Source organism: Cydia amplana, chromosome 1, assembly GCF_948474715.1.
Source record: "Cydia amplana chromosome 1, ilCydAmpl1.1, whole genome shotgun sequence".
Lineage (NCBI taxonomy): Eukaryota > Metazoa > Arthropoda > Insecta > Lepidoptera > Tortricidae > Cydia > Cydia amplana.
Genome location: NC_086069.1, coordinates 22098688 through 22161338, shown reverse-complemented (window position 1 = coordinate 22161338; position 62651 = coordinate 22098688). Strand labels below are relative to the sequence as shown.

Sequence of the window (62651 nt, the reverse complement as noted above, 5' to 3'; positions counted from 1 at the left end):
AATGTTTATAAAATGTATTTAGTTTTACAGGAAAATATCGTCAATTTTATACTACCTATTTACTATAAGTCTACCGTTTAACTGAGGTGTTTATTAAGAAGTTATTATGGGCAATTGGTCAACTACGGACTGATTGGAGGCTTGGCTGCTTGAAACTGGTTCGTATTATGATAAGAAAAAATGTAATGGGTAAGTTTTTTTTTTAATAAAACTTAATTTATTTTTGTGTTGTAAGTACCTCATTTTAGTCCCCCAACTCAGCTACCTCTTACTAGAAAATCACTGCTTAACTTCTTTACCAAACGCCTGATATAATCGAACGATTTATAGATGATTTTCACAAAAGAACATTTTCATAGACTGACCTGTATACAAAAACTTTCTGTTTGCGTTTTCTTTCCAGTCGATTCGCTGTTAGAACGGTAGGACGAACGAAAAAGGTAACATTACCTAGTAAGGCAATTAGTTTTCCGTCATATTCCGGTTAGGCCATACAAAGGAACCAAGACTAACCGCACAATAATTAATATTGGTTTACCGCAATTAAATCACCACATTTGTCACGTGTCAAAAGTTATTTAGGTACAATTAATTGAATCAATTAAGTAGGTAATTAATGTTTACGTACTTACGCTACAAAGATCATTGAGGCGAGGTGGGCCCAGACCGAAATGTACTTACAATGTCACAAGTGATATAGTAGTGATTTTCCTACAACTATGGCGAAGATAACTTAAAACATTGATTACGACGGTTCCTAAAAATGGTTCATTGGTAGGATGTTGGATTTAATCTATAACGAAAGTAATTGCCTTCCTGTCTTATTGCTTGCAAAAATGTATAATTAAAGTAAATCCGACTTGTCTCTTTCTCTCTCTTATCGTTATGGTTAATATATAGGTATATTACAAGCGTGTGTGGTGAAGAATATTTCACTTGCTCGGAACTCAAAACCTGCATTCGTCGGAAACTCAACTTTGCTCTCCTTTAGCACAAATAAGTACCTAAATATTTCTTACGATTTTTCTAAAATTATAATAATAATATACCAACCCACATATACCAAACGTATAAAATACCTATGATTAAAAACTATAATGAAAAATATTTACTCCGCCACCTCTATTCGCCATGAGCAAAGCGATATGGAAATATGAATTAAATTTGACGTCTTATTTCCCGCGCTAATAAATGTAGAGTACACGTTTCTTTTCACGTTGTACATAGTTATGTTAAATATAAATAAACAAGTCTCTATCCATTCTCGAAAAGTTCTAAAAATATAGCGGTTAATATCGGATCCTCATTAACCCGTTACGATCAGCTGAGCTTAGTCACACTATTATACGCGGTTGATCGTTTTCCGTACTAACAACAATTTATTTTCCTGAACGTCGGTGAAGCGTATCTCGTTGCAATAAGGTTTCGAACAGTGACGACGATGGAACTTGGTCGTGGATCGCGGGCGCATGTCCCGTGCGTGCCGCGCACGCGCGCGCCACGTGCGGCCATGGGTTGTTGAGATACAGATGCTCCATTCATGATAACCGCCCGTAGCCATAACGCTGCCAGTTAGGTACGCGAACCTATAGAATCATTCGGAAACGTACAATACCATATCAATATTAGTGCTTCGCTCACTTTTGTCCGCGCGCACGTGAAGGAAGCGCTAACATTAATTATTACTATTATTAGTATTAAAATTCACATTTCTGAATATGCTATGTATACATTATTTATCGCATTGAAAGTTCTCCCGAAACTGGAACATTCCAGCTGACGTAAAAACAGATTGAGGTAATTAACTGCTTACTTACTTACTAAAATTATCGGCAAATTATTGTTTATATTCATTAATAGTCGCTTTAATATTAATTGTAATATTTGTCTAGACAATTCCAATCAAGCATAAACAATATAAACAGTAGAGAAAATATGATTTCAACAAAAATAATACATCATAGGTATATTATACATATTACCTATTTTGAGCTGAGATTGTTATATTGTACTTATAATGAAGTCCTTATGTAAACCCTTAGGATGAGCGATCTATTTATACATAACAAGTGAAAATTATTTTCGATAAATTGGCCTGTGACCAAAATTACCAAATTTTCCCTAGCGTATTGTATTAACTCTCGTCGGTAGTAGACGTGTGCGCCGCGCCGGCGCGCCGCCGCCGCCGGCCTTTTTTGCCACGCCGCCGCCGCCGATAAATGATCGGCGTAAAATCGGCGTGACCTTGAGTGTTGTTAACTAGCTATTTCGAGTTGGTATTTGCATTACAATATGGATTTTTTGTATAATATATGTTACAGTTGTCAAATATACATCAATTATTAATTAAATGAAACAGAATAGCCAGTTGCACAAACTATTTGACACACCAATTAAAGTAACTGAGTAATCCTAAGTATTCAAGAAAGATGAGGGAGCGATAATTAATTATGAAGTAGGATTTTTTCCTGTTAATTGTGAATTCACATTGCCTCACATACGAAGGCAGAACTCTCCATCATGAAAAGACTTACAATTAACTAGGCAACGAAAACAGGGCTGATGTAGTGGAGTCAAGCAAAAATCTGAGAACATTGGTGTGCGAAAACTCTCGAGACCATAAGTTTCCTAAAAAAAGTCGTGTGCCAAAAATGTGTAGAAGAAAGAGACAGAGTGACAACACTGTAGATTCACTGTCAATTTGGGGAACAGCGCAAATGCTTGCTTCACGGAAATGTGCAAGCTGTAAATGGGTAAAGCAACTCTATCTTGTCACTCGATGCTATAAGTTCTTGTAACAAACTGTGCTACTATTGTCGCCTTCCTGACGGGATTTACATCAAGAATCGAAATCGCGACTCTGCTGAAGAAAACTGAAGATGAAAGTTCTAGTGAGGTCTTAAGATCAACCATTCAAAGACCAATGTAAGGCGATTACGTAAAAGTGAGGTAAGGTATAGGTAAGGTCTTGGGTTGATAACCAGTGCCGGTGGTTGCACCGCCGAGATACGCCGCAAAGCTGGCTTGGCTAAGGATGCTATGGCTAAGGCTAACCTCGACAAGATCTGGAAGAATACAGGTATTCGACGTGCAACTAAAGTGCGAGCTCTCGTCTTTTCAATATTCCAGTATGGTGCCGAAACTTCGTCTTGCGGCAGTCTGACCGCGCGAAATGGAGACAAAGTACATGTGGTCGTAATCCTCAGCAATGTGAAAACGAGGAAGAAGATACGTCTCAGTGAGCCTGGGGCTTACTGCTTGTACTACAAGAAAACCAATAAATAGAAGCCATAGCATTCCACTATGTCTACCAAACTTTAAGGATATTTGTCGTTTTTTTTTGTTAAAGTACGTCATTTTTAATATGATAAAAGCCAGTTACCAAACGAGTTACCGATCGGATCGAAGGTCATTGGGACCAGGTAACCCCTTAATGCAAGCCAGTTACTAGAGTAATTTAAGTTATTATAGCTACGCTATATTCATTTATAAACCCTATTTTACTCACAGTCTATTCAAAACTACACGTAGTTCACTGACTAGCAACCTGGATTGATCAAATTTTCAAGAAAAAAAAACAAATTAATGATTTTTCTTAAGAAACCTGAAAGTCAAGGTCACGCCGATTTCACGCCGAAAACACGCCGCCGCCGCCGATTTTTTGGCAAACGCCGCCGCCGATCATTTTTTAATCGGCGCACACGTCTAGTCGGTAGTCAACTAGCCACTTCCCGCGAGGGTCCCTGTAATTCTGATTAGTGCACTAACCCTGATTAGTTCACTTTAAGTTTTACTTGTATACAATTGTCACCGATGTGAAGCGGCATATTTATTTTCACCACACCAGCTCGTAAATGCTTTCTTTTTCCTTGAAAGCTCTCGGCAAATAATGGTGACCACATTTTCCCGTTTAGGTGATAAAGCAAAAAAAAATTGAGGCAAAAACATCCAGAACATTTAATTTTTAAAGATGAATTACATCCAGAACAATTTTTTTTTTCAGGAAAGTCCACGTTGTAACCAAAATTGAAAACTTTAACTTGTAATAGTAGGAGATCCGGCATATATGGTATTTCCATTGGAATTATTTCGTTTGTCAGACATATCGGTGAAATTTGAAGAAAAAAATTTTTTTTTTCCAAAAATTAATTAAAAATAGTCTTGACCATATTTCTTTAGGCAACCCTATTTATTTATGTTCAGGAACATATTTTCTTTCATAATATGTAAGTTTCATCCGTCAGACATATCGGTGAAGGTCGACCATATATGCCGGATCTTGGACTATAATTGTCGCCTCACACTGTTTCAACACTATTATAAATGCCTTAATTTAAATAAGTCTCCACGTGTATACAACTATATATGTTTTTCTACTCCAGCACTTAAATGTGTCAATTAAATGACTGACAGTGATATCTAAAGCAATGTCATTTGAATGCTTTGTCTATAGGCTCATAAGATGACTGCTAGCAGTCATCTTATGAGTATAATACAACTGCTTTATTTTTTTTAAAGATACAAGTTCCGATCATCTTGATTGAAAGAGGTATGTTTTCATTTACAATAATAACTCTTTTTTTTTTAAATAATAACTCAATTTTTTTAAATAATAACTCTTTTTTTTAATAATAACTCTTTTTTTTTAATAATAACTCTTTTTTTTTAATAATAATTTTTTTTTAATAATAAATCTTTTTTTTTTTTTTTTTTTTTTTTTTTTTTTTTTTTTTTTTTGCTGCAGCTGTCATAGAAAAAGTAATGTATGCAACAGCTCATAATTGGTTCTTAAAATTCTCGGGTCTTTTTTTACAAAACTCGACTACGTCTCGTTTTGTAACTTCGACCCTTGAATTTTAAGAACCCTTATTATATCACTGTTGCATAAACTACTATTAAAATACATGTTGTCATACCTATTTATTTTAACAAATTACAAGTAGGTATTGGCCTTGACGGCTTACGCAAAATAAAAAGGTAAATACATCAAATTGTTTAGAGTTGTTACCTATTCCATTTACCTAAATATAAACAACAACTCCAAAAGTAAAATTATCAGTCACAGTTTTGAAAAATTAAGATTTTTTTATTATTTAACAAGTGTTATGGGAGATAAAATAACTAGGAGAAGAAAATGCAATGGATTTTTTATTTATGATTTAGTCGCGGAAAAAACTTGTTATAATCATAAAATCCACATGACCACCACATGTACCTATGTGTGAAAATTATACATTATAATTTTTAACAGAAACAGTTTTAGGTACTTATAAAAAAGCATGAAAATATACATTTGAAAGAAAGAAAATACATTTATTTATGACAAACACAGATGACAAAAACTTGTTGACAAATATACAATGTACTTATATATAATCTATATATATAAATGCAAGTGTCCTGACTGACTGACTGACTGACTGACTGACTGACTGACTGATTCATCAACGCAGAGCCGAAACTACAAAAGCTAGAAAGTTGAAATTTGCACACTAGGTTGAATTTATAAAGTGTACAAGAGATAAGAAGCGATTTTGAAAAATTCAACCCCTAAGGGGGTTAAAAAGGGGATGAAAGGTTGTATGGGGTGCAAGTTTTATTTTAAGATAGGAATTTGAAACTTTGTAAAAATGTACTATATTAAAAAACAAGAAAACTGATTTCTGCGTTTTCGAAAATTCATCCCCCAAGGTGGTGAAAAAGGGGTTGAAAGTTTGTATGGAGATCAAATATTTTTGTGAGTGTTGGACTTGAAACTTTGTATATGGGGATATTATTATAAGACGGGAAAAGTAATTTCAGCGTTTTTGAAAATTCATCCCCTAACAGGGTTAAAAAGGGGTTGAAAGTTTGAATCCATTACAAATGCTTTGAAACTTCTTAGAAAGACATAATAGCCGATGACAAAAAAAAGGAATTGCGACGTTTTAGGTAATTCAACCCCTAAGGGGGTAAAAAAGGGGATGAAACTTTGTCCTGGGGTGAAAATTTTATTTTAAGCTAGGACCTTGAAACTTCGTAAAAAGGTACTAAATTAAAAAACAAGAAAACTAATTTCTGCGTTTTCGAAAATTCATCCCCCAAGGTGGTGAAAAAGGGGTTGAAAGTTTGTATGGAGATCAAATATTTTTGTGAGTGTTGGACTTGAAACTTTGTATATGGGGATATTATTATAAGACGGGAAAAGTTATTTCAGCGTTTTTGAAAATTCATCCCCCAAGGTGGTGAAAAAGGGGTTGAAAGTTTGTATGGAGATCAAATATTTTTGTGAGTGTTGGACTTGAAACTTTGTATATGGGGATATTATTATAAGACGGGAAAAGTAATTTCAGCGTTTTTGAAAATTCATCCCCTAACAGGGTTAAAAAGGGGTTGAAAGTTTGAATCCATTACAAATGCTTTGAAACTTCTTAGAAAGACATAATAGCCGATGACAAAAAAAAGGAATTGCGACGTTTTAGGTAATTCAACCCCTAAGGGGGTAAAAAAGGGGATGAAACTTTGTCCTGGGGTGAAAATTTTATTTTAAGCTAGGACCTTGAAACTTCGTAAAAAGGTACTAAATTAAAAAACAAGAAAACTAATTTCTGCGTTTTCGAAAATTCATCCCCCAAGGTGGTGAAAAAGGGGTTGAAAGTTTGTATGGAGATCAAATATTTTTGTGAGTGTTGGACTTGAAACTTTGTATATGGGGATATTATTATAAGACGGGAAAAGTTATTTCAGCGTTTTTGAAAATTCATCCCCCAAGGTGGTGAAAAAGGGGTTGAAAGTTTGTATGGAGATCAAATATTTTTGTGAGTGTTGGACTTGAAACTTTGTATATGGGGATATTATTATAAGACGGGAAAAGTAATTTCAGCGTTTTTGAAAATTCATCCCCTAACAGGGTTAAAAAGGGGTTGAAAGTTTGAATCCATTACAAATGCTTTGAAACTTCTTAGAAAGACATAATAGCCGATGACAAAAAAAAAGGAATTGCGACGTTTTAGGTAATTAAACCCCTAAGGGGGTAAAAAGGGGATGAAACTTTGTCCTGGGATGCAAATTTTATTTTAAGCTAGGACCTTGAAACTTCGTAAAAAGGTATTAAATTAAAAAACAAGAAAACTAATTTCTGCGTTTTCGAAAATTCATCCCACAAGGTGGTGAATAAGGGGTTGAAAGTTTGTATGGAGATCAAATATTTTTGTAAGTGTTGGACTTGAAACTTTGTATATGGGGATATTATTATAAGACGGGAAAAGTAATTTCAGCGTTTTTGAAAATTCATCCCCCAAGGTGGTGAAAAAGGGGTTGAAAGTTTGTATGGAGATCAAATATTTTTGTGAGTGTTGGACTTGAAACTTTGTATATGGGGATATTATTATAAGACGGGAAAAGTAATTTCAGCGTTTTTGAAAATTCATCCCTAACAGGGTTAAAAAGGGGTTGAAAGTTTGAATCCATTACAAATGCTTTGAAACTTCTTAGAAAGACATAATAGCCGATGACAAAAAAAAGGAATTGCGACGTTTTAGGTAATTCAACCCCTAAGGGGGTAAAAAAGGGGATGAAACTTTGTCCTCGGGTGCAAATTTTATTTTGAGCTAGGACCTTGAAACTTCGTAAAAAGGTATTAAATTAAAAAACAAGAAAACTAATTTCTGCGTGTTCGAAAATTCATCCCCCAAGGTGGTGAAAAAGGGGTTGAAAGTTTGTATGGAGATCAAATATTTTTGTGAGTGTTGGACTTGAAACTTTGTATATGGGGATATTATTATAAGACGGGAAAAGTTATTTCAGCGTTTTTGAAAATTTATCCCCCAAGGTGGTGAAAAAGGGGTTGAAAGTTTGTATGGAGATCAAATATTTTTGTGAGTGTTGGACTTGAAACTTTGTATATGGGGATATTATTATAAGACGGGAAAAGTAATTTCAGCGTTTTTGAAAATTCATCCCCTAACAGGGTTAAAAAGGGGTTGAAAGTTTGAATCCATTACAAATGATTTGAAACTTCTTAGAAAGACATAATAGCCGATGACAAAAAAAGGAATTGCGACGTTTAGGTAATAAAACCCCTAAGGGGGTAAAAAGGGGATGAAACTTTGTCCTGGGATGCAAATTTTATTTTAAGCTAGGACCTTGAAACTTCGTAAAAAGGTATTAAATTAAAAAACAAGAAAACTAATTTCTGCGTTTTCGAAAATTCATCCCACAAGGTGGTGAATAAGGGGTTGAAAGTTTGTATGGAGATCAAATATTTTTGTAAGTGTTGGACTTGAAACTTTGTATATGGGGATATTATTATAAGACGGGAAAAGTAATTTCAGCGTTTTTGAAAATTCATCCCCCAAGGTGGTGAAAAAGGGGTTGAAAGTTTGTATGGAGATCAAATATTTTTGTGAGTGTTGGACTTGAAACTTTGTATATGGGGATATTATTATAAGACGGGAAAAGTAATTTCAGCGTTTTTGAAAATTCATCCCTAACAGGGTTAAAAAGGGGTTGAAAGTTTGAATCCATTACAAATGCTTTGAAACTTCTTAGAAAGACATAATAGCCGATGACAAAAAAAAGGAATTGCGACGTTTTAGGTAATTCAACCCCTAAGGGGGTAAAAAAGGGGATGAAACTTTGTCCTCGGGTGCAAATTTTATTTTAAGCTAGGACCTTGAAACTTCGTAAAAAGGTATTAAATTAAAAAACAAGAAAACTAATTTCTGCGTGTCCGAAAATTCATCCCCCAAGGTGGTGAAAAAGGGGTTGAAAGTTTGTATGGAGATCAAATATTTTTGTGAGTGTTGGACTTGAAACTTTGTATATGGGGATATTATTATAAGACGGGAAAAGTTATTTCAGCGTTTTTGAAAATTTATCCCCCAAGGTGGTGAAAAAGGGGTTGAAAGTTTGTATGGAGATCAAATATTTTTGTGAGTGTTGGACTTGAAACTTTGTATATGGGGATATTATTATAAGACGGGAAAAGTAATTTCAGCGTTTTTGAAAATTCATCCCCTAACAGGGTTAAAAAGGGGTTGAAAGTTTGAATCCATTACAAATGCTTTGAAACTTCTTAGAAAGACATAATAGCCGATGATAAAAAAAGGAATTGCGACGTTTAGGTAATAAAACCCCTAAGGGGGTAAAAAGGGGATGAAACTTTGTCCTGGGGTGCAAATTTTCTTTTAAGCTAGGACCTTGAAACTTCGTAAAAAGGTATTAAATTAAAAAACAAGAAAACTAATTTCTGAGTTTTCGAAAATTCATCCCCCAAGGTGGTGAATAAGGGGTTGAAAGTTTGTATGGAGATCAAATATTTTTGTGAGTGTTGGACTTGAAACTTTGTTTATGGGGATATTATTATAAGACGGGAAAAGTAATTTCAGCGTTTTTGAAAATTCATCCCCTAACAGGGTTAAAACAGGGTGAAAGTTTGTATAGGGTTCAAATTTTATTTAAAGCTACAAACTTGAAACTTCGTAAAAATGTATTTTGTCAAAAGAGAAGAAAACTAATTTCAGAGATTTTGATAATTCATCCCCCGAGGTGGTGAAAAAGGGGTTGAAAATTTGTTTGGAGGCCAAACATTTTTTTGAGTGCGGGACTTGAATCGTTGTATAAAGGCATATTATTAGAATACAAGAAAAATAATTTCAGCTTTTAAAAAATTATCCCCTAAAATGATTAAAAAGGGGTTGAAAGTTTGTATAGGGTTCAAATTTTATTTAAAGCTAGGAACTTCAAACTTCGTAAATAGGTAGTTAGGTAGTAGGTTTTATTAAATAGAGGACATGAAAATCTTCTAAGGGGGTTTAGAGGGATTATAACGAGGACAATTTTATTCAGTTAGGGGCTTGAAACTTCGTAGTTTGTGAAAGACAAAGTCTCATGCGTTGTATAATATTAATAATTAACAAATGATTAACCGTCCTACCGCAATCTCTTGCTGCACAATGTTCTAAGCTAATGTAGAATATATAACCACCAATATACAAATCCACGCGTACGAAGTCGCGGGCAACAGCTAGTATAACATAAAGAGCAAATGCCATAAAAGGGTCACAACTCAGCATGTAGCTGGCAAAGCCAGCGCTGTTCTTCCGTTGTGACCGTACGCCGTTCGACGACGAGGCGGCTATGCTTTAATTAACTAACTAATTAAAAACTAGAAATATAACTATACCTAAAACATAAAAATTAAACTAAACTATTTATACACTGCAACATTGCGGTAATTGCCGTATCTAGAACAGCCCTGACAGCTGTGAACCAAATCAAACATTTTGATTTTTTTTCTAGTTGATTAAAAATGAAATGGGTTCATCGTCATCCCATAGGTACGCAGAATCGTATTAAATAGTAGAGATACCTAAGCACCTACGAAAAAGCAATATTTAAATCACGACGAGGAAGCGTGTTTCATTGTTTATGGTTGAATAATAAAAGGAATAGTTATACGAAAATACCAAAACTAGTCATAGGTTAAGCCATCACTTTACAAGTGATGGGTCACAGGCGTCACAGCCAGTCAGTCAGTCACACCGCATGAGCAGTTGTAAACAAAACGGAAGAGTCTGTAGATACCAGTAAACTACATAATATATAATCCATATTGTTTCCGAGAGCATATGAACGAATTATATACCTACTTTAGTAGTATTTTATACAATCGTGATATGATGGAGAGCTTTTCAGTCTTGCTTGATTATATTATATCACTATTGTATACAATACTTTTTCTACGAGTCAACAAAAATAAATATTATAGTTGAGTTGGGGTCCCATAGTGAAAAAGTATGCGATTTCACTTTGGTATACGAAGTCTTAATTCAAGCATTGTAGTCGACGAGTAGAAAATAGTTATTTTCGATACAAGTGCGAAAAAGAGGAAATTCGAAACGAGTGGCGATAAATTAAATCAACACGAGTTGCGAATTACCTATTCACACGTGTATCGAACAACGTTTTACAGTACATATGGCACTTTAAAGTTTCGACATACGCAAGAAAAGTGCTATTTTACGCACTAGTGCGGAAAAGTAGCCCCATGTGTACTGTAAAAATATTCAAATCGAGTTCGATGGATTCCTCTATGATCCCGCAAACCATAAAACCGTACATTAATATTGAATTTCTGTCTCGATAGCAGGGACTTATCAATTTATCATACATATTATTTAAATATGTATTTGAGATCAGGGACAAGTAAGTATACAAAGAATGATAGATAATCTATATAGTACGACGCGTGCCTCATTATCACAGAAAATAATTACATTAAAAAAATATACTCCGTGCTAGATATATATAGGTATATAGATGGATAGATAGTCCTATTTATTATAATTTTAGCTTTGTGCATGAAGTGAAAAGTGTTCGTAAAATTTTCTGCCTTGCTTGAGATCGAATACTAATAACACGAACATCTAGCTAGTAGTATCTAGCGACATCTAATGGCGAGTAGAAAGAAACATTTAAATGTACAGTTTTCACACTAACCGATCCAAGCATCCCAAAGGCGCCGCGTTTATGTAAGATCCATTAAATTTATTAAATAAAACACCTACGTAAAATCAATTAAATAAATAGATTCATTATGTGATTGGCTGATTGCATTCATGATATTGACCCAGTTGGCGCAAGTTGTCTGCAACCATCGATTACATGCAAAGTACCTATACCTAGGCCTTTATGTTGATTAGGTACCTCTTAAAGTTGATTGCCATAGTAGTACCTATCTTAATTTATGTTTAAGGGAATTTATTTTACACGAAACTTAATTCACATACCAGTTTGCATGCCAAATTTGTTAGTAAAAAAGTAAAGCCAAATATGTATGGGACACCGATCCTTCGTGTCGTCGTGCCTACCATCGCCCACACTGTTAACTGACAATTCGTAAACCTTATTACAAAAGGCATTAGGTCAACTGATGGACAGTCTAGAGTGTTGCTGTTTGTACATTTTACAAATTCGCCGCAATTTTCTACTGGCTTGCCAAAGAAAACCATAGAATCTTTCATGTCGTAAAATTTGTAATCCGTCAAGATTTTCCTCAGAAACTGCTGACATGATTTCCATCCTAAGCTTGTTGGGAATTTTATTATAAATGCGAAAGTAACTATGTCTGTTACCTTTCCACTTTTTTAAAATGGCACGATATCATCTGGCCATTTTCGTGCCACACAGACGAACTTGCGAACAGAAGCTAGTAGGTATGTGTTTTGCTGTAAAGTCGTGTTTGTAAAAAAATATGTCAGATGGATTTATACGAGTTGTGTTGCAAGCTATAAAGCAGAAATATAACCATGCCATAACTGCAATGATTCATCGTGCCACTCACACCACAGCGGTTTATTTCCACAAGACTCAACAATTTTCCCGCGTCCTATTGTTAATTAGAGGAAACGGTTCACTTATCTCTGCTAATCAGTACGGTGATATTCCATAGGTAGATACAGTATACTTAGCTCATCTGTATAATCCTTAGTCTGATAGCTCTGTATTGTTCCTATAATATGATAATAGGCATGCATATATATAACTCTTATATTTTATTAGTATAGTACATAATGTCCACGGACACATCTATTTCCGTTTGCACACAGTAAACTAGATGTGCATACGATTTAAGTTATCTCGGCTGCTGTTCATGATGATCCCCATTAAGTGAATTTTGACTAAAGCTTCAAAGAGTAGGTATAAGTATTAGTCTCGAAAGAATAAACGTATAAGTTCACTTTGGCTGGTCATTACTATTTATGATATCTAATTTTTAATAAACCTGATGACTGTTATAGATTAGGCATTTATTTAACTATATGTATAAAGGTACTCGTATTAAATTGTTAGTACTGCTGGTTATTTAAATACCTATGTTTTTTTAAACATGTCAGTTGACGGATTTTTCCCTAGGGTTTGGGGCATTTCCGTCAACCTACGATTTTTCTTGTATCGTGACATTCGTGACGTATAACAAACATATACGTCAAGTGAACAAATACCACTATACTCTTAATCAAAACTAAACCTTAGCGAACTCAATTAAAGGTTCAATTTAGATTTTATTGCCAAATATATTTTTTGGAGCAATTCCGTCCTATTTTTTATTTTTAAATACAGGAGTAACGACCATTTTAATTATTATTTTTAAATAATATCTATCTTTTTCAGTTTAAATAATATAGCATAGCTACCACGAATTTATATGAGAAATTTTACAATTCAGTAAGAATCTTGCATAACCTCTCATGAGTATGAGTTGGGTGAATCAACTTTTAAATGTCCACATGATGAAATTGTGGATTTTTATTTTTAGTTCTTATTTTCCATATTTATATATTTTATTCTAAAGATAATGTTCTCTTGTTTATGATTATGCATACAGCAGAGCTGTTTCTTTAAGAATTTAGTGAATTTGGCTAAAAATGTTCACCAGCCCAGATCAGCCTTGTCCCCTGGGCCACTCTCCAAAAGTATTTTTAAACAAACTAGATATCAATTATTGTTTAAAAAATATTATACTTACATTCATTAAACAATGCAGTTTAATATGTTATCTTTATATATGCCATATATCTCACGAAATCTCACAATATATCCCTTAAAAGTGTCCCCTGGACAACTCTTATTTAACAGAATCGGAACTTTTTAATTTAAACGCGAAATAGTTATAGTAATGTAAGAAAATTGCTCCTGCTACTTTCTTTTATATTGTGTTATTGTATCTTTAAACATTTATGAACTGCTCTTGAATTTAAAAAGAAATAAAATAATGATATGTGGTTTTCAATTGAGGGACAACTAAGTTGTCCCATAGACATATCTGGTTGTCCAATGGAAATATTAATAATAAATCTTAAAGCGGGTACTAAATGAAACAAATTTAATAAAATATCAGAAAGCAATAACATATGTATGTATGTTAGTGCTTTCTGATAGATAATTAAATTTGTTTCATACCTTATAAAAAATCTTATCACATCGTTTTTGTCTAAGGGACAACCAAAATGTCCTACGGACAACCACTTCCGTTGTCCAAGTGACTAGTTGTCTGAGGGACTTTTCTAAAACTTTCAGCCGTATAATAAATATTAAGGTTTTTTTTTGTTTTTTTCAGCCTTACGGTAAAATATATATAAAATAGTATCTAGTACAATGTCATTTATTGTAATATGTTAAGTATTTATGTATTTGTGCCAGTGGTCCGATGGACTGCAAGCCACCCACGCTCTCCAACAGTACTCGACCGACTGACGCCGCGAATTTCGTGTAATCAAAATGACGGGTAGGCCTATCTGCTTACCAGAAATTTGAACTTGTATCTTACTACGTTATCTATATTTAGATTTCATAACTAATTTATGGTTGTCCAGTTGACCTGCATGGCGTGGGTAATTAAAGGGACAAAATTAAAAGGCAATTTATTCATTTTAAACCAAGTAACGCAAATATAATAAATCGGTATGTTTTATTAATTATACTTATCCATAAACATGATTATGTGTTTAAATACCAATTCCACAACAGTATTTTTTTATGATACAAAGTTTTATGGTGCACCGTTGCACGGGGACAATCTGTCCTACTATTGAAAACCAACTTTTGGTCTTTTGGACAACCAATATAGAACGGGTAAATTGTAAACAAAATAAAATGTTTTGTAATAAAATGTTAGATAATATTAATAGGAACATAACGGAATTTACTAAAAAACTCATTACTTTTATTTAAATTTGTATTATCGATCAGGGACTCTGTACGTGTGATGGTGAACACTAAAAAGTTGATTCACCCAGTTACACTTAAGTGAGTCAAATCAAAAACGGTTGGCAATATATGAAATAGGGAAATTCCGGCACATGACTCTTTTTCCCGTTTCGTAATTGACGGATTTGTCTACTCGCTCTCGCTAATTTTGTAAACACAAATTTTAACCACCATAGTTTCTCACCAATAGATTATACCTAATGTAAAATGGATTTAAATACCGATAAATATGCATATCAATACTATAATAAACATACTCATAGTTTCTCACCAATAGATTATACCTAATGTAATGTAAAATGGATTTAAATACCGATAAATATGCATATCAATACTATAATAAACATACTCATTAAGACCTAACTTACATCGTCTCATCCCAACTTCACAAAACAGAGCAGCACACTTAGCTCGATATCGAGCTCGGAGCGCACCTGAAGTTTAATAGCGTTTTTAGCCGTTTTTAGGGTTCCGTAGCCAAATGGCAAAAAACGGAACCCTTATAGATTCGTCATGTCTGTCTGTCTGTCCGTCTGTCCGTGTGTCCGTCCGTATGTCACAGCCACTTTTCTCCGAAACAATAAGAACTACACTGTTGAAACTTGGTAAGTAGATGTATTCTGTGAACCGCATTAAGATGTTCACACAAAAATAGAAAAAAAAACAATAAATTTTTGGGGTTCCCCATACTTAGAACTGAAACTCAAAAAAATTGTTTTCATCAAACCCATACGTGTGGGGTATCTATGGATAGGTCTTCAAAAATGATATTGAGGTTTCCAATATCATTTTTTTCTAAACTAAATAGTTTGCGCGAGAGACACTTCTAAAGTGGTAAAATGTGTGTGTGTGTCCCCCCCCCCTGTAACTTCTAAAATAAGAGAATGATAAAACTAAAAAATATATATGATGTACATTATTATGTAAACTTCCACCGAAAATTGGTTTGAACGAGATCTAGTAAGTAGTTTTTTTTTTAATACGTCATAAATCGCCTAAATACGGAACCCTTCATGGGCGAGTCCAACTCGCACTTGGCCGCTTTTTTTTTTCATTTACTGGCGACTAAGCGCTATCTGTTTTTGACTACTGGTATTAAATATGATCTCTGCTTTATCGATCGAGTCAGCAAGTCCATACTGTTGTTAGAATAGCCATAGCCACAAATGTTCTGGGACGGATTTACCCCGCTGTCGGATTTGGCCACCCTGACCTTATCTACTTATGTATATGATGTTTACAACGATTCATTGTCGACTTTATCGCTAACTAACTGAGGTTAAGAGGTAAACTTATGTTTATACAGTTTATCAGTTTAACGGCTGAATTCTTTGTATCGATAAATAGTTTTGACAATGTTTCTCGCAAAGAATCATAGAAATCATAAAAAGAACATCCCTTAAGCTCCGTGAAAAATGGTCCAAACCATACTCACAAATAATCAACTGGATCAAAGTCAAAATACAAATATCAATCATCAGAGCGGTCTCTCTAAGAATTAGAGGAACGAGAAGAAGGATAGAAAGATTTGGATCTGAAGACGGCTGTGGAATACCCATCCTTGAAGATTAGATTTCTCTTCTTTCTACCGTACAACTGTTTTTAAATACGTTTAAAATTTTATTATTTAATGTAATAAATGCTTTATCATATAGAAATGGACTATTCATGGACTATTGGAGATTCGGTGCTCCGCCGGTTAGTCGCAATTAAATAGCTTCGTTTTCTATGGAAAGCACCACGTGATCACCGATCAGCTGTCATAGAAAATGACATGTCGGACGCCACGGCCCGGGCACACGGCCCGGTCTAGCGTGAGTCATCCTTAACTCAGGAACGACCTTTAACATAAATTGTAAAAAAAAAACTGGTCAAGTGCGAGTTCGTTTAACTCGCGCACCGAGGGTTTCGTAAAACTTATCTATCTTTTATTAATTACCTATCTTATATACCTAATCTATATATATCTTATATACCTAAGTACCTATAAACACGAAAGACTTTTGACAAGAAGTATACTAAGTATTTTGCTTTACTAATTTGAGCGTACTAATTTATGTATGTTGCTTTTTCAGGGATAATTCTTCCACATGTGAACTGATAAATTCAACAATTTTTCTTTTATTTGAAAGTATATAGCTTTAGTGTAATCTCATTTCAAGTTAATAAATACAGCAAAGGTGGTTAAATTGCAAACTAAATTCGGAAATGTTTTTTTTAAATAGATAAATAAATTAAGTACCTACTTATGAGTCTTCTGTGGTCAAAACGAATCGCGAGTTCACAGCTCGGGGCTAAATGGAAGTATTTAGCCACGAGCCTAGTATATTAGTTAATGGTCCTTTGACGCGTTTATAAGATGGCGCCTGGCACTGTGTTATCGGCAATAACATATTTACTCGAACAACTAAGCTAAGGACGTCACACGCTGATACTGCACGTACTTTGCATTTTAGGGTCAGGATCCTTGACTGTACACATTAACTGTCGTGATATAATCGGAGACAAAGGAGAAATATTTAGTACGCGACACTCCCCTTTTGGGTACGTTGAACCCTAATATAGCACGTTCCTTGGTACTTATGGACGTATGTTGATGAGTGGTACTACAGTCAGCAGCAGAAGTTGCTAAGCGGGCGAGGTGTTCAAAATTATCTTGACGCGACTTTATTGTTAATAGAATAAGAGATTGCTACTGCTGCTGCTGCTGACTGTACCTACTCGTACACCCGTATTTATACGAGAACATTATTTATACAGGATGGTCCAAGTCCAAACCTCGACGTCCAAAAAATTTTTTTAGATTTCTCACATCATGGGCTGGCAGAATATACCCCATGTATGTTAGCCGATTATTCGTAGTTTTCGAGTTATGAATTTCTGAACTTTTGAATAATGAATGAATTATGCTGAATACATGGTGCATGCTGTGTGGCAGCAAGCAGTGACAATATATAATAATGGTGTAAACGGGATAACGTGGTATGAACGTATAAGTGTAAGGCCTGAGTGGACGCTCATGTTGGGCGTGCAGCGGGGCGGGGCGTGCGGCGTGCATGTCAAACAAATGCAATCGTATAGGAGCGGCCTTAGTGCACGCTGCTCAAATCCCTTGGGAGCTCGACGCCACGCTGCACGCCCCGCCGAACGCTCCGCTTCGAGCGTCCACTCAGGCCTTACACTAGGTAAGTGACTATGATAGAAAAATAAAGTTGATAGGTATTTAATGTAACGTTGCAAGTTCCCATACAAGTTGCAGTCGGGTTGCAGTCCGTCTGTATCGGCCCTAAATTATAAGTAGATTGATTAGGTATATGTGTAGGTACAATAACAATAAATCGTTCCTACTGTTAATAAATCAATTCATTTTTTAAACATGATCGATTTAATTTTATAAGTTTTAGCTAACGTAAATATTTAGGTTCATGTCGATACGGCCTAACCGTCATACGAGTAACATCTATCGTAGGTATACCTACGACTAAATATGCAATTGTACCTACCTCCACCTACCTCATTATCGGAATGCGTAAATGCACTATTAGATAAAATGAACGTTTCTGTCATAATCATTCGAGATACTTCAAGCGAAAACAATTATTATTGGTAATATTGATTGACGTAAAGTAAAATCACGTACACAAATACTATTCCCCGCATGATACACGACGGTTCTGATAAATGCGTACTTTATTTATATAATAGTTAGCTAAGACCTAAGACTCTAACCCTAGTTACGCAACTTTTAGATATAGGTAATTAGGTACCAACTAGAAATAAGTTTCTGACAATTTAGTTATTTACGATACAAGTGCGGAAAAGAGGAAATTCGAAACGAGTGGCGATAAATTAAAACACGACCGAAGGGAGGAAGGGAGGAAGTGACACGCCTCGCTGTGAAACACGCGCGCATCAAAAAGCGGGAGCGGGGTACGATGCGATCGAGTTCATATCAATGCTAGATTAAGTTGAGATTTTGAAATATCGAATAAGCCTATTGAGCTAAACGAGCATTAGCAAAACAATAAATAGAATAATTACGATCTAATTAAAGATAACCAACCTAAAGGAGTTTAAACCCGATTGACAGAGAACTGAGTAGATTGTACTTATTGCGCTAAAGTCTTTCGATAAATTGATTATTGGCGTTCATTAAGTCGCAAGTCAGTTACGTGGAATACACGAGGCACTGGCTATCGTGTGTAACCCGTTAGGTCAAATAAGTAATAAAACTAATAGGTCAAATAAGTAATAAAACTACATATTAATTTACTTTAAATAGACTACTTTCTCTCTCTTTAAAGTGAAAATTTGTCTCCTCTATAAAATAGATATTTAAATGTATAAGGTACCTACTATAGGCATAGGTACTTGTAGATGTACAAATACACATACAATTTTTCACGTAGGTAGTATATTAGAAAATTAGAGTAACTGTTCCTTAATTATTTACTAATACTTCGGTGGATGAAGATACTCCCTTAGAAGGTGGATGTCCATTAGAAGGTGGTGGTTTAGATTTTCCTGGAAAAGAGTAGTTAATAATACAATTTAAATACCTACTGGGTAAGGTCACATACGTTATCGTGTCAAAACTTGTATCTAATTACTGGGAAGTTTTAAATTACCAAATCTAAAATAAAAGAGTTACGGATTAAGGAATGTAGAACACAGCGAGACTTTTCAGGTTCTTAATCAACAATTGAGGAAATTAGCAGAGAGTTAAAAGTTACCTACCTTGTAGCAGAATTTTCTGTAATGTGGAGAAAGGAGCGTCTACTAGCACGCACAACGCAGTCGCAACCGTCAATGACAGTGAAATTTCCGTGTAAAACGCGTAAAACTGAAAATTCAAAATTATACATAGGTACTTATTGCATCCATTTGATTTCACGCCCTAAGTGGCCTAAGTATAGTAAGGAGTGTATTATACTGTATGTTCCGAAAATCGTTATTTCCTAATTGCAGTTAATACCATTCGCATTATTTCTCACTTTATATTTTTCTCGTAATCTTCCTTTCCCTATAGCAACTTTAGTCATTCGCATATTTTTCCATTCTATTTTTTTTTGAAAAACTTATTTTCCCGGTATATTTTGTAACCATTCGCATTATTTTCCACCTTAAATAGACGGAGCCCCGCTTCGCGGGTCTCCTATTTCTGGGCGGTTTGCCCTTCGGGCATCTGAAGCTACCTAACGAACCTAACCTACTTACCTACCTACGCTTTTTTCCCCAAAGTGTAATGTTTTCACGGACGTCTCACTAAATCAATAGCTAGGTAGGTTAGGTTCGTTAGGTAGCTTCAGATGCCCGAAGGGCAAACCGCTCAGAAATAGGAGCAAATGTTTTTTGAAAAGAAACCGTCCGACGAACTCCAGATTTGATGGACACCCCAGCGTTTTTCATAGTTTGTTGTTGTTATGTCAGGCAGAAAATAAGCTACTAATAAATACATAGAATGGGTAAATATGAAAACGGTTCAAAAACATATCGAGAAAATAAGCTACTAATAAATACATAGAATGGGTAAATATGAGAATGATTATAATTGCTATTGATAAATGAAGCTTACGAGAAAAATAAAAAGTGGAAAAAAATGAGAATGGTATTAACTGCCATTTAGGAAACTACAGTATACACTCCCATAACTATTTTAAGGAACCATTTTAATTCGAATAAATTAAATGTTAACCTCAAAACAAATGAATTTGGTACGAGTTGCGCTCTTACATACATAGTTGACTCCCCAGTTCGAATATTTGCACCCAACCAATGATTGTTCAACATCATTTATGATATGTACTTAAAGTGCACATTGATTATACTCTTGGTGAGCATATGCGAAACGCAAGCCATTCTTAAGCATAGAATTAACAAGCGACCAACCATTCCTCCAGAATCAATTAATAAATGAAAAAGTTTTAGAGTTTATCGCGTACATATATATGTAATACAGACAGTCTGTCTGTATGTCTGAGACAGACGTGGCGGGGGAGTTTGTTTTATAAGGTGTAGTGATAGTATGGATCTTATAGTTCTTATACATATGTCATGTCATTAGATATTATATTACCAAATATTACTTCAAACAATCCAGGGTGCAATAAACGATGGGGTTATGCCCATCACAGATTAGCTGCGGAACATGTATGGATGATATTAACTTTTCACCACACCAACTGGTAAAAGCGCTCTTGATTGTTCAAAAACTGATAGTAAAGTTGCATTTTATTCACATGTGAGGCAAAGTAAGCAAATGCAAATTTTTAATTTGTTTTCTTATGTTTGCTGTTGTTAGAATTGACTTTTAAATGATAAATATTTAATAACACTTATTTTGATTTGATTTGGTTTGAATTTGTTTAATATCTTACAGTCATCGTCTTCGGGTTGGTGTGGTGAAAAATTTTGTGTTTCACTCGGAGCAAATTTTGTTTAACTCTCGTGCTTTGATACCCTCGCAACGCTCAAGATTCCATTTATCGAACCACTCGCTGCGCTCATGGCTTAATTTTGGAATCTTTCGCTTGCTCGGGTTTTAATATTAGCACGAGCGGTTAAACAACAACTTTGCCCCCGAGTGAAACAAATAACTATTGATGATTAAGAACAGTTGCAGATAACTTGTTGTCGATAGAGATTCATCTTACCAAGTTCCTTACGCTGAACATGGCAGGCAAGTCCGTTTGCCCTCTTATAATGAACTGAATCGGATAGTGGATCAAATACAACGCATAGGATATGCGGGCCAAAAACTTCCACATCGTTAAGGAGAGAAACCAGTTTATGGGTCCTGAAATAAAATACAAATAGTATAATCATCTATAATAAGTAGTTATTTGTTTTACAAGGGGGCAAAGTTGTTGTTTAACCGCTCGTGCTAATATTGATACCCGAGCAAGCGAAAGATTCCAAAATTGAACCACGAGCATAGCACTGCTATTGCTGCACGAGTATAGCACATAGAGTGGTTCGAAAAATGGAATTAAACAAAATTTGCCCCCGAGTGAAACACAAAATTTTTCACCACACCAACCCGAAGCAAATACCTATTAAATGTAAAATATCAAACAAAATCAAATCCAAATGAATGTTATTAAATATTTTTCACCTCAGCAGCTCGAACAAGGGTACTTTGCTACTTAAAAACAGTGAGCAAAATCGCATTTTGCTCACTGAAAGGACAAAATGAGCAAAATGCGATTTTGCTCACTCAGTGAAAAAATGCGATTTTGCTCACTGTTTTTAAGTAGCAAAGTACCCTTGTTCGAGCTGCTGAGGTGAAAATTTAATTGTTGGTATATCTTAAGAAAACATGAGTGAATAGAGGTAAGTGATGAAGAAGGAATACATTTTTCGGGTTCTCTAATATGTTCTCACTGCTGAGGTGAAAAATGTTGTGTACTACACGAGATCAAAGTTATTTACATCTCGTGCGCTTTTGAGTCCCTTACTACGCTCAAGATTCTAAATTAGATTCACTCGCTACGCTCGTGAATCTATTATAGAATCTTTCGCTTGCACGGGACTCAAAATAAGCACTCGAAGAAATATCAAACTTTGATCTCTTGTTGTACAAATAACTATATCATCCAAAATCATCATTTAAAAGTCAATTCTACCAGCAAATATAAGAAAACAACTCAAAATTTGCATTTGATTACTTTGCCTCACATGTGAATAAAATGCAACTTTGCTATCAGTTTTTGAAGTGCAAAGTAAGCCTTTCCGAGCTGGTGTGGGAAAAATAATTTTAAGGCAACCTAAAGCACATTCATCCTAATTAGAGATTCCCTAAACGGCCTCAAGGAATCTAACAACCGGCAACCCCACATCATTTTTGTCAGCGTCAAATTTTCCAAAGCTGCAGCATATAAAAATCGCAGGATTATCGACTATCTACGAAAATTAGCTAAATCTTATTTTAATAATACTAATATGACATCAATTATTTGCAATTAAAATGAAAATACAATTTTGTATCAAGTTTTTAGGGTTCCGTACCCAAAGGGTAAAAACGGGACCCTATTACTAAGACTTCGCTGTCCGTACGTCCGTCCGTCCGTCCGTCCGTCCGTCTGTCACCAGGCTGTATCTCACGAACCGTGATAGCTAGACAATTGAAATTTTCACAGATGATGTATTTCTGTTGCCGCTATAACAACAAATACTAAAAACAGAATAAAATAAAGATTTAAGTGGGGCTCCCATACAACAAACGTGATTTTTGACCGAAGTTAAGCAACGTCGGGCGGGGTCAGTACTTGGATGGATGACCGTTTTTTTGCTTGTTTTTTTTTTGTTGATGGTGCGGAACCCTCCGTGCGCGAGTCCGACTCGCACTTGGCCGGTTTTTTTAACCATTGCAATGCGCATGACGCACAGTCTAAGGGCCCGATTCGGATGTTGTAATAGACATCTATTAGATATCTTTTAGACATCGCCAAGATACGATAACGACATGTTTAACATTTCCGCGATTCTGAGGATACTCTTGAACGATTTGATCTTGAAGTAAGTTTCGCTACATAGCGGAAAAAACAGTGCTACGGACTACGGCGTAGAACACGTAGCAAATGTATGTATTTTATATTTTACCGCGATATGATGCTACAATCTCAGTGCAATTCAGTTGCATTATGAAAGAAATTTGTGAAATAAACAAATATATAGCTGGTCAAGCAGATCTTGTCAGTAGAAAAAGGCGGCAAATTTGAAAAATGTAGGCGCGAAGGGATATCGTCCCATAGAAAATTTGAATTTCGCGCCTTTTTTTACTGACAAGATTTGCTTGACCACAGTTATATAGTCCGACAAGAAATTGTAGAAAATTATTGAGGGCGCCACTTCCTACGTAACTGTCACATTTTTGACGTTAAATGTTTAAACATTCCATTTTATTTAATTTCTACTATTTTATGTCGCACTATATCATAGAGAAAAAAATACATAGAGTGCTCACTCCATACACATCAGTTTTGGTACTAAAAAGACTATTATTTTCATAGTCGACATCTAGTATCGAGTAGCGAATTTATCAGTACCTACTGCTGTTTACTATTTTTCTCTGACTAGGGTAACAGCACCAGTGGCCAGCCAGGTACCAGTAGTCAGCCTTTTGAGTCGTTTATTGGTCATAAATATCTGGTATATTCGTTTAAAGAAATCGCGAGTACTCAAATAGGAGCTTTGATTCCTTATTGGTTAATACGTCACACGACAGGTGCGGTGAGGGAACGGGGGGAAGAAATATACTCGTTCATACAGGTGCTGTTTGTCGACGAGTGCAATAGTGTCATGTCCGCCATATTTTTTACTGCAAGTGGTGTTCTTTTAACAGACAAGAAAAACTATGTTTTAATATTAAAAGTAATTGTTTTTGTTAATGATTGGTTTATTTATTAGTTTATCTATTAAATTGCATTATATTTGAGTGAAAATATCAATATTTCACTTATAAATTGAGGGGGCTGGCCACTGGATAACACTTTTTTCCAAAGAATCCAGTGCCCAGCCCCCCACGGCTGACCTTTGGGTTATTCGTTAATTTTATTATTTTCGAGCTAATGCGACCGTTAGGACCGTTAAATTTACATTTTCAAATTTAGTTAGGCATGCCCTAGTCAATTTAAAGTAAAACCCAGTAGTCAGCCGCATTTGAAATAACGTTTTAATGCGGCTGAGCACTGGGTTTCGCGGATCCAGTACTCAGCCATTGACCTTGCTTGGTACGTCGCCGCCAAAAAGATGTCCACATTTTTAAACCCTATCTCATTGAAATAAGGTTCAAAGGTGTATACATATTTTTGACGTTAACTATACATAACTATCATTTTGATTTTTCCTGGTCGGTATATGACTTGTTTATTAATGATAATTAGATCTGCATAGACTCGATTCATTATTTTTTATCGAATACCTACTAGGAACATAATTATATATTACCTGATGTACCTCGTTAATTTTTGACGGATTTATTATTAGAAAATAAATATTTCGATTCTTAGTTTGCAAGAATAGTGTTAGTTAATTAAGTACCTATGGCCAACAAATTTCGTGTCATAAGAATTGTATAAGATTTTTTTTTATTAAGTAATACATATATGCAAAAAAAATATAAACTAAAATTAAAAACTACAACTAACTACAATAACAATAACTAAAATTATAAATAAAAAATAGATATTATAACATCGTTGATTTTGATATATGCAAAAAATTAAAAACTACAACTAACTACAATAACGATAATAAAAATTATAAAGAAAAAATAAATATTATAAAATGGTTGATTTTGATATAAATATTAGTGATTTTGATCTAATTATTGTGAATAGTTTATATAGGCTGAGTACTGGGTACACAGAGGCTGCTTACTGGATTTTGGAGGCTGACTACTGGAGAAAAGTGCCACTTTTTGTTTAAACTTAATTAGAGATATTATAAAGATGATTGTTATTTTTTTAAATATTTTGTTTTAAAACTATGATAAACAATTGATCTAACCATGTCATTTGTTTAATTATCCGACTAATCCTGTAGAAATGCCGAGCGTTCAAACTTAAAAAAGTCGTTATAAGGCTGACTACTGGTGCCTTTACCCTATATGTACGGGCTTTTTCACAGAGAGTATTACGGTCGGTCGGTCTCTTAGATCATATATTAAATAAATACGTATAATGTATGTGTGTAACCTCCATATCCTGCAGCACACGCAAACACGACCCAGCCCACTGCCATCGCCCAGAGCCCCCTCATGAACGAGTTCAGGAAATTTGTCCAGAACTGGGTAAACTTGGCGTCCGGGTTGTTGCAGTACACCATCCCAGAGCCAAGCGCCAGTGCGCCCACCCAACCAGCTGCTACTAGCCACTGAAAAATACAGAGTTAGGCTAGGCGAATAAAGGTCACTTAATAGTAGTAAATTAATTAGTAACTATTGTAACTAACCTTTGCAAGATAGACCCTCAAAGCCTCGGATAAGTATAGCCAGAAATAAAAGTAAGTAAAAAAATAACATTTAAATAATTGACAAATGATTAAGTAATCAATGTTTACCAACTAAAATTAATTAATCGACACTTATTAATTAATCAATTTCCCATGACTTATACACGGTGTTTTTATTGAATTCCGTTAACTTCGGGGTATGGTTAAGTACGTTTAAGTGAACTAAATGGCATAGTTAATTTTCAAAACAATTTTTTTTTTGCCTTTTTTACAAAAAAAAATTAAGTTTAAAAACTAATTAAATGTAGCATACAGCGTTGTTGTAACACGGGCGTTACATTTAACTCAACAAAACAATTGAAATCTGTGACATATCAATGTCATTTCGAAAATCGATCGACCGAGATTGTACCTAACTTTAGTAGCAAATGATGTATGAACTCATTCTAAACACTAATCAATATGTAAACCGGCCCTAAGGCAAGTGTACACGCTTGTAGAGGCCTTATAGGAAAAATATAAATTATTGATTATCTCCGAAATGGAGTTAATTAGAATATCGGTGTCTTTGAGAAAGTTACTTGATTTAAGCTCAGGAATGCACCCTTGAAATTAACGGAAATAAAAAAAAACACGGTGTATATATTACGTGACTCATCACAATAAATTCAGTAGACATGCAATAGGTATTAGCCAGTCAGTCACATTTGTGTAAATTATTTCGAATTTCTATCGATTCAACTTTTTTTAAACTGCTAGAATCTTTCTACACTAGTGCTACAAATTTGGCTTCATGGTAGGTACGTCACAATTGGACATGCTAACAGTCAAGATATAAAACGTGTTAAATGAATAATGCTTTTGTAAAATACCTTAGGTAACCTCCTCGGACGTTCTCGCCAAATGTGAAGCAGATAACCAAACACCATGCCCACGACGAAGGGCGGCGATCTCGTCAATGTGTTCACGTAGTAGTGTTTGAAGTAATCCACAATTAAACTTATGTCCAACCCCATCCTAAAGAAATGGTTTTTGTATTCATTGATTGATGACTACCTACATAGTAAAAGGAAATATATATTATGATTAAACTAAATAATATGATTCAAATACAATTCGGATCTCAATCACTCATACAATGAATCATTCATTCATTCTGGCTTCCACGTTCTACCAGGACGGAACCGACACAGCCATATTTCTTGTTAATTCTAGTACATTCAATACTTAAGTTGTTACCTGAACAGCATTCAGTAGGTACTTAAATTATTTACCCCAACAAAGACACTCCCGGATAGCTCTTAATATAAGTGTAAGTGGTGGTGCAGATGATGGAGGCCACGAGACCAGAGGTCAGTCCAATCCAGGCGGAGCGACGGCCACGTAATACCCAGAACAGCACCAGTGGTGACAATAGGTGAAGCTGCGTGTCCACAGAGAGGTACCAAGTGTGGCCGAGGCACTGGAAGACAATTAACATGTATCATCATACCGCGAAGACTCATAATGGCACCAGTGTACTATAATTGTTATGTAATTGAAATAACTACAATACAGTACTACCGTCTACCGACTCCATTTCGAAATTTAAAAACCTCTCAATCATCAGAAAAAAAGCTTCCAACCAATAAAAGTAGGTAACGCTCAAATGTGACTCTAAAGTCTACTGGAACCAACAACGGGAATTTTCCCAGCAGAACTATGTAGAACTTGATGTTTTCACTCACGATCTCAGTGATGTTGACATAGTTCTGCACATGCAGTAGAGTAGACCACCACCAATGACGGCAGTTCTGTATGGTGGTGGTCAGCGTAGACCAGCCGGGGCCGTCCGCGCTGTGCTGGAACAGCGAGGCCTGGTACAGCACCACTGCAGCCAGCAACGGGAACATGCGCAACAGGCGGTGGAGGTAGAACAGGTGGATGTTTTTCAGTAGTGACACTGAAATTGTACGAAACTGTTGGGTAACTGTTTCAGTTATAGAAGGTTTGGTTTTATGAAAGGGCGACACTGGAGCCGTCACGCACTTTTTGGTTTGCAAATTTTTATCTTAATATCCGTCTAACCTAGATATCATAAGTAATCATATAGACAGGGTTGGGCAGTATTTCAATTACATGTATTTGAAATACGTATTTGAAATACAAATTAGTATTTTGTATTTGTATTTCAAATACTACCTCAAAAGTATTTTGTATTTGGTATTTCAAATACTGCACTCACATGTATTTAGTATTTTGTATTTCAAATACTTCAAGCTTCAAAATACATTTCTATAAATACATTTTATTCAATTCTATAATCCTAAAATGTCTAATCTCTCGCACAAGCTGTGAGCCGACCGCGAACCTCCGATCCAGCCGAGATACAATTTTCATTGGCTGGATACTGGATCTATATTAGGTCAACTTCTGCGTGGAACTTTTCGTTTAAATCTAGGGGATAGGGTCATTGCAGTAGTTTCCGTCCATGCAATAGTTTTCGACGACTTGACGGATTATCAAATATATATTTCATTTTTAATTTACTACTTTTTGCGAAATCTTCATCTTCCTCGCGTTGTCCCGGCATTTTGCTACGGCTCATGGGAGCCTGGGGTCCGCTTGGAAACTAATCCCAGTAATTGGCGTTGGCACTAGTTTTTACGATAGCGACTGCCATCTGACCTTCCAACCCAGAGGGTAAACTAGGGCCGTAATTGGAATTAGTCCGGTTTCCTCACGATGTTTTCCTTCACCGAAAAGCGACTGGTAAATATCAAATGATATTTCGTACATAGTTCCGAAAAACTCATTGGTTCGAGCCGGGGTTCGAACTCGCGACCTCCGGATTGCAAGTCGCACGCTCTTACCGCTAGGCCACCAGCGCTTCCTTTTTGCAAAATATCATTGTTATATGTAGAAAGATATATTGCTTAGACGCCTTAGACATAAGGATTGAAATCAGTCCAAATTTGTGCAGGAATGTAGGTATATATTCAAATTTCGTCAAGTGGACGTAAACTAGAGCTGGACGAAAACTAGCGCAATGACCCTATAAGTTTATATGAAAGGATATTCGTTAACGTTAAAACTAAATGCTAAACAAAAAAATAAATAAAGGTATATTTTGTAATTGAAATACATTATTTTAAACACTGTAATTTGTTTTGTGTGTAAAAAACCGTTCACAAATTTTTGTGCATTCTTTAAGATTTCCTTAAATGCAAAATAGAAAGATATACGTCATATTATTATTACATATAATATATATTCAATGCCAATATACATAAATGTAATAATAATATGACGTAAACATTGCCAATTAACTTAAAGTGCCCCCAATAAAAGATTTGTTGACAATAAATGTAATACTTTCTAATTCCCGTGCCACTTAATCAGCTGTTTTAGGTAAATTTGCTATGGGAATTAGGGCACGGAAATTAGAATTCGTAATAAAAAAATTCGCCAAAAATTTAAATCGTGTTTGACCAAACTGTTATGTTATCGCTTACATAAAGATACATAAAGGGCTCCTAAATATGACAATTGTTATTGAAAAGCTATGTGGAAAATAAAATTTATAAGGGGCATCGAAATTAGAAAAAAATTGTCGCCCACCCGGATTCCGAAATACTTACGCGATTTGCTCAAACACGCCACGGCTTGACGTACATCCGTTTGCTTTGAAAGACAGCCGAATACTGCCAGTACAGGTGAGGCGGGACACGAGGCGGTTCAAATACAGACGTCGGCTGTCAGAGCCCTGTGAGTTTTGCCGACGAAATTGTACTCGCGCGCTCGGACAAAATTTAAACATCGATCACGAGTTATTTACCACAATGAAGTTAATAGTGTATGTGCTCAGTGATAGTAAATATCATCTAGTTTAAGTATTTGACACTAAATTAGTGATACTAATGTAGAATTTTTCGTAGGATTTTTCATTATGCTCAAAAGTAGATTCCGGACAGGGCACGGGAGCAGTAATTTGAGCCTTTAGGTATTTTTAAGTGTACTCTAAAAACCAATTAATCAGTGAATTCATATGGAACTCGGTGTGAAAGTGTGACTTCTTTATGTAAAAAAAAAATGGTAAGTACTATCTGATGCTAACCCACGATTTTCATCACGGACAGAAAAAAAATCGTGTTCAGAAATTGACCCTTTAGAAACCTATCGTGTGTGGTATTAAACGAAAGGGCTTTCTGAGCCGATTCCTCCAAAATTATATCACATTACTCCATTTTAGTCATTTTTTTTTTAATTATAATAAATAGAATTTTCAAAACACACCAAGTTTGGGCTTCTCCAGATACAATACCGTTCAATATATTTTATAAAATATACCTCAAATTATACCTAATATCCTCATATCTAATCCTAATAAAGCAATCTTGAAAATATTTACATTTAGTATTTTTTTTTTTAATTTTTCAATTTTAGAAAGTGTAATAATACCCCTCCGAATTACTCAATACGAGTATAATGTCATTCGGGTAAAATAAGAGTATTGAAACTTGGTTTACATGATCCTTTGGTAATATCTAAGCTTTAAGTAAGAAAAAGTTCTGATGAGTGTGGGGTGGAGAACTCGGGGAAAGGGGGGAGCGTAGGGTTTGAGATCCGGATATCCGAAATATCCGGATATCCGTCAAATCTAAGATCCGGATCCAACGTCTCATAGGATCCGGATATTTCGGATCTCACGGGTCCGTTAAATATTGCATTGGTCGCGTTATTGTTACGCGATAAACGAAAAAAGAAAACGAGCTACCTGCATGCCTCCTAACTGGAATAAGGGTAATTATTTGTATGTTTTAAAGTAATTGTTATCAGGTTTTCGCTCAGTCGCCTTTGGGTCGTCTACCTGGAACATCATTAGTGCTTGTGCGTGTTGTTATCAGTGACTTTTTTGTGTTATCGTGTCGGTTCCCAGTCTTCTGTTAACATAAATAACATGTACTTGATGTGCTGCTAACTGAGTAAGTAATATTGAATATTTTTTCTCGTTATTAAGAAGCTGTAGCCCAAATTTCTTAATTTCGCGAAACTTTTGTAATAATTTTACATTATTTTGCAGTAATTAACTGGATTTATATAAGTTTTATATATACCTATAATCTGCCTATAATGGAAGATTGTTGTAATGGGGACTGAATAAATGAGTTAGATACTTTTTCTAAGCCATTTTTCTCAATCTAACGACTGAAGGTATAGCTATTTTACCAAGGTAAAGTAAGTACGTTTTTTAATAGTATAATTATAGCACACCACACTGGTATAAAATAATAAAAGTACATAAGTAAATGTAACTTTTTCTCCGTTTTCTATTTTGTGAGCTTATAATGGCAAATTTAAGAAAAAACGCCGAAGTTAAAGCGGTGTTTTTAGGCACCTTTAGAATTAAGAATTCGGAGCAGATACTTATATAGAAATAAATTTGCTTTAATTACTTCATTTTTGGCGTTTTCGGTTACAAATCGACTACGGCCTCCTAAAAGAAAAATGCATTAATATTATTAATAGGAATACCTAATTAAGACTACACTGAATATCTTATTATACTTATGTATATTGTTTTGAGACAATAATAATAATTATAATTAACTAAAATATGAACATTTTACATTTTACTAGCTGTTCGTTGTATGTAAGTTGTAAATTTCGTCACCTTTCTTTATACAGATCCGTATTATCCGGATATCCGGATCCGTCAAATTTTAATATCCGAAATATCCGGATCCGAAAAATTGACGAATCTTGCAAACCCTAGGGGAGCGTTAAAGGTGAGTTTTTTCAGTTAATTCTTACATAGACAATTTTTACTACGACTTATATATTCCGAGATATAAGCGACATTCTGAAAAAACCGTTATATATTAATTATATACTTTCTTTTTAAATATTTAATTGAGAGATTCATAGATCACACTTTGTAAAATTGAAAAATTAAAAAAAAATACTAAATGTAAATATTTTCATAATTGCTTTATTAGGTTAGATATGAGGATATTAGGTATAATTTAAGGTATATTTTACAAAAAAATATTGAACGGTATTGTACCTCGAGAAGCCCAAACTTGGTGTGTTTTGAAAATTATTTTTATTCTAATAAAAAAAATGCTTAAAATGTAGTAATGTGATATATTTTTGGAATCGGCTCAGAAAGCCCTTTCGTTTAATACCACACACGATAGGTTTCTAAATAATTTTTTTTTATTCCATACAAAAAAAAGATGACGTCATAACTCCTCTCGTTTTTTTTTATTTGTTGGTGCTTCGGGTCAAATTGTTTCAAATGTCCTAAAGATCAATCGTACTGATTTTCAGACCTTGAACATCATTTGCAGCATTTTACTGAATTTCTCGGTGTACCGCCAGTGCTAATTAAGTACCTACATTGGAGTTAAGGCGCTTTCATAGCACATCGGCCGCTCCGATATATTTGACGGCGACTGTACATTACAAGATCAATTTTTAATGATCATGCCAATATTAATAATACAAGTACCTACATGCAGTTTTCTTTATTGTAAGTAAACACAATAGTTTAACAATTTAAATAAATAAAAAAATATGGTTGTCTGTCAAAGTCGGTTTGCTGACGATAATTTTGCGTGATAATGATAACGTCATACATAAGAAAACATTGATGAAAAATTGCACGTTACCATGGAGATCTGTCCACAACGTGACACTTTTTCGTGTATGCTACCGGTGTTCATCGATTTATAAGACGTTATCACGTCAAATACAACAAGAAAACTAATCATAATTTGTTTGAGAAAAGAACTAAGTTTAGTTATACCTAAAACTATTTTCTTTTCTAGTAGTAAATCAAAAAACTAAATCTAAATAAAAATGCCCCCTTTTGCCATCTTCAGTGATATTTTTTTATGTATAGGCGGCAAACGAGTGAAACGAGCAGCCTAATCAATTTAATAAATATGTAATGTAATACGCTTGTATCGAACCTAATTTTTACCTCTAATTTGAAAATCCCTTCAGACCTTTGATTGATCGGATAGGGATTTCAAAAATATCGCAAACTCAGTTGCGGGCAAAAGCTAGTTTTAATAAATGCGAAAGTGTCTGACTGACTGTGACATTATCAATACCATTCAATAAAGTGTTGTTTCTACAACTACCAAGCGTTAGCTAGTTTGTGCTTGTGACAGAGCCATCTAGTGATCAATTTGAATACAAATTAATTAGTATTCAGGAAAAAACATACGTTTTTATGGTTTCACTTAAATTAAATGAGTCAAATTAAGCATGATCATTTAAATTTTTACTTGAGTTGCATTTTTAACTTACTTGGCGTCATTTTCTTTACAGTAGTGTAGACAACTAAGAGACCGCTCATCATGAAAAAAGTATCCACAGATAGCACTGCAGATACTAGCCACGTTGCCTTTAAACTGAAGGCCCACTAAAAAATAAGAAAGTAATAAAAATTTAATACAGCTTGGATGTTGAACAAAATTCCATATTTTGATCTACTGGAGCTGGAATTCATAAACCCTAATCTTCCTAAGTCACAGACGACCTCAATATTGCTAGAGATTGTCCTCCAGATTTTATTATTTATTTATCATTACATAATAATAGGGCACGTAGTTTTTTATTCAATTGCAATATTAACTTTATAAAGGTTAGTGCAGCTACTCGAAACAAGATGGCGCTTTTTGCTTACATAGAACAATTTAAGAATCGTCAAACTACTTTTATTCATATTTTAATAACGCAAGCCGATTTTACTTTACAATAAAATTATAAGAAAGTGATACCTACAAATAAGGCCATTATACTAACCACAAAAGCGTCCACGAAGTTGATAGTGAATCCATTGAACGTATTTGAAAATGAGTGTCCGATGACAACCCAGAGGATTGAAAGAGAGCGCAGTCCATCCAAGCAATCGATGGACCCAGGGGTCTTAGAGAAAGTGAATAAGCGACGGGTGTTGGTGAATACTGAGAAGCTGGTTAGAAGCTTATCTGTTTCAGCAGGGGCTGTGGGAATATAAAAACCCGGTTATTAAAGTGTGAGTTTGTTTAACTCGCACACCGAGGGTTCCGTACAAACAGAGTGCACCATAAGGGTTCCTTTTTATTATCTCTTTGGTACGGAACCCTAAAAGGTAAACGTAAAAATATTTGACAGCCTGATTCCAAGTAGTGGTTTGTCACTGCAATTGCTTATGAAGTTGACGACTAAAACGTAGTGGTTATATCCTCTTTGTTGACGACCATTGGACAGTATCATATACTGGTACCTAAATTTACCGGAATACAGGGTACTACACTCACTTATTAGAAAAATATTAGGGTGATATTCAAGACGGAATAATACAAAATCCTTTTTAGGGTTCCGTAGCCAAATGGCAAAAAACGGAACCCTTATGGATTCGTCATGTCTGTCTGTCTGTCTGTCTGTCCGTCTGTCCGTCTGTCCGTCTGTCTGTCCGTCCGTATGTCACAGCCACTTTTTTCCGAAACTATAAGAACTATACTGTTGAAACTTGGTAAGTAGATGTATTCTGTGAACCGCATTAAGATTCTCATACAAACATAGAAAAAAAACAATAAATTTTGGGGGTTCCCCATACTTAGAACTGAAACTCAAAAAATTTTTTTTCATCAAACCCATACGTGTGGGGTAATCTATGGATATAGGTCTTCAAAAATGATATTGAGGTTTCTAATATCATTTTTTTCTAATCTGAATAGTTTGCGCGAGAGACACTTCCAAAGTGGTAAAATGTGTGTCCCCCCCCCCCCTGTAACTTTTAAAATAAGAGAATGATAAAACTAAAAAAAATATATGATGTACATTACCATGCAAACTTCCACCGAAAATTGGTTTGAACGAAATCTAGTAAGTGTTTTTTTTTAATACGTAAAAATCCCCTAAATACGGAACCCTTCATAGGCGAGTCCGACTCGCACTTGGCCGCTTTTTTATAAATACAGAAGGTACTTACTACTTATATCAGATGAGTCACATTATATCAGTACCTACATAGGTATGACCAAATTGAGAACCTTATATAAGGTTTTGGAATTTTAAAGTCGGTATAAAAAATAGATATTAAGTACCTATTACCTTTTTTAAGTAATAACACGTTGTATAAATCGTAAGTAGTACTTAACGCAGTAAGCGTCCCTAAAATCACTATTGTAATCCTGAAAACAAAAAACTTATTTAGATGATTTTTAACTGAACAGTGTAAAAACAGTGTAAACTGCAAAATTAAATGTAATTTTTTTAACTATAATTAATCTTGGAGATCCGTAGCCAAAATTAAAAGCAGAACTCCTCCTTACAAGATATACAGGATGTTTTTTCAACCCTTAGCCATAGCAAAACATATATTATGTAGATCATACTGAGGATCTTTTACTACGAGACTAATGAATTTCGCAGTTGTATCCGTCACAACAGTATTATGTTATTACGTAATAATAAGTGCTCCTATGACCCTTTAGGTTTTAGGTTAAAAAGTAAAAGTAGTTTTCTTACACTGCAATATAATCCGTTGTCGAGAAAATCTTATCACCAGGCAGTCGGCAGTAAAGGTCACTGTAAGACACGTTCAGCATGTCTGCGTACTGCCCAAACGCCTGATTTGTTGTACAACTTCTTGGTAAGCAGACCGCTACCGTTACTTGCAAGCTGTTTTGAGAGGTTGGCATATTTCTGGAAAATATAAAAGTCGCGCATACCTACTCGTAGCAGAGGATGTATCAAAGAGGGAATATGGAAATTTATTGCTGTTAAGAAGGTCCGACTAACTTAACCAATCATTCCGGTGAATGAAATACTTAGCGTAAGAAAATGTATGAAACATGCATTCTAAGTTTCATAGGTGCTTTCTTCCGATTCCAATTGGCCTTGGACTTTGAGGCCATTGATTTTGTCCAAAGCTGATGTTATCCCAAAAACTGGCATTAAAATCGTCACCAACTAATTATTACGTCAAGCATTAAGATAATTATACGGTTTATCTCACGTATTTTTAGTCACTCGCGTGACATGTTTCGGAGAGCCTAGGTCCCCATTTACAAGCATTAAATACGTGCCTAAAACTAAAAATAGGTAGGTACGTGAGTTAAACCTTAATATTCAGCTTAATGTTAGTATGCCTTCATCATCATCATCATATCAGCCTTTCATCGCCCACTGCTGAGCATAGGCCTCTCTTCGAGTACGCCACTTATCCCGGTCCAGAGTTAACGAAAGTTAAATACGATTAAATTAATAAGTCACTCTATTTATACCTGAAATTTTCTTGTCCCATCATGACCCCGATAGCCCTTTTAAGACGAAATCCATTCTGAACTTCAGTGTCGTTCTCGCTCATCTTGATCAGCTCAAAAAGGGTTCCGTTTAGTCCTAGATTATCCTCAGGATTTAAAGCCGGAGGGTTAAAGCTGCTCTGCTGTAAGGATACTCTGATCATGCAGTATTTCCCGATAATCGTGTCGTTTGGAACTTGCTGGGCAATTGACAGACATTGACGGTAGTTACCAAGACTACTTTGACCACCAAGCATGATGCTTTGGGGGATCCTCCCGCTGGCATCAAAAACTGGAATAAAATAAAGTATAGTCCAGACGAGCAGGGCAAATTGACCGATTTGATCAGGAAAATAATTGGCGCCAATCTCATCTAGAGCCTACACGTACACAATTTAATCACCAATTTGCATTCCATAGATACTAACTTCGAAAATTGGTATTTTTGTGTCCGCACCTGCTGATTTGATCGGGGAATCAAATTGGCGTTTGCGTCCGCACGGCCTGATTCGATCGGACAATTTCATCAGATTGGCGAAAAATTGTCTCGTTTGGACTCCACTTAATTAAGATTTAAATGCTCCAATCCATATTATCGTCTTGGCGTTATGCACACAAAATCACTCGATTTAAGGTCGTTTCAAAAGATTTAGGTACCTAATACTTACCTACATAACTATTATTTACCTATGTAGAGGTAGGTAAATAAAACTTTTTTGGAAAAGTCATGATGTCACTAGTGAACTGTCTTAGATCTGTCGTAAGCCGTATGGCCAACTTACAACCTTGTCGTCCTAAATTGCGATAGATAAGTGTTGAATTTGTAGTTGCTAATGAATTATAAAAGTAGGCACTTACATTGGAAATACTCCATTTCCTCTAAATGCCGCTGGCAAGTCACATTGTCCAATACACTTTCATATAAATTTTCATGGTAAAGACTGTCGGACGAAGACACTTTCAAAACACCAACGATAATTAAAGCTACGAATACCCAACGCGCCATTTTGATAGACGATTGAGCAACAATGATTTATGAACTAACTGAATAAATGCATTGATAACACTGTTTGTACAAATAAAATAAATAAATAATATTCCTACGTTAGAATGACTTATACTTATTCCATACGCACTGAACGGATTTGAAGTGGTTTAGAGTGTGTGAGTGAGTGTTTTCAGCGTTTAAGTACCTACCTAGTATGAGCTGAATCATCTTTTCGATGATTATTAATTCCTATTAGGCTTAGCTTGTATCTAATCTAAATATACTTGTGACCCGATATAATGTGAACTTCATATTTTTCTTACATAGAAAACATTTCCTGTATAATGAGACATTGTAACTAGAGTCAAGTTTATCGCCGATGTAAAGCATTAATTTTCTTCGTATGCCCTATTTTTTTCTATAAAAGTTCATATCAGTATACATAAAATCGATCAGTTACCTAATGTTGAAACACCTATGGGTACCTATGGTCGATGCACCTAATTTTTAAAACCCCTAATTAATGCATCTTTCACCTAAAACTGCTTTATACTTACCTAAAGCTGATATAGGTACGTACCTAATGCAGAAAATACCTTTTTTTTTTATTGGGAGGAAAATCCGTTATGGATACCTCCGCACCGCAGGGACAGCGCGGAGGTTATGTCGGACTTTCACCGACTAAAAACCTCCCAGTTGTCCTCCTCGGCGCATTTCGGACGGCTCTGTGGGATCTCCAATGAACCCGCCAGTGCCGTCCTAGCGCTGTGCCCCTTTATGGGTCCCCTCTTTTTGCAGTCGCAGTCCCTAGCTGCGACCGTTTCCGACCCCAAGGACCCCTTTTAGTCGCCTTTTACGACAGGCAGGGGATGCCGTAGCCGTATTCTTACGCCCGGGCTACAGGGCGATGCAGAAAATACCTAAAGCTGATTTGCCTAATAAACGAATGTTCTCCTCTTTAGGTCACATCTCTTAACCCATTCTCGTAGTTTACAGAAGAGTAAGTTAAGTTGGAACTGCGACCCCGTGCGAGCTGTTGAGAAAATATGTAGTAGGTAAAGTTAATATAAGTCAATGACTTTATGTATATTGACTATAGGTATTTCGGGTTCGGGCAAGTGTGTCAACTTTTAGGTATTTCGTTCATTAAGCTGTTATCAGCTTTAGGTATTTTGCCCATTAGGTAAATCAACTTTAGGTTTATCGTCATTTAGGTGTTTCGTCTATAAGGTTATTTGAACGATACAATAAAAAGTAACCTTAAATTAAATTATTTGAACTTAGGTCATTCAATGTTTAGGTAAAATGATCAATTAGTAATTCAAAAGTATGTAAATCGAGCATAGGTGTTTCAACATTAGGTACCTAAATCAATTTTAGGTATTCTTCAATGTGACCCTTGTTCTAGTCCACCCTGTAAATGTATAGTAGGTTCTGATATCACAAAACACAGTGTGAATAACTCCCGACGCTTGAGATAATGACTTATAACATAAGTACCTATTATTAATGATTCTGTGTCATATATTTATTAGTACAAAAACACGATAAGGTTTAAATTAGACACGAGCTTTTTAGTATTCAGCATAGAGGTACTATAATCTATATACTGACCGTCAAACCCATATTTAATTGTATGTACTTACCGATATATGTAGATATCTAACTCATTCAGGTGCATCTGAAATGCAGAATCAGGCATTTTTTCTAAAAGAGTAAGTAATAGGTATACAGTCAACCTATTTGATTCCTAGGCCACTATAGAACCATGTCATAATGAATTAGTTTGTTTATTTTATAGTGATAGAACCTTATCGCTTTAACTACTAGCCTAGGAATCAGATTGGTTGACTGAAACTAACAGAAAACGGTGACGTTATAGGAGAGCCTACGCGAGTGGAAAAACCAGAGTATAATATATATATTGACTTAGTCTACTTAGATAGACATTAAAGGTGTCATTCGGATAGCGTCTCCAGCAACGTTACTTTTACGGCATTGCTTATACAGCTTTACAGAAGCGGGAAACACACAGGGGAAACAAGAGATGCCAATTTCCTTGATAAATTGTGTTCCTGTCGTTGCCGTATTGCTGTCATGATTAGAAAGTTCAATCCGCCACAAAAAAAATCAAGGAGATTTCACCTTTTCCGTTAAGTACTGCAATGCACCAGCAATGCTGCACGTTAACAGTCGTCATCCGAATGTCACTTGTTTTCGTTATCTTAAGATTGTATTTTTTATTTTTCCTGTTGCAGACTGAGACTGATGCATGTAAAAAGATACTTTTTGCTATTAACATTTAACAGGCACCTTTTAATTTTAATTCTAGTTAGTCCCAATCCCAAATGTATCGAACTGAGTCTGTCAAGGCATTTCCGTCAGTAGAAAAAAGCGGAAAATTTTAAAAAATAAAGGGCGAACTACGAGACGAGCAACGCCGGCTTCCGAAGGGTGGTCGACCCATAGAAAATTTGAATTATGCCCCTTTTTCTAGCCATAGCACACTACCGCACCGCACCAAGGTCACGTTGCGCCGCACCAAGGTCAGACTACACATACTATAGTTCGTTTTTTTTAGAGTCAGACCAAGAAAAGTCTGCAGCGGATTTGATAGCTCACGCAGTACAAGTGTTATTTTAAACGTCAAACTTCTATGAAATTATGAATTATAAACAACACTTGCACTGGGTGGGCTATCAAATCCGCTGCAGACTTTTTTTGGTCCGACTCTAGCATTAGAAAGAACTTGAAAGAAAGTAAGCGATCTTGACCGGTCTTTTATCTGAAAAACGCTTTTTAAAAATCAGTAACTATTACTTATGAAAGCAGAAGAACATAAATGATCGTATTAGATTCATAATTCTTACATATTTGCCGTAACTTATTTTTAAAATGTGTTTTTCAATTAAAAGACACATCAAGATTGTTTACCTTATTTCATTAATTTATTAGCACCGTGTGTACGCAGCTTAAAATTTTTGACAGAAATTAACTGTCAGAATCGACAGACAGGCAATAAGGGAAGTGATTGTACCTCGACACCACTCTCGACACCTACACAAAAAGTAAACAGACGTTTTATCTTCCAAATTGGGTCAAATAATTTATCTATCTTAGATAAACTAGTCATTTAACTAAAAAAAACATTCAAAAAGTAAATGCATCACATAACAGACGCAGATAGAATATACTTTTAGCACACTTGCCGGCTTTTTGGCACCATGTAAGTATTGAAATATTGTTTCTACTTCTATTAGTAACATATTACTTTTAAAATAATTGACTTTCATCTCTTAATTAACTTTAAAACGTATTTATTTCAGGTTTAAACGTGTGATGGTGGTATTCGTTTTATTCGGAAATGCTAACCTTAGCGATGTAAGCTTTTACGAGGTTTTGGGTATAACAAAGCACTCCACTACGCAGGAAATCCGGCAAGCTTATAAAAAATTAGCAATAAAATATCATCCCGATAAAAACCAGGTAAATTCACTATTTGGCCATTGGCAATAAGTAATTACTAATGTTACAAGTCATAACATCTTAAAAACTATATTATTAGTTTTAAGTATGTTTCAAAGTAAGTATATTAGGTTATTTTAAGATATATTGCCAATTTGCTACCATGTTCCATGTGCGTAACATTATGTAAAGTACTCATACTTGATTTTTAATATAAATCTTTATCATATACCATTCCATAATTTTAATTTCTCACTACATTACATTCTTCACGCTTTATTATTGAATGCATACCTAAACATATATGCATATCAAGTACATATTACTCTTAGAGCAAATTGGTTTGTGTAAGTTTTTATGGTAATTCAATATTATTGATATGAACTTATTGTAATTAAATTTGTCATGGAATGTTCATGGTATAATAATATACTCCGCCTGGTACTCTCTTCCGAGATTCGCGAATGACCTAACTGGCACTTGCCTACGTCATCATGCTGTTTACAGGTTCTCAAACTTTAAAATGTGGGAGAATTTTAACCAACAGTGAAAATTATTTTAACGGCATTAATTTTAAGTTATTCATGTAGAAACATAGTAAAATAAAACAAATCTATACTGCACTTTTCACTCCTACTCTTACAGTTCCGAATAGAGCAGCCAACCATTTTCGTAACAAAACATTAATTACGAAGCTTACGACGTGAAAAGTTTGGAAAACACTGCGACTGCTGACACTGAGCGAGAAGGAAATAACAATTAACACGCGTTCGACAAGGACGGTCGGTCAGGGACAAAATGGCGGATTGTCAAATGTGACAGCGCTATCCTGTGTTGCCAGTAGTGTAAACAGAATTACCCGAACGTCTGAAATTTCTTTCGTGAATCGGAAGATATTGCTAACGAATAATTAAAAATGACGTGTTATTGTAAAATTTAAGATAAAATACATATAAATGAAAATTATTAAATTATAAAGAAATAAATTAACTTATTAACCATAGATATAATGTACCCATGTAACATGTTATGTTGAAATAAAGTGGCAATGTTATTGTGACGTAGGCAAGTGACACTCTGGGAAGAGAAGACCATGTTTTATTAGACCATGGGAATGTTAAAGTGAAACATTCTCTACAGCAGTTTTTCAACCTTTTTCATGATGCAGCCCCCTTAACATGTGTACAAGATGTTTCGCTTATGTATTGCTTTACAACTTGAAAAGGCTTTGTGACCCCCTAGGCTAGACCCTAGGGGGTCACAAAGCGTTTTTCAAACTTTTTCATGAGGCAACCCCCTTAGTACGAACATAATATTTCGCTTATGTATTGTTTAAAGGCTAGCAGAGGCGACCCACAGTATGAAAAACACTGCTCTACAGCGTTGTGTGCTACCACAGTGAAAATGTTAATGATCAATCAAAATTATAAATCATAGTCAGGCATTTTAATGCAATTTTTTTATAAGTAAAATTGTGTCAAAAAAGAAATAGTAAATACATATTACATAATAAAAATTTCCTCATTTGTCTATTTTTAATCCAATGCTCATTATGGTAATTAATATTAATTTCTCTATATGTACAATCATAATTTCTTAATTTTCAGGATGATTCAGTTCAGGAGAAGTTTCTTAAAATCACTGAAGCATATGAAACATTAAAAGACGCACAGAAGAGGCGCATGTATGACACGTTTGGGGTCCATCAACCGAACTCCAGGCACCATGACTATCGGAGCCAGAAGGAGTATAATAACATGTTCTATAACGGTCTTTACCATGAAGATCCATTTGTAGATACAGTCTCAGGGAAAGAGTTTTGTAAGTACTCTGTAATATAAATATTTTTCAATAGCATTTTTATAGTAGTTTGTATAACAGAAAAGATATTCTGAGGCCTATAACATTTATATGTTTCAGATAATTATTTAAGTGATGGGTTCCACTTCATTAACTTCTATTCTCCGTTCTGCCCACCATGTCAAAATCTAGCTGATCACTGGAAGAAGCTTGCAGAAGTATATAAGGGCATTGTAAGTTAATATCTTTAATACAAAATAAGTTCTCAGTTTCTCACCTGACTATCTTTGATGCACTGCCCTAATTATGGTCTACTTACTCTTAAGAGGCCCACTGATTAATAGTTTGCTGGACATTATCGGCCTGTCAGTTAGAACAAAAAGTTGACAGTTCCGAACAACTGACAGGCCGATATTGTCCGGCGGACTGGTAATCAGTGGGCCCCTTTAAAATTCAATTGACATTGAAAACCCTGCGGCCTGCTTCTTATACTTTACTAATATGTAGTTGGAATTTACAGGTAAAAGTGGGTGCAGTGAATTGTAAATACCACAATTCATTTTGCTACAACTCAATGAGCATTGGCAGCTATCCATCTCTATTATTTTATCCTAATGTAAGTACCAGGTACATTTATTATTACTGATATACCTCCCCTAAATGAACTGTTGAAAATTAATCAATTACTTTTTTTACTTCAGGGCAAAAAAGGCAACTACATTTACTACCGCGGTGCTCATACATTTAAAGCATTGGAGGATTTTGTCCTATCATACATAGATAAATCAAACTATGTACCAACTCTAACATACCTTAGAGGCCTTGACAAACCCATGGCTTATGTATTAGGAAGAAACAGAATAGACCATGATGCTTTGACAAGACTAGCATATCATTTGGTAAGTTTTTGTTCAGTGATATATGCTAAACGCCTAATGTCATACCTACAAAATCTGCCTCCATCTCATTTTATTCCCATTCTTTGCGGGAACAGAAATAAACACATCTACATATAAATAGTGATTAAGGGTCTGAGGGGCTTAATAGTAAGAAAAACTTCAAATAAAACATGAGATTTTGACTGTGGTACAGGAATAAGTAAAGTGACATGCAAATTTTGGCTATTCTTAAAACTACCCAAGAGGTGGTTGATGCGCTTCATGGATCCAGTTTCGATCCTAACAAATGGTTCCTAGGTACTAGCTAAATTAATATTTGGTGTTTCCAGAATGGGCTCGTCGCACTAGCTGTGATTGAAGACGACAACATCAGGTCCGAACTAACAAACAATGAGTACACGACCGTAGTATACCGGTTCCGGAAAACGGTGAAGGAGATTACTAGCACAGAAGAGAAGGAAATCCTGAGTGAAGTCATTGAGGCTCTGCCTACCATTGAACCAGTGGACCCAGAGAAGTTTAAGGTTGGTGAACTTTACGACAAAAGTTAAGTTTCCAGCCTTAGTAGCATGGTCGCATTTTTATCGTTTGTCACCATGCCTGTCACGTTCTAACAAGTATGTAAGTGCGAAAGTGACGGGCATAGTGATAGTCGATAAAAATGGAACCATGCTGAGCCCGCAGAAATTATTAAGTGTCAGGATTGCCAGATAAAACGCTTTATGTACAAACAAATAATGCCCATGCTGATTTTTGAATGAAAAGTGCGTGGCGGGAGTGGGTAATAAAAGCTGTGAGCGCGCTTGACGTGTCAGAAATATGAACTTTCGTGGACTACTATTTAACATCTGTCAATTGTATCATTTGTAGGATTTTTATCATATAAAAGCAAAGTCAGCAACGTCCACATCAAGTACATATCTCTTAACGTACCCTAAAACACAATCTTCTATGTTCTATAATTTCCTATTATATGATACAATAGGGAATATTACGCGAAAGTCTGCGTAGGGGGCGCCACTCCCACAACAAGTCACAATCTAAGGGTCTACCGCAAACGAGAACTCTCTCTATCACTCTTGCATATTCGAGCGATAAAGAGGCAGATAGCTGAGTTTCGATTTCACGTTTCCAGGTAGGCCCTTTCTAAACAAACCGCTTTAATGTATCAATCTCATATTTGATTGTCTGTGAAAACTTGTCAAAAAACAGTTTAAGGTACAGTAGATTCTGTATAAGTTATTATTTTATATTATTATATTATTTTAGCTTTATTTTCCACACAACTTATATATATTATACAACTTATATATATATTATATACTATATTATTATTATTTATTTTTTTCTTTTTGTTTTAATTTTTGTTATGTGGCCCCTCTATGGGCAAAAGCCTCCTCCATTCCTTTTTAAGACATTGTTCTCTTCTTGGCTTTCTTCTCTTACTTTTATTTTCACCGTTTTCATTAGTGTTTTCAATTCAATTCAATTTCAATTATTTATTTAAATCGAATCCGTAATTGATCCATAATTGTTAGTACTTACAACAAATCTTAAAATTAATAAAGGTTAGTGACATTCAATTACAAACAATACAAAATAATAATAATAATAGAACCAATAATAAAACTACAAGTACTCAAAATTTAATAGAACAAGATTAACTAGGCAACCTAAATGCACAATTTCTCAGCATCTGTGGCTGCCACATGCAGTCTATTCCAGTGCATGAGCAGTGGTGCATCTACCCTACCTGCCAACGTTTTCAGGATGCTATTGGTACTGCCACACAGTCTCTGCATAAGTGACGCCGATCTGTTTTCATTCCTTTTTTTCTTTTTTAACCTGACTGCCAATGAAGGGTATTGTTTTTAATTGCTAGTGCTGCACTCTGGCGGCAAAACATTGCAGTAATCCTCTCTTCTTCCTCGCGTCGTCCCGGCATTTTGCCACGGCTCATGGGAGCCTGGGGTCCGCTTGGCAACTAATCCCAGGATTGCAGTAATACTCCCTATTGTCAAATAAATTATGACGGATAGGGACAAACGTTGTTTGTTTGTTAGATTTGAGCAACGTTGACGAATAACTAATGTAACTCTAGATATTTTATAGGACATAAGAAACCAGCTTCGCACTGGCTACCAAAACGCCTGGGTCTTGTACTTCTCGAAGAAGGATGACGACAAACTGTTGCTGTATCAGATGAGGATGAAATTCCCAGTCTTGCATTTTGGTAAGACATGAAAAAAAATATTTATGACTTTTTACAAACCTATTTATTTTTAAGTAAGGAAAAGTGCAGGACTTATGATTATGACAGAGACTAGCTGTTGCCCGCGACTTCGTACGCGTGGATTTGTATATTGGTGGTTATAAATTCTACATTAGCTTAGAACATTATGCAGCAAAAGATAGCAGTAGGGACGGTTAATCATTTGTTAATTATTTTACAACGCATGAGATTTGTCTTTCACAACCTGGCTACGAAGTTTCAAGCCCCTAACTGAATAAAATTGTTCTCGATAATCTCGATATAATCTCTCTCAACCCCCAGAAGATTTTCAAGTCCACTATTTAATAAAACCTACTACCTAACTACCTATTTACGAAGTTTGAAGTTCCTAGCTTTAAATAAAATTTGAACCCTCTACCAACTCTCAACCCCTGTTTAAACTTTTAGGGGATGAATTTTTAAAAATGCTGAAATTACTTTTCTTGTATTGTAATAATATGCCTTTATACAACGATTCAAGTCCCGCACTCCGATAAATATTTGGGTTCCATAAAAAATGTCGACCCCCTTCACCACCTTGGGGGATAAATTATCAAAAACTCTGAAATTAGTTCTCTTTTCTCTTAATAGAATACCTTTTTACGAAGCTTCAAGTTCCTAGCTTTAAATAAAATTATAACCTATACAATATTTCAACCCCTTTTTAACCCTGTTATGGGATGAATTTTTAAAAACGCTGAAATAAGTTTTCTTGTGTTCTAATACTATGGCTTTATACAAAGATTTAAGTCTCGCACTCTCAAAAATATTTGATCTCCATACAAACTTTCAACCCCTTTTTCACCTCCTCGGGGGATGAATTTTTAAAAACGCTGAATAGGTTTTTTGTTTTTTAATAAAATACCTTTTTACGAAGTTTCAAGTTCCTAGCTTTAAATAAAATTTGAACCCTATACAAACTTTCAACCCCCTTTTGGACCCTTATAGGGTATGAATTTTTAAAAACGCTGAAATTACTTTTCTCGTATTCTAATAATATGTCATTATACAAAGATTCAAGTCCCGTACTTACAAAAAATATTGACCTCCATACAAATTTTCAACCCCTTTTTCACCACCTTAAATGTTGAATTTTGAAAAACGCTAACAATAGTTTTCTTCTCTTTTAATGAAATAACTTTTTACGAAGTTACAAATTCGTAGGTTAAAATAAAATATAAACCCTATACAATCTTTCAACCCCTTTTTAACCCTTTTAAGGGATGAATTTTTGAAAACGCTTTAATTACTTTTCTTGAGAATTAATAATATGGCTTTATACAAAGATTCAAGTCCCGCAATCTAAAAAATATTTGATCTCCGTACAAACTTTCAACCCCTTTTTCACCAACTCGGGGGATGAATTTTTAAAAACACTGAAATTTGTTTTGTTGTTTTTTAATTTAATACCTTTTTGCGAAGTTTCAAGGTCTTAGCTTAAAATAAAATTTGCACCCCAAGACAAAGTTTCATCCCCTTTTTTACCCCCTTAGGGGTTGAATTTCCTAAAACGTCGCAATTCCTTTTTTTTGCAATCGGCTATTATGCCTTTCTAAAAAGTTTCGAAGCATTTGTAATGGATTCAAACTTTCAACCCCTTTTTAACCCTGTTAGGGGATGAATTTTTAAAAACGCTGAAATTACTTTTCCTGACTTATAATAATATACCCATATACAAAGTTTAAAGTCACACACTCACAAAAATATTTGATCTCCATACAAACTTTCAACCCCTTTTTCACCACCTTGGGGGATGAATTTTTGAAAACGCTGAAATTAGTTTTCTTGTATTTTAATTTAATACCTTTTTGCAAAGTTTCAAGGTCTTAGCTTAAAATAAAATTTGCACCCCAAGACAAAGTTTCATCCCCTTTTTTACCCCCTTAGGGGTTGAATTTCCTAAAACGTCGCAATTCCTTTTTTTTGCAATCGGCTATATGCCTTTCTAAAAAGTTTCGAAGCATTTGTAATGGATTCAAACTTTCAACCCCTTTTTAACCCTGTTAGGGGATGAATTTTTAAAAACGCTGAAATTACTTTTCCTGACTTATAATAATATACCCATATACAAAGTTTAAAGTCACACACTCACAAAAATATTTGATCTCCATACAAACTTTCAACCCCTTTTTCACCACCTTGGGGGATGAATTTTTGAAAACGCTGAAATTAGTTTTCTTGTGTTTTAATTTAATACCTTTTTGCAAAGTTTCAAGGTCCTAGCTTAAAATAAAATTTGCACCCCAAGACAAAGTTTCATCCCCTTTTTTACCCCCTTAGGGGTTGAATTTCCTAAAACGTCGCAATTACTTTTTTTTGTAATCGGCTATTATGCCTTTCAAAGAAGTTTCAAAGCATTTGTAATGGATTCAAACTTTCAACCCCTTTTTAACCCTGTTAGGGGATGAATTTTTAAAAACGCTGAAATTACTTTTCCTGTCTTATAATAATATACCCATATACAAAGTTTAAAGTCACACACTCACAAAAATATTTGATCTCCATACAAACTTTCAACCCCTTTTTCACCACCTTGGGGGATGAATTTTCGAAAACTCTGAAATCAGTTTTCTTGTTTTTTAATATAATACATTTTCACAAAGTTTCAAATTTCTAGCTTAAATTAAAACTTGAACCCCATACAACCTTTCATCCCCTTTTTAACCCCCTTAGGGGTTGAATTTTTCAAAATCGCTTCTTATCTCTTGTACACTTTGCAAATGCAACCTAGTGTGCAAATTTCAACTTTCTAGCTTTTGTAGTTTCGGCTCTGCGTTGATGAATCAGTCAGTCAGTCAGTCAGTCAGGACACTTGCATTTATATATATAGATTAGTGTAAATATCGTGTTTAAAATTTATTATGTTTTACATTTTAGCTTTGAGTGTATGATAATTATTATCTTACGTCTATTCATAACCACTTATACAATTAACTACAACGAAAGCTATAACTCTGCCTGTTTTTAGGATTTCGTAGTCACCTAGAAACCCTTATAATTTCGCCATGTCTGTCCGAGGCTTTGCTCCGTGATCGGTAGTGCTAGAATGCTGCAATTTGGCATGAATCTCAGTAAAAGTCTCTTCTTAGTCCATAGACGTACAAAGCGCTGCAAAGGTATTCTCTTATACTGTACATGATACTTAATAATAGCCCCCGTTTGGCCTATTTTGACAGAATGGTAACTACGAATCCTTACACTGAGCATGGCCCGCCATGCTCTTGGCTGATTTTTTTAAATAAAATATCCCATGTGACAGGTGAAATCGACTGCGACGCGTGGCCACACCTCTGCCTGTCCCTGCAAGTGGATGCCACGCCGGCTTGGGCCCTGCTCAAGCCGGGAGGCGCCTACCAGAAGGCCTCGCGGTCGGCCGACCTCAAGACTTTCCTCCGAGTAGCCCCGTTGGCTACTAAGCTGCACTCGTTGGCGCCATCCGCTATTAAGACTTTGCACGAAGGTGAGAAGATACTAAAATAAGGGTCTTGAATTGTTGACTATCAATTTCTATATCCCATCAAAAACATTACATGTAAAAAGATGCAAGTCTCGCAACGCAATTCTTCTACTACAAAAAAGTTTTGAGATGTAATGTGAAACAAAGTCGGTTATTTTAGTCAGTGCCAGTGGGTGTTAAAATCGTATCAATAAGATATCTTTAATTAGGGTTCCGTACCCAAAGGGTAAAAACGGGACCCTATTACTAAGACTCCGCTGTCCGTCCGTCCGTCCGTCTGTCACCAGGCTGTATCTCACGAACCGTGATAGCTAGACAGTTGAAATTTTCACAGATGATGTATTTCTGTTGCCGCTATAACAACAAATACTAAAAACAGAATAAAATAAAGATTTAAGTGGGGCTCCCATACAACAAACGTGATTTTTGATCGAAGTTAAGCAACGTCGGGCGGGGTCAGTACTTGGATGGGTGACCGTTTTTTTGCTTGTTTTGCTCTATTTTTTGTTGATGGTGCGGAACCCTCCGTGCGCGAGTCCGACTCGCACTTGGCCGGTTTTTTTTTAATACGTAATCAGATACACCGTATAGGCCACGACATTACTTTTTTAGAGAATAAATGTCTGGGCGTGGTCTGTTACCTTGTAGCCTACCTAAATGTAAAAGTTAAACTTGGCATTGACACTTCACCCCAATAAGCTGGTGCTGCCCTCAACAATACGCTGCCTATATTACCTAATTAATGGATTTATAGATTTAAAAACTGTCGCCAGAAAGCGCTGCTCGCTTCTGAGAATTATTAAAAGTGCTTAATTTTCATTGAACCCTAACCTAAAGTAAAAACGTTCGTTTTACAGATGTAGGAACTTGGGTGGTGCTAGTAGTGCCATACAAGGCCTCGTGGGACACTATCGCCGAAGCATTCACGCGCGCCTCTTTGCACTTCCTGAACTCAGAAAATATAAGCGTAAGAACACATTCTGTAGCAAGCTATTATAGTTATAAGCTGAGCCAGTTAGAGAGTTTTTTCTATATCTAATACAATAGACTCTCCAACTAGCTCAGAACTGCGGCCTAAAGTAGAAAGTTTGTAAAGTCTATGAATAATTCGTAACAGTTGAAGTAGATGGCGCTGTACGACCAAGTCGGCCCCGCCAGGTCCGTGCATTAGCACTAACATAACGTTCGATAATCCAGATACCACTAGATGTTCACTTGTCAAAACTGTGGCTATAATATCTTGAACCACTTTTTACATCGTACGGATGTGTTTTTATGTAGGCCTTTTTCTATGCACGTTTTAATAACCGTTTAACGTATTTAACACACTGTAAACATTTCAAGTTTTTTTTTACAAGAACTTATTATCAATTTCAGTTCGGCATAATTACGTGCTGTGAAAAGACCGCGCGCTACTGCCGCGAAGTGAGTTCGAACTCGCCAGTAATGTTCGTTCAAACGGGGAACAAGAGAGACATGTACAGCGGCCGAATAGATGAACACCAGATAGTGGACTTCATACAGCTTATAAAGGATAGTGCAGGTATATACCTACCTACATAACAATTTTTTCTAACCTTGAAATGTTATCAAGTAACTGAAGCGATTTACCTTCGCACTAAACCCTAACTAACCCAACAGTAGATACTTAACACATTCATTGCCGAAAACCCGACTATCGTGTATTTTATGATTTTATTCCCAGGCCGGACGACCCGATAGTCGGGATCGTGGTACTACAGCTTTATATGACGACATTTTTGTGGTCTGGCGCGGATGTCTTGTTTGGCTGGGTGGCAATGAATGTGTTAACTAAATAGTACCTATTTATTGGTTTGCATTGGAGTATGCCAGATTGCCCTGTCTTTACATATGCTTGTTCTAATTATTGTTTTTTGTTTTCAGATTTGGAACTGACGGAGGAGCAGGCCCTGGCGATATTAGATCCCAGCCGCGAAGAGGCGTGGCTGGTGGCCTACCTGCCGCCTGGCCACGAGGACTTGAAGCATGTGTGGCGACTGGTCGCCAATAAGGTACTAACCAAAAATAAGTAGGTAGATATAATAATATAGGCCTTTGCCATCTCTGTCAGATGTTTAAGCAGCATCCCGGTTGCGACACTTGTGTTCGTGGCTGTAAAGCCCTATACGAGAGAGCATCCCTCGGCCACACACGCAGCAGGTGTATGCTCCCCCAGGTGGGCGGGGGTTGGAGGCCTGCTCGTGGCGCCTCATGCGTTTTTTAGGGTTCCGTACCCAAAGGGTAAAAACGGGACCCTATTACTAAAACTCCGCTGTCCGTCCGTCCGTCTGTCACCAGGCTGTATCTCACAAACCGTGATAGCTAGACAGTTGAAATTTTCACAGATGATGTATTTCTGTTGCCGCTATAACAACAAATACTAAAAACAGAATAAAATAAAGATATAAGTGGGGCTCCCATACAACAAACGTGATTTTTGACCGAAGTTAAGCAACGTCGGGCGGGGTCAGTACTTGGATGGGTGACCGTTTTTTTGCTTGTTTTGCTCTATTTTTTTGTTTATGGTGCGGAACCCTCCGTGCGCGAGTCCGACTCGCACTTGGCCGGTTTTTTCTTTTAATGAGGAAAACCAGGCATCGTCGTGCTTGGATTGACCATCATGAATAGCACGACGCCACATGGGTCGGTCTTCGGCCACTTTCTGCCATTGGTTGCATGTGATGTTAAAAGCAACCATGTCACGTTTCGCGCAATCTTTAAAGCGCAGCATTGGCCGCCCGACCGTTATTTTTGCGTCTGCAACCTCTCCTACTTAGCAAGATTTGGCGTGGCAAACCAGTCCGTTCCATCTAAATTAAAATAGGTACTTATTAGCATGTTGTAGAATCTTTATTCGGGTGTGAATATCTACTCAATATGAATATAGGTACTCATGTCTACGTCCGCTTGTGTTAGCTCTGATATTTAGGTAAACAAGATTTGTTTTCTTTGTGAATAGTATTGGGCTGCTTGTTATGTGCATTCGACTTGAACAGGTGCAACGAACGGACAATACCAAAAATGTGGCTCTCTATTTGATGACAAGCAAGTACGTCATTGCTATTATGATTCTTGTTTGCACCCTCGCATTGGGTTTTGGTTACATAGAGATGTACGATATCGTACATGATATTTTTTTCTGTTACTATTAACTGTATATATGTTAAAGACCGGGAACTTGTATATACTTAATCCATATTCCCTCGAGTCCAAGGTCCTATAACACTTTGATATCGCGTCCGAGTGACTTCGCGGTTTTTTCGCCGACTCGATATCTTGTCCGCCGAAGTCGTGGAGTTATACTTGGTCAAACAGATCTTGACAGTAGAAAAAGGCGGCAAATGTGAAAAATGCAGGCGCGAAGGGATATCGTCCCATAGACATTTTTTGATTTGCTTGACCAGCTATAATACTGTTGTGGGTTGATGATAACCTATGATATCCCCCGGTAGCTGCGGCCGCTGGAGTTCTGGAGTTCGTGCGTGTACCGACGTATTTTGCTGCAAGGCTTGCACGGGGCGGGCGATTCTGCGCTAACGTGCGCACGCCTTTCTGATCAGTAGGCCGCTCCTGTGTGCAAGCGACACATCGCTTTTGTGCACTTTCTTGTCACCATAGTGGCAGATGATAATGCTTAACCGTGTAATGTGTGTTGTTTGACAGCTGCGGCCGCTGCAGTTCGTGCGTGCAGGCGTGCTGCAGTGTGCGCGCGGCGCGGGCGGGTTCTGCGCCAACGTGCGCGCGCCCACTGCGCGCCTTTACCCCATCGCGTCAGGACAGCATTACTCGTGAGCGACTATCATTTTTAGAGTTCCGTAGCCAAATGGCAAAAAACGGAACCCTTATAGATTCGTCATGTCTGTCTGTCTGTCCGTCTGTCTGTCCGTCCGTATGTCACAGCCACTTTTCTCCGAAACTATAAGAACTATACTGTTGAAACTTGGTAAGTAGATGTATTCTGTGAACCGCATTAAGATTTTCACACAAAAATAGAAAAAAAAAACAATAAATTTTTGGGGTTCCCCATACTTCGAACTGAAACTCAAAAATTTTTTTTTCATCAAACCCATACGTGTGGGGTATCTATGGATAGGTCTTCAAAAATGATATTGAGGTTTCTAATATCATTTTTTTTTCTAAACTGAATAGTTTGCGCGAGAGAGACTTCCAAAGTGGTAAAATGTGTCCCCCCCCCCTGTAACTTCTAAAATAAGAGAATGATAAAACTAAAAAAAAATATATGATGTACATTACCATGTAAACTTCCACCGAAAATTGGTTTGAACGAGATCTAGTAAGTAGTTTTTTTTTTATACGTCTTAAATCGCCTAAATACGGAACCCTTCATGGGCGAGTCCGACTCGCACTTGACCGCTTTTTTTTATTACGCGCCCTACGCACTATGGCGCTTTATAATCTGGCAAACCAATTTTGTCTGTAGCAGTGGAATAAAAAACTATACTCGCCCATCATTTGTAGTTAAGCTCAAGCTCAGGCTTTTTAGAGCATCTTGTTATAAACAAAACTTGTAAAAAAATCAAAACACTTTATTAACCCTTTAACGGGCCAGATTTTAATAAAATCAAGTAATTTAGCCGCACTGCCACTTCATAGTCCTAACAATTCTCCATAAGGAAAAATGCAAAAAGATGGTAATTTTTGCCATAGATTTAGATTACTTCTACTCGCCACTAGATGTCGCTAGTGGTATAGCAAATCTGCGCTCTCCGTTACAGAATACAAGTTGAACTAAAAGCATTTCTTCGTTTCAGAGTAAGTTTGCAGCACCTAAATGAGGCGCCATACATACTGGAGTGGGCGTTGGACCATATTGACGATTCGGTGCAGAAACTCAATTGGAACTCCTTCTCCAAGCGCGTTATAGCAGAGGAACTGCAACCCTCGAGGTTTGTAACAGTCTCTCCATATATTGTAAGCTTTTACAGTTAGTTTAAATATCGCCGAACTTGCAACAACAACAAAAAAACACTGCAAAATTATGCATGAAGCAAAATTGCAAAATATTCAGGAGATAGTAACACTCTAATATATCTGTCTATCAGGTAGTCTCACGATGTTAAATTTGCCTTTTATTCTTTCAAATAGCAGTACATAAAAATATCAATAGTGACATGTCATTTATTTTGCAGTGGCAAGAAACCCTGGTTGGTCTACTTCCACTCCCCACGGTGCTACCGCTGCTACGAAATGTATGCCGATTTCGCGATTGCTGGCATCGTAAGTATCACAATCAGTCGGCAATTTGTATTATTGTATGGTCCCATGGTTTCATTTTTAACAACAGCTAAACTTAAAGTACTAAAGTAAGGACGATAAGCACGAAGAATTTCGTTCATTGTTCCCCCCCCCCCCTGTTCCTATATCTATCGCACGCGCCTAATTATATTGCTCTCCTGTCCATGTGCTGGGGCACACTGTGCAAGCGGGAAACCAGTTCAAATTTACAAATGGAGATTCCTTACGATTTTTTTAACGTTACTTTGATATGACATGTAAAGCGGCCAGGTTCCAATTAGTTGTACCATCATATCATCAACACTTCAGAAGAATGTTGCTATTAGTACATAATTACATGTATCAGTCATGTTGGGAATTTCTGTCCTCAGCTACTCAACAGTGCAGTAAACCTGGGTAAAGTGAACTGTCTCAACGAGCGAGGCGTGTGTCAACACGAGCACATCACCAGCTACCCCTCCCTCCGGCTTTACCTCAACAGAAACAACCATCAGAGGTTCAGCAGTGTCATCTCCATACATGTGCAGGACTATGCCTCTCTTCTTAAGCACATCAAAGCACACTTGATGAATTATGATGAAAGATTACTGGCTGGCATTGAGGTGAAGTCGAGGCATGATGAGTTATAACTACTAATGATCTATAGGTAGCAAAATTTTAATAATCTCATTAATAAATCTCATTAACTAAAAAAATACGGAAAAACATTGTCCGGGACATCTGCTAGATATCATAGTATCATTCTATGGATAAACATTAGATATACTAATACATTTTAGCAATCATCTCACTTAATACTCCTACTTTATATTCCAATCAACTATTATATTATAAGATAAAAATGTGATAATAATCCACTTATCCTGTTTTTAGGATCATCTCATTATAGATATTTTTATAAATAAATAACTTATTAAATTATGATTTTTTATTGATATATTTATAATAATAACATTCCTTTAGTACTTTTTCAGGCCATAGATATTTATTTTAATGGATAATCGGCATTTTTACAAACAGCATCTGAAAATAAAATGTTTCTTAGTAATAAAATTTTTAAAATGACACTTCATCAATTCATCAATTTCATCATACATAAAATCACATTAATCCACATTTATAGACGGGTCTATTGCCCACCCAACCACTACACTTAATGTTTATTATTAATATTTATAAATGTGAGTTAATATGTGTTCAAAACGCGAAGTTTTAAATATTATATACATAAATACAGGTTTTCAGAATTGTCCAGAGGAATGTATCCAAGGCAATGTAATGAGTGATTGATTGACAAACTTGATTCACCCTAGGAGCAGTCAAAGCTGGAAACAAATTATCGGACGCGGCTGACGGACGCGGCTCAGGCTCACAGCCGCGACTTATAGGTATCTAGATAATGAATATACACTGAACTATGCAAACTATTGGAGGTAAGCCGCGGACGTAACCTTGAGCCTTCGGACATCCGACAGAAATCTGGCGCGCTGGATGTTCCTGACTGTGCACATTTTTATGTCGCGCGCGTTAGCCGCGTCCGGTAATTTGTTTCCAGCTTAAGCAGTAGCTCCTGTTATCTTGACCAGGTTAAAAGGAAATTTAGTATCTGCATAAGTAAAAATAGTTTAGTAACTAAGTGGCCAGCACTGACTTAATATAAAAGAAATAGACACACAAAGCAGAACAAAAACATCAAGAAATGTGGATCCCAATGACGTTTCGCACCATTTGCATTGATGATAAAAACGCTTACGTAAATTTTGAGTCAAGATAAATGTTTCGTACAGAAAAGAGCTTAATGTCGTAAGCATTAAGTGTCAAATTTGCAAACATAAGTACCAACACTGTTAAAAAATTTAGTCCGATGGCACTAAACGTAACGTATTTACGTCAAACAACGTCAAACGAGAATAATGAACGAATGGAGTCACTTTGGTACACTTTAATATATATTACTGTACAGGAAAACCAATTGAAGTAATAAATAAAACAAATTTAATTTAATCGGGAGCTCAAATAAAATTAATTCGTGGTTCAAATTAAAACAAATTAAATTTTTAATTCGTAAGTATACGTCTTTAAATACTAATTTCCTTGAAATAAATTCTACTTATTAAATAACTGTGTATTTAAGATCTACATTTACTCATAGCGCGGGTGCACGGGGACATTTAGATACTGATTGGATTTTTTTTATAAAGTCTACCTATACTTTATAAAAAAAATCCTGTGGTTGTCACTGTGTTCCGACAGGTTTAGCATTTACAGTTAGTCGATATAAGCCCTTATTGGTGGTGTATATGTCGGAAACAGGGAAATGGGCCGAACACACAAGTGCCGTTTTGCCTTGTTTAAAACTGCATCACCCCTATCTCTTGCTATAATTAAATAGCAGTCCACTTTGCACGTCGCATAGGTTTTCTTGGAAATCTTGAATTTAAACATAATATTATTTCTTATGAATTCCATATAAAAATATAAAAAAATATTGACCTCACATCGACTCATTAGATTTTTGTTCCTTAACATCCCTTCTTTGGTACTAACAAATTAATTTATTCAAAACCATAAAATTACCACCAGATTACATAAATTATGTAATGCTATCCAAAGAACTAACCGAAAGAAATACATTCCATCCTTTTTCCTTGTTTTATCATTGTTATTTTTACATATTTTAACGGCACATTTCGTAATTGTTGACAACTTCACATTTGAGCGTTTCAAACAAGACTAAACGAAAAAGTAATGCATGATCTGTTTTGACATCACTTTTGTGGGGCCATTTTTGGCGGCTGATTGGGTATCCAGTTCTTTATACTATATCAATGGTGGCCAGTTATAATTTACCCAACTTTAGCAGACTTCAGAAGACTTACATCGTTATTCCTGTTGAGTGTGGCATCGATGATATCATGGTCTACACTGCAAGGCAGGAAGAAGTCTACCTGATCATACATTCCCTTGGAGTCCAGAACCAGCCGATCTTCTCCCACTTCTAGATTCAAGTCCTTCAATTCCACCTGCAAGTTATTTATTATTATCTATTGAATTATATTACATTTTGGACAGAGGCCCTGCAAAGGTGTTACAATAATCAATTTCAACTTCAATGGATATAACCATTTAATTATAGGGTAGCAAAAAAATTTTCAGTTTAGTATTAATATTGAACAATCAAAAACTATTTTATTTTTATATTCAATATCTGGGAGACCAAGCTTTGTTCGGAAAACATATAAAAACTCAAAAATGCGCGTTTTCTCAGAGACAAGACCTAGCTAGATCGATTGTCGCCCCCGAAAACCCCCATATAGTAAATTTCATCGAAATCGTTAGAGCCGTTTCCGAGATCCCCAAAATATATATATAAATAAATAAACAAGAATTGCTTGTATAAAATTAAATGTTTAGAAACTTTACTCACTGATGAGGGTATTTTAAACTCTGCTAGCAAGTACTCAATCTGACCAGTTGGTGGTTCTCTTCTTAGTCTGTAAACTATTTCTTTCTTAATTGTTGGCACCTCAGTCACCTTACGGCTCGGTTTCTCACTAATTTCCTCAATGAGAGGCTTCACTGTCTCCTCACAATGCTTCACATCTCTTACTTGTATTCTATGAGACTGCAGTGTACCTATAGATTTTCTATTCTTTAATACAGTGAATTTGTGCATCTCAATTTCAAACTGATACTTATCTTGAAGACCCTCAAACACAACAGTGAGGAAAAATGTTTGGAATAAATCATCTTTCTCTATCTTTTTAAAGAACTCTGGGTTTATAGCAACATCATATACAGTTGCTGGGGCACCGGATTTGTCTGGCACAGTTCGCCCCTCACCAATGCTCATGGGCACCCTATACGATGAAGGGTCCTCGGAACTGAGAATTTGCATTAGCTCATCATTTGTAATATCTCTAGGGGACGGAATAGCTTCAGTAAGACAGATGTTCACAAACACTTTTTTGTTGTCTGGCTTTGTAAAAGTTTTAACACAGAATCCTGAAAACGTTAAGTTCCTTGTATTATTTTGATAGTTAGTTTTTCCATTTGAAAAGGTAATTTAAATCAATGCCCTATTTACCTGGCCTCGGCTTCACGATTTTCGCTGGCACAGGGTCTATAGTAGCCAAAAGTCTATTGAACTCATCTTCAACAGGATTTTCCTGAAAATATATAAACAATTATTATTTACCCACCTCAAATAAGGTAACAAAATATTATTTGCATCAATGTTTCACCTTTATAATTCTCATATTATTCTCCATTATCGTAAAGTCCACATCTAAAGTTATGGAATTTTTAGACATTTTGTTTTCTGTTGTTCCTATGGAAACTAGTTTATTCGAAAAAACAAAATGAAACAACGATATTTTGATATTTTGCAACTTCCGAGACACAGCGCGTTCAGTGAAGTGACAATGACAAGTTGAAGCTGAGAAACTGACAAAAACATTCGACATATCACTTTATACATGTGGCGATTATAGTGTTGCCTCAAACAGTCTACATTAAACGACAAGCATACGACAAGAGAATAAAAAAAGCAACGAAAACAAATCTTTTCACACACATATTCTCTTACTTCCCTCTAAATGTACCAATCAAATCTTTGAAAGCCCTTATGCGAATGCACGTCATTGGCTACAATCACTGGATAAAAGGAGACATTTTCGGAGATTCAAGGTGAACGGTTAAAATTCTGCGTTAAGACATTTGCCAACGAGAACCAACTACAGTGTTGCCAGATCGTAACTTTTAGTACGGTTTTGCGTACTATTTTGGATTCTTGCGTACCTTTTTTGTACGCAGCGTACATCGTACTAAATTCGTACCTTTTGAAGTACGATAGTTTAAAAAAAAAATTCGGTATGTTGGTTAATTCGGGGCAAAATTTCTAATTTGAAAATAATGGCCAACATAAAAAAGTACCATGTACATGTAGGTACTATAAGGAAATTAAAATTATGGACAATATATGTCCAAACAATGTATCTACTTACGTAATTACAAATAGCAGTTGCAGTCGGCAGTTGTGTCTTAACAAAACTCTGATAGTCAAAATTCGGTCGGCCATAATTTTTCATGTATATCATTTAACTTTGTTTATGTTAAAATGTATTTACTGAGGGAAATACTTAAAACAAATGAGTTGTATTGTGTACTTTAAAATACTTAGTTCTTTTTTTAATTGCAAATTGCAATCGCAAAATGATAGCAAAATGTAGGCAAACGCTGATGCTGTTTTATAATATAACCTTTTTGAATATGAGGGCCTACCGCGAAAACCGAAATAAGCAAATTGCAGGGTTCTTTCTTTTTTACTCCAATGAAGGCGTAATTAGAGTGACAGACAAAGATGCCCGCAATTTGCGAACTTTGATTTTCGCGGTTATAGCCCTGAGGGTCAACCGCGAACCACTTTTGACTTGTGGCCTCTCTGTCTCACTTATGAATTCGTACGTAAGTGTGACAGGGAGGCAGGCAACACGTCGAAGGTGGTTCGCGGTAGGCCCTCTGGACTATTCAAGTTATTTTTTTTTTCAAACAGGGCTATAACCGCGAAAATAGATGTTCACAAATTGCAGGCATCTGTCTCTGTCACTCTAATTACGCCTTCATTGGAGTAAAAGAGAAAGATCCCCGCATTTTGCGAATTTAGGAATTCGCGGTAGACCCCCAGATTCTTCAGAAATATTATTTCTGTAAGAAATTTATCCTAAAAAAAATCCGTACTTTTTTTACCCAAATCGTACCTTTTTTGACGTACCTACGTACAAAAGCTGGGAGCGCTCTGGCAACACTGACCAACTAACAAGAGCCGTCAAGAAAAGAAAAGAAATAGGTCGAAAGCTTAAGACACAAGTTCGTGTTACAAAAAAATACTTAGTTTTAATTCAGTTCCAGCCATATTAGTTGAACTTGTAAGAATCAACTGTTCATGAGATATCCTAACGATGACAGCTGTTTTCAAGAGATAGATAACCCATAACCTCGGCGAGCAATCAAAGGTAAGGGTATCAGTATCATTCGTGCCGTCTTCGGAATCGTTTGCCATATTTTAACTATTTGAACTTTCCTTTCTGGCTTTTGAGCTCTAATTACATCCTCAAATGTAACTATAGGAAGTACATGTCACTATGCATTAATTAGTCTATTGAACATATTGTAGAAGATTGATTTTGTTACATGGTAAAAAAAAAAAGATAAAATATAGTCAGCTGTAGCAGCCCGTGTTGATAACGTGTGCAGTTTACCCTAGATACAGACATTTATGTAGGGGCTGCATAGATAAGTGCATCAAGGGACATAAATGACCTGAGATCTTTACAAAAGAGCTGGGAAAGTCAAACTAGTTAACTAGTTACTAGAGAAAGGAGTTTGTTCTGATTGTATAAGTTTTTGATTGTCTACAATTTGCAATTATTGTAAAGGTCTGATAATTTCACTATTTATCCAGTTGCTAATGAAATCAAAAGCCATTAGTTAATTATTTTCTGTTGTTTAGTGATTAAAGGTCAGAGAATATATTAAATTTTATCTTATTAGTTTTTTGTCAAAATTACATGGAATTTGTTACCAAATTTAACTGATCCACCTGTACTTAGGTATAGATTGGAATGTTAATGAATATTATTTAAAAAAATCCTCAAGTTTTTGTCCCATATAACAGCCGATTGCAGATTATACTTAAAAAAATATATATATATATAATAGTCATCTTATAATAATAGGATGAAATGTACTGTAAACTAATATGTAAATTTGACTTCTAAACTAGTGGTAGTCTAGTGAGAGTTAGGTATCTTGACCTATTAAACAAATAACTTTAGTCTAGTTTTACACATTGGCAAGTCATGTGATGTAACATAGTTTTGTAGTTCACTTTGTTTCAGTTGAAATGAAATTCTCAACTTAAACATGTTTATATTGTAAGACTGATTTCATAATGTGTGGTAATATTTTCTGTTACAGTGAAGTTTATATACATGGCATAATACTGTTAGCAATGGCAGACAAGCACAGCCTGAACTATGATGTGAGAGAGCTGAAACTAGGAGCCAGCTTTACTAATAACAAGTCTTCACAGTACCACACCATTAAATGTAAGTGTTTAGTACTAATTTTCAAGAGCAGTGAGTTAGTTAGGCCATAGAGAAAAAATACATAGATTGCTCACTCCATACATCAGTTTTGGTACCAAAAAGACTATTAATTTCAGTGTCTACATCTAGCATCGAGTAGCAGAACTATCAGTACTGCTACTTGACAATAGATGTAGCACCAACCGGAAAGTCTTATGTTGTTGAGCATAAGACTATATTTGTCTATGGTTAGGCATAGCTGATGACTTGATGAGTATTGGTGGTTAACTGATAAAAGGTGAGATAAAATAAACATAACATGGATTTTATTCACAAGAGCAGTGTTTAGGTTTTCATTATTTCAAATTATCTAGAACTAAATAAATTAATCTTCATAAATATTTTGATTTGTGCAGTTTTAAATAATTTAATTGAAATAAATGTCATATCATATCATATAAAAAAATCAGACATAGGCCTCACCTAAGATATTTAACAGAAAAATGAGCCACTAACTTTAAAGATGCTTGTTCAAATGAATTTTTATAAGTAAATCCATGATTAGCAAGAGAGAAGGGCTGAAAAATTATATTGAGTCATAAAAAAGAGAAGTGTATGTGTAGGTTTAGATTGGAGATGCTGAGACTTGAGAGAATGAATGAGAGCAGACCAAGAAAGTACACAAAAGAAGAAATGGAAGGGCCACTTGGATAACCTACCCAATTTTGTCCAAGAAATTTGAAAGAACTCTAAAAATTATTCCATTTAAGAATACACAAAGCAGGCATGCATGGAGATGTAAGTAATGGAAGTAAATGACGAAAAAAGTGTAAGGATTGTAGCATGTAGAAACACTTTATTTTTCCTTCCTCACTAGCAAACAGACCTGAATTAAGTAGGAAGGTTATGCAATAGACACTCCCGACTTGTGTTTTAACATAATTGAAGTTATCACTACTAATGAAGTAGTTACATTTGCAAACTAATCAATGTATAATGTATATAAATTCAACATGGATAATACTTGCAGATGACTTCAAACCTGCTTCAGTGGATGTCAACAAAATGGCTACAGTGGATGTAGGCATTAATAACCAAGTGACTGTGACCGTGCCACATTTGGGTAAGCAATAACAATTCAGTTATCACCTAGCCTGACGAAATTTTAGTCCTGTGCAAGCAAGTGCAATTATAGATTTTAGTATCCTCTTCAAGGATTATTCCTTATCAGGTTTAAAAATCATCCATGGGTATCTCCAAAACATGTAAAAACTGCTCGACATACATTGGGGGTGAAATTGTTAATGCATAAGCTGTTCCTATACCATATTATCATTGGCTTATAGGATAACCAATGTACAAATGTATTTCTTATCATTACCATTATTTGTATGTATGTGAATGTGAAAAGAAAAAAT

General features: G+C 35.6%; 3 protein-coding genes across 3 annotated transcripts; 1 reads left to right on the top strand and 2 right to left on the bottom strand.

Annotated features, from left to right (window-relative positions):
- Positions 1-19192: 19192 nt before the first annotated feature.
- Positions 19193-37107, bottom strand: LOC134649338 (nose resistant to fluoxetine protein 6-like). Its single transcript, XM_063504089.1, has 13 exons — positions 36846-37107; positions 35970-36279; positions 35212-35388; positions 34795-34874; positions 33502-33701; positions 33004-33118; positions 27432-27646; positions 26979-27166; positions 26577-26721; positions 25449-25626; positions 21405-21547; positions 19489-19594; positions 19193-19275 (listed from the first exon to the last, which is right to left on the bottom strand). The coding sequence occupies exons 1-13, from the start codon at positions 36991-36993 to the stop codon at positions 19193-19195; spliced, it is 2088 nt and encodes a 695-aa protein (XP_063360159.1). The 5' UTR covers positions 36994-37107.
- Positions 37108-40136: 3029 nt separating this feature from the next.
- Positions 40137-54816, top strand: LOC134651332 (dnaJ homolog subfamily C member 10-like). The gene is made up of 16 exons (XM_063506409.1): positions 40137-40201; positions 40302-40461; positions 42048-42261; positions 42361-42473; positions 42761-42856; positions 42942-43139; positions 43469-43663; positions 45252-45372; positions 48671-48871; positions 49726-49835; positions 50246-50411; positions 50774-50901; positions 52553-52677; positions 53662-53796; positions 54040-54127; positions 54517-54816. Coding segments are annotated over exons 1-16 (2310 nt in total). The 5' UTR covers positions 40137-40199; the 3' UTR covers positions 54775-54816.
- Positions 54817-55055: 239 nt separating this feature from the next.
- Positions 55056-58512, bottom strand: LOC134653864 (PIH1 domain-containing protein 1-like). The gene is made up of 5 exons (XM_063509230.1): positions 58390-58512; positions 58233-58314; positions 57573-58150; positions 57025-57168; positions 55056-55168 (listed from the first exon to the last, which is right to left on the bottom strand). The coding sequence occupies exons 1-5, from the start codon at positions 58456-58458 to the stop codon at positions 55136-55138; spliced, it is 906 nt and encodes a 301-aa protein (XP_063365300.1). The 5' UTR covers positions 58459-58512; the 3' UTR covers positions 55056-55135.
- Between the last annotated feature and the right edge of the window lie 4139 nt (positions 58513-62651).

Coding starts and splice junctions, on each gene's coding strand:
- LOC134649338 (XM_063504089.1), bottom strand. CDS start 36,993: ATGGCGCGTTGGGTATTCGTAGCTTTAATTATCGTTGGTGTTTTGAAA. Junction 33,702..34,794: donor CGTGTTATTACTTAAAAAAG/GTAATAGGTACT, acceptor ATATTCCCACAG/CCCCTGCTGAAACAGATAAG. Junction 33,119..33,501: donor ACTTCGTGGACGCTTTTGTG/GTTAGTATAATG, acceptor CTTATTTTTTAG/TGGGCCTTCAGTTTAAAGGC.
- LOC134651332 (XM_063506409.1), top strand. Junction 43,140..43,468: donor CAAGACTAGCATATCATTTG/GTAAGTTTTTGT, acceptor TGGTGTTTCCAG/AATGGGCTCGTCGCACTAGC. Junction 48,872..49,725: donor TATTAAGACTTTGCACGAAG/GTGAGAAGATAC, acceptor TTCGTTTTACAG/ATGTAGGAACTTGGGTGGTG.
- LOC134653864 (XM_063509230.1), bottom strand. CDS start 58,458: ATGTCTAAAAATTCCATAACTTTAGATGTGGACTTTACGATAATGGAG. Junction 58,315..58,389: donor ATAATATGAGAATTATAAAG/GTGAAACATTGA, acceptor ATATATTTTCAG/GAAAATCCTGTTGAAGATGA. Junction 57,169..57,572: donor AGTTTAAAATACCCTCATCA/GTGAGTAAAGTT, acceptor AATAACTTGCAG/GTGGAATTGAAGGACTTGAA.